This window comes from Lipotes vexillifer, unplaced genomic scaffold, assembly GCF_000442215.2.
Source record: "Lipotes vexillifer unplaced genomic scaffold, Lipotes_vexillifer_v1.1 scaffold868, whole genome shotgun sequence".
Taxonomy (NCBI): domain Eukaryota; kingdom Metazoa; phylum Chordata; class Mammalia; order Artiodactyla; family Lipotidae; genus Lipotes; species Lipotes vexillifer.
The window spans coordinates 644589-716677 of record NW_006790424.1 but is presented as its reverse complement, the minus strand read 5'-3'; the positions used below and the strand labels follow the sequence as shown (position 1 = coordinate 716677).

Below are 72089 nucleotides of genomic sequence, written 5' to 3'. Positions count from 1 at the left end.
ATTAAATAGAAAGAAGAAACACGAGGTGCAAATTAAACTGAGATTTCTTATCCGATAAATCAAACCTAGCATTTGATTCCTGAATTAAAAATCTACACTACACAGAAGGTATTAGCAGGTCTTTTCAAGGAGGAGATAAATTACCAAGTCATTATAAAGAGCATGAGATGGGGGCTTCCCTGGTGACACAGTGGTTAGGAATCCGCCTGCTAATGCTGGGGACACGGGTTCGAGCCCTGGTCTGGGAAGATTCCACATGACACGGAGCAATTAAGCCCGTGCGCCACAACTACTGAGCCTGCGCTCTAGAGCCCGCGAGCCACAACTACTGAGCCCGTGTGCCACAACTACTGAAGCCCACATGCCTAGAGCCCGTGCTCCGCAACAAGAGAAGCCACTGCAATGAGGAGCCCGTGTACCGGAACGAAGATTAGCCCCCGTTCGCCGCAACTAGAGAAAGCTCACACGCAGCAACAGAGACACAACACAGACAAAAATAAACAAATAAATATTTATTTTTTAAAAAAAGATCATCAGATGGGTTTTAGGTTAGGAGGTGTTTTTAGGTAACTAATAAAACAAACCTAATGTCAGAAAGAGGCTTCTGGGTTTCTTCGTCTTGAAAAACACCTTATGTTGCTTTTCCCCCTCACTCTCCCACCATAGACAGCAGTGTTTGTGCTAATGAGACAATCTTATCCAAGGTCTAAGCAATTATATAGGCTGTTGGGGCAATTAATCTGGGTGGAGAACACAAATTTTGTATGTTCCAGCTCCAAAGTGCTGGCATTATTTTATTATTATTATTATTATTATTATTATTATTATTTTGCGGTACGCAGGCCTCTCACTGTTGTGGCCTCTCCCGTTGTGGAGCACAGGCTCCGGACGCGCAGGCTCAGCGGTCATGGCTCACGGGCCCAGCCGCTCGGCGGCATGTGGGATCTTCCCGGACCGGGGCACGAACCCGCGTCCCCTGCATCAGCACGCGGACTCTCAACCACTCCGCCACCAGGGAAGCCCTGGCATTATTTTAACTTCAACATCTCTACCCTGAAAAATCTGAGTGCCAACCCCAGAGTTAAGAAGACTCTTCCCGAAAATTACATCATCTCTTGTTTGATGGAGCCTCACAATTACATGTGACCTGTCAGCCTGAACGGAGCATATTCAAAGTTTAGTACAAATACTACCTTTGCTTTATATAAGAGGTAATCAGCATACACTACATACTTCTGACTTAGAGAAAAAACAACTATCGTCTTCCAACTGCTGGTGTACAATCATTGAGGAGTTGGAATCTAGTGGAAAGCTTTCTGTCCTTGTCACACTATATGGACACCCATAGTGGCAAGGTGTGGCAAATTATTTGTTTTTAGTCATCTGACAAATATTTGCACATCACTTACCATCTGTCAGACATTGCATCATCAAATGTTTCATTGATAATCCCCATGGCCCAGACTGTCCTCGAATCTCTGCACACTGCACAACTTATGGTGTCAGAATTGAGTCAGTGGTCTCTAGCTCCCCTTTTCTCTGACTGTTCTGGTGTCTCTCTTCCTCGGCATGAAACTTTAAATTAAGCCATACACAAATTATATTCTCATCTTTCATGGTGACGTCCGCTTAGCTTGGGGCAAGTTACTCTCATCTCTTCTTCAAGTCTTCATTTTCTTTTTTTTTTTTAATTACCTTGTTTAATTTTTTTTTTAAGATGTTGGGGGTAGGAGTTTATTAATTAATTTATTTATTTTTGCTGTGTTGGGTCTAAGTTTCTGTGCGAGGGCTGTCTCTAGTTGTGGCAAGCGGGGGTCACTCTTCATCGCGGTGCATGGGCCTCTCACTATCGCAGCCTCTCTTGTTGCAGAGCACAGGCTCCAGACGCGCAGGCTCAGTAGTTGTGGCTCACGGGCCTAGTTGATCCACGGCATGTGGGATCCTCCCAGACTAGGGCGCGAACCCGTGTCCCCTGCATTAGCAGGCAGACTCTCAACCACTGCGCCACCAGGGAAGCCCAAGTCTTCATTTTCTTATCTTTAAAATGAGGTGAATAACATCTACTTCTTGGGGAAATGGGAGAAATAATTAGCCCTGAAATGCTTTGAAGACGAAAAGTACCACATTGTTCTTTTGTGCTCATTGTCTGGCAGAAGATGTGAATTTTCCATTTGCAATGACGTGTTCTTCAGGAAAACCAAAGATGAGACTGTACTAAAAGAGTTTGTACGGTTAATTCTTGGCAAATGAGCAAACACAGTCTATAGTTGCATTCTTCTTAAATAATATACACTCTCCTAACCAACTGTTTTGAGCACAGATACAAAAGAGAAAGAACCCAACATTTATTTTGCCTTGCCTATGCAAATCTCAGATAACCAAATAGTTGGTAAAGAGTTTTCTCTTTATAGACGTATTCCAGCTAATGAATAAAGAAGAAATTATAAGACTGGAACACCATTTTATAACTCCTAAGAAACTAACACATCTAAGCTATGATCATCAATGGTTGATACCATCACCGAAAAAGACTTAATCGGACATTGTGTATTTCTGGATGGAAGTTCACAGCATCACCTGTGGGGTAGTTTAACCAAAACGAGTAGAACTTGAATACGATCAAGCGTCTAGATTTAACTACAAATTTCAGGAAATATAAGAAATAAAAGAGAACTTTATACCATAGAGATTCCATCAGCAAAATCCAGACTACAAGAAACTCTACGAGCATATGACTTATTTTCTTCAACAATTAAACTGCAAGGACAAAAAGAGTTCAAGGGGGAACCTGTTAATTTGAAGAAACTGTCAAGTAATCACAATTATTTGGATCGTGCTTCACACAAATTATAAATAATGATAGTGATAATAAGAGGAGATTTGAAGACTAATTGGATACTGATGATATTAAGAAAAACGTAATTTTTTCAGGTGTGATTATTATATCAGGGTTACAGTTTTTTTAAATCCTTCTCAATCAGAGACACTGCCTCATATTTTTACAGATAAAGTGAGGGTTGATTATAGTATTTTCTCTACTTTTAAATACATTTGAAATATTCCATACTTAAGGTTTAAAAAGAAAGAGAGAGGAAGAATTTAAGAGTTAAAAAGGAGAGGGCTTCCCTGGTGGCGCAGTGCTTGAGAGTCCGCCTGCCGATGCAGGAGACGCGGGTTCGTGCCCCGTTTCGGGAAGATCCCACATGCCGCGGAGCGGCTGGGCCCGTGAGCCGTGGCCGCTGAGCCTGCGCGTCCGGAGCCTGTGCTCCGCAAATGGGAGAGGCCACAACAGTGAGAGGCCCGCATAATGCAAGGAAAAAAAAAAAAAAAAAAAAAAAGAGTTAAAAAGGAGAGAAGTATACAGCCTCTGGATACAAGAAGCAGGGGAAACTGCTAGTTACAATGAGTTAATTTTGAAGACAGATCATTTTTCCAGTTCAGGAACGATTTCAGGGATGAGTAGCATGACAGTGATCAGAACTAAGCAGGACTGGAGGCGGGCCTGGTGGTGGGGAGAAAACCAGAATTCAAGAGAAGCAGTTGAGCCAAAAGCTTAACCTCTCTGAGTCTCAGTTTCTTCATCTGTGAAATAGGAATGACAACCTACCTCATAGAGTTATTGTGAGGATGAAATGAATTAATACAAGTAAAGTATTTATAGTTTAGCATATTGTTGATGTATGATAAAAGTTATTGTTATTTATAGATTTTTAAATCTAATCAGCTGATGCTCAATATTATTGATGATAAGGGAAATTAAAACCATGAGATACCACTATACACTCTTAGAATTGCTAAACTTAAAACAAGTGGACACATCAATGTTGGCAAGGATGTGGAGGAACTGAAACTCTCATACATTGCTGATTGGAAGGTAAAATTACTTTAGAAAGCAATGTGGTTGTTTCCTATAAAAAATATATATATATATATACACTTAGCATATGACCCAGAAATTCCACTCAAGAGACATGAAAACATATGTCTACAGGAAGACTTGCTCAAAAATATTTGTAACAGCTTTATTTGTCACCACAAAACTGAAAGGAAACAACCCAAATATTCATCAGCCGATTAATAAACAAATATTAGAATAGCCATACAAAGGAATACTACTAAGCAATTTTTTAAATGAACAGTGAAGACATGAAACAACATGGATGAATCTCAAAACATACGGCGCCAAAGAAGCTAGACATAAAAGTGTACATACTGTATAATTTCATTTGCACAAAACTATATAAAAGATAAATCTAATCTATAATGACAGAGTTAGTAGTTGCCTGGTACCAGGAGCAGCAGATTGATGAGAAGAGGCAACCTTTTGTGGTGATGAAAACGTTCCATATCTTTATTGTAGTGGTGGATACTCAGAAGCATGCATTTATCAAAACTTATTGAACTATACATTTTAAAAAGTGAGTACATTGTATTATATACATTATATCTCAATAAAGGTAATTTATAAAAATCCAGTCAGCTAATTGAATGGATGTGTGATTCTGTGTTGGATCCTGAACCGGAAAAAAGAAGAAAGGAAGGAAATAAAGATGGAAGGAAGGAAGGAAGAGTGGAAGGACAAATGGAAGGAAAGAAGGAAGGAAGGGAGGGAGGAAGGAGGTGGGAAATATTTTTTTCTTGAGCTCTATAGGACATTATTGAGACTTTGAGACAATGGGAAATTTTTGTATGAGGTCCATGGATTAGGTAACTGTATTATATTAATGGTAATTCCCTGATATTAGTCATACTATGGATATGTAAGAAAACATCTTTGAGAAAATACACATCGAAATATTTAGAGGTAATGGGGCAACATGTCTGTGATTATTCTCAATTGGGAAAGAGAGATGATGAGGCAATATGGTAAAATGGTAACATCTGGAGAACTTGGTGATATATACAAGGGAAGTTTTGTATTATTATTGCAATTATTCCATAAGGCTGAAAAGGTTAAAAACAATCTATTTGAGCAACTTTTAAATAGGTAGAAATTTAAAATTTTAGTAGTGACTTTATTTCACTTATACGGTAAAACAATTAAATTGGGAACAACAAATCAGATATTGTGAAGCTGAGATAGAATACTCAAATAAGTAGAGCCCTAGAACTGGCCTAGAAAGAATTAGGAGGTCCCACCTGGGCAAGAAGAAACCAGGATGGTCCACTGGTCAGGGTCTGAAGAACTGTCCCTTCCAATGAACAAGAGTGTGGTGTGACAAATCAGGGGCTGGTCGTTCCCACCCAAAGCCGAGCTTTGAAGGAATCAAGCTCTTTTTTCCAACCTCTCATCCCCCCTCCCTGCTCTCCTTACCCCACTGTAGTGCTAAAAGGAAGCTCTGGAACCAGGCTGTGAGGATAAGGACTAGAGTAAACAAAGCAATATAATTTTAGGAAGGTCAAGAGTAGCCACTCTTTATAGGATATTTCTGTTTTTCTCTTCATTGTCTTATATTTCCCATGTATTTCAATTAACATATACAGTTTTTATAATTTTTTAAGACCCCATAGCAGAAGTGACAAGAAGAGAAACCAATACTTTCGGCTTTCAAGAAGATATTCTAGATAAAAATGTATGTGTTATAGTTACTAATTGCAATTTTAGTCAAAATAATACCTAGGTGTGTTATAACAATGGGAAAAAAATCATGTAAAGCTAGAACACAAACTTACCGGAGTCCTTTATGCATATGAAAATGAGTTTTTTCTAGCATTCTCTGAGACCAATGATTATATATGAGGTTGAGCACATACAGAAAGCAAAATCTAGGTCTCATCTTTACAATATGCTATAGTTTAAAATGTTTAACAGCTATGAAAGAGCTATTGATGTCATAAATCATTGTATTATAAACATGTGTATGGAAAGGTGTAGGCAGCCACAGTGATTACCCATGGATTCTCAGTATCTTTTCTAATCTATAACACATTTGTCAATAACTAAAATGCAATTTGCATAAGCTGTGATTTTCACCTAAGTTGTGTAGTGCCTTTGGGTAATCTTACCTAGAGCCAAAATGTTTAGTGATTCATAGTACTAGAAAATGTTCAAGTGTGAAAGAAAATTTTAGAATGATGAAGAAAGACATTACATAGATATATAAACATTATATATATTATGTATATATATACATATATAGTCGGAATTGTCCGCCACGCAGAGAAGCACTTGAGTCAACTAGCTGCTATGGGCTGAATATTTATGCCTCCCTTTCCAAAAAATAATATGTTGAAACGTAACGCCCAATGTGATGGTATTGGGAGGTGGTGCCCTTGGGAGTTGTTCAGGTCACGAGTGTGGAGCCCTCATGAATGGGATTAGTGCTCATACAAAAGGGGTCCCACAGAGCTCCCCAGCCTCTTCTACCATGTGGGGACACAGTGAAAAGACAGCCACCTATGAACCAGAAAGCAGTTCCTCTCACTGATACCATGTCTGTAGGCACCTTGATCCTGGACTTCCAGCCTCTGGAACTGTGAGGAACAAACTTCTATTGTTTATAAGCCTTAAAATCTTATGGAATGTGCCTTGCTAGATTTTGGGCTAGCTTGGGACCCATCGCCCTTTCTTCTTTCCTATTTCTCCCTTTTGGAATGGGAATGTCTATCCTATGCCTGTTCCACCATTACATTTTGGAAGCACATTCCAAAATTTGTTTCACAAACTCATCAAATGGAGCAGCACCTTGATCTTGAACTTCTCAGCCTCCAGAACTGTGAAATACACATTTCTGTTGTTTAAATCACCCAGTCTATGTTATTTTGATAGGGTAGTCTAAGCTGACTAATACATGTACTAAGACAATTCAGTGGGGTAAAAAAATAGTCTTTTTAACAAATGGTGCTGGGAGAGGTATACATCCACATGCAAAAGAATGAAGTTGGACTCCCTACCTCACACCACATACAAAAATTAACTCAAGGTGGTTCATTGACCTAAATATTAGAGCAAATGTTGTAAAAACTCTCAGTAGAAAACATAAGAGTAAATCTTTGTGACCTTGGATTAAGCAGCAGTTTCTTAGCTATAACATCAAAAGTACAAGCAATAAAAGAAAAATAAATTGGACTCCATCACAATTTTGTTCTAGAAAGGACACCATCAAGAAAGCGAAAAAGAAAGAACAAAAAATTCCTCCACAGAATGGGACTAAATATTTGCAAACCAGATAAGGGATTTGTATCCAGAATATACAGTAAGCCCCCTACATACAAATGAATTCCGTTCCAAGAGCACATTCATAAATCCAATTTGCTCGTAAGTCCAACAAAGTTAGCCTAGGTACCCAACTAACACAATCGGCTATATAGTGCTGTACTGTAATAGGCTTATAATACTTTTCACACAAATAATACCTAAAAAACAAACACAAAAAATAAAGAAAACATTTTTAATCTTACAGTACAGTACCTTGAAAAGTACAGTAGTACAGTACAACAGCTGGCATCCAGGGGCTGGCATCAAGTGAACAGGCAAGAAGAGTTACTGACTGGAGAAGGGAGAGGAGGTGGGAGATGGTAGAGCTGAAGCACCGTCAGCGGTAGGAGACGGAGGAAGCTGCAGTTTCACTCACGCCTGACATTGATGGCACAGGTCCCGGTTCCTTGCTGGACTCAATTCTATCTACCCTCTTGAAAAAACGATCCAGTGATGTCTGGGTAGTAGCTCTTTTTTTCCTCATCATAGATGACATGGTAGCACTGGATTGTGTTCTGAACAACTGCTGCAACCTTTGTGTACCGTTCTTCGTTTGGGTTCTTTGCCTCAAAAACTAACAGTGTTCCCCCAAATAAAAAAAAATCCCCTTGCATTTCCTGCATCTAGAATCTCTTCAGTTCTTCAGTTACTTCTTCCTCTTGTCTCTCTTGGTCCTTTCTCTGGGCCTCCAATTCCATCAGGTCCTCATTAGTAAGCTCATGTTGCACAGCAAGGAGTTCAATGAAGTCGTCCTCTTGCAGATCTAGCTTGAAATAGAGATACTGTACTACTGTACTCTCTACAGTACTGTTCAGGAAAGTACACAAAAGCACAACTGCTTATAGAGGATGCACGCACGTGACAATGTACGCCAGACACGTCAACTAACTTACACGATTGTACATGCAAATGCATGTTCGCATCTTTGAAACTTTGCAACTTGAAGGTTCATATGTACGAGACTTACTGTATAAAGAATTTTTGTCTCTCAACGATAAAAAGACAAATTACCCAGTTTTTAAAAATGGGCTAAGACCTTAAAAAAATATATATCTCCAGGGAAGTTATACTAATGGCCAATAAATGCATGAAAAGATGCTCAACCTCATTGGTGACTACGGAAATGCAAACCAAAGCCACAAGATGCAACTTCACACCCACTAAGATGTGGCTCTAATCAAAAAGAAGAAAAATCAACGTGTTGAAGATACAGAAAAATTGGAACACTCGTACATTTCTAGTTGGAATGCTAAATGACATAGCTGCTTTGGAAAACAGTCTGACAGTTACTCCAATTGTTAAAGGCATGACCCAGCAATTAAGGCCTCAGTATATACCCCCCCAAAATGTGCACAAAAACTCACCCATGAATGTCCAAAGCAGCATTAATCATAAACACCAAAAATGAAAACAACCCAAATGTGCATCCACTGATGAATGGAGGGATAAGATGTGTTATAGTCATACAGTGGAGTATTATTCAGCCACATGAAAGGAAACGAAGTACTGACACATGCCACAACTTGGATGAACCTTGAAAACACGCTAAATGAAAGAAGTCGATCACAAAGGACTGTATATTGTATGATTCTCTGTATATGAGATGCCCAGAATAAGAGAATCTATAGAAACAGAAAGTCGATCAATAGCTGTCTAAGAAGAGGAGAAGGGAGGTTAGAGTGAAATGGGGAGTGACTGTTGAGGGGTACAGGGTTTTATTTAGGGGTGATGACAACGTCTAAAATTAGGTAGCAGTGATGGTAGCACAACTCTGTGAATATCCTGAAAAAGAATCACACATGGAATTGTACAATTTAAAGGAGTGAATTTTATAGTATGTGAATTATATCTCAATAAAGCTATTATTTTTTAAAAAGAATCCTACAGGGAAAGTCCGAGTGACAAATAATAATATTAAGCCAACTGAAGGCTAGAGGAAATCATGCTTTGCTGGACACTCCCTGATAGAATCGGGGGCTGTTTTAGAGGCTCTGGAGAGAAGATAAGAAATGAGACAAGGTAATGCTGAGACAGTCACTAGAAGATGGAATGGGGGAGCCTGTGGGCTGCAGGATCAGCCGTTCAGCCCTCAGGCTGAAGTTGTCACTTCAGACCACCGGAAGGAGGAAAGAGAAATTTACACTGGACATACAGGCATTGGGGGGTGGCTTGGGTTGCAATTACACGTCATACAAAAATAGCACTTCTTAGTAACATTCTAGTTATTTGAAGCCCTATTCAAAAATCTAAAACCTAGAATATTCCTAGCTCTTGGAATAACCCTAGTCCCTCTTTCAAACTCAAAGTCTACATTCAAAATCAAAGTTTTTGTGTTGTGATCCACTAAGAAAAATGCACCTAATCAAAACTTATGTGAGTGCAGAAGATATATGAGTCCTATATTTAATTGAAAGGAGTACCCCATAGAGAGTCCCTCCCCTAATAGGTGACTTAAGGGAGCAGTGGGTGGGGCAGTTAATGGCAGGCTACTGGGAGCTCTTGGAGAGTAAGCATGAATCTGCCCAAAGTCAAGGCCAAGCCCCATTAGTCTGGCAGCCAGTGACATCACAGGTGAGGCAGAGGACGGGATGACGGCTATGGTCACATCCCTCCATGAAGGTTGTGTCAGAGCAGATGTGAAACACTGAAAAGGATGGGACAATGGATTAAGTATATTCCATTTTCATGCATGAATTAATGTTCCACTGAGATTCAAAACAACTATGGACTGGAGAGAGCAAGTGGTAATTGTTCTAGGCAGCCCCTGCCTGGGAGGAACTGACTGGCTTTCATGGAAGGGGGTCTCCAGCAAAAGTCACTGGTATGTCTGGGGGGGAACAGACCTCACGCTCTTTCACATGGTCAAGATGCCTATAAGTCAGCAATTGACTAGAGTTGTGTCCCATTGGTTAATCATTCATCACATTACATGCACATGACCCACTTAATCTTATAAAACATTTTATATGCCTTATACAAAGACATTTTGGTCATCAGTTAATTTTAATTCCAAAATTGAATTAAACAAACTTGTTCTCATTTTTCCATAGCATCTCTCGATGGAAGGAAGCAGCAAGATGTATTAGGAGAGATCTTTGGCCCCAGAATCCAATGCTGGTTTCAACACTCATAAGATATGTGTCCTCAGATTAATTATACAACTTTTCTGAGCCTTGTTTTTTTTTTCATCTATTAAATGGGAACTCAGAATAGTTGCGAGATGTAAATAAACATCTTAAATTGTAAATAAATACTAAGATCTCTGTGTATGCAGTCAAACTAGAACCTCTCCCTAGACATTCCTGGTTTAGCTGGGATCCTCCTCTTTCAAGCTACATGTTAGAGTTACCTGGGAGCGTTTAACAAAGACAATTTCCTAGCTCTACCCCTGGAAAATCTGATGTAATTGATCCAGAAGTGGGGCCCTGGCATCAGTATTTTTTAGAAGTTCCCAGGCAATTCTAAATAGCAGCCAGGGTTGAGAATCACTTCTCAAATTGTGCGCTAGGGGTCAGTTTTTTGTTTTTTGTTTTTCGGTACGCGGGCCTCTCACTGTTGTGGCCTCTCCCCTTGCGGAGCACAGGCTCCGGACGCGCAGGCTCAGCGGCCATGGCTCACGGGCCCAGCCGCTCTGCGGCATGTGGGATCTTCCCGGACCGGGGCACGAACCCGTGTCCCCTGCATCGGCAGGCGGACTCTCAACCACTGCGCCACCAGGGAAGCCTTAGGGGTCAGTTTTGACAGAATCACCAGGGTTGATTGTAAAATGAGGATTCCAGGGCGTGGCTCCACCCTGTGCCTACTGAGTCAGAATTTGTGGGAGGAGCCCCCTAATCTCCATCTTTAACAAGTTCCCCAGTTAACTAGAACGTATACTGAGATTCAAGACCGGAAGGGTTGGGGTGCAGCCAGTGTTTTCCAAATCTGGTTGAAAAAACAGTTCTCTGAGCCTCAGCCCTAGAAAAGATGATTTTCTGTTGTATCTTTTCAAGTGTTCTGAGGTTTGGGGATCACTTACGTAGATTTTCACCACTTCCATCATTCAGATAGAAAGGACCAACTGAATGATACTTGATCCAAAATCTGTATTCAGGATGAGGACATTCCCAAACCAATTTAACTATCACATTTCAACATGAAAGACTAGGTGGGAGACAGAGCTGCCTATTCAGTTGGGAAGGAATGTGAGTTGATAATATGTTGGGATTCCCTACCTTCCCTCTCTTTTGAACGTCTTCCGCCTCTCCAGCTCAAGGGGAGAAAAGACACAAAAGTAATATATTTATTCAAAAAGAATATATTCACCAACATAGCCATTAGAATTACATCTACACGTATACACACACATATATACATGTACATACATACACATTCATACATACATATATATCATACATATATCTACTCATTGAATTTATTCAAGAATAATTATTAATTCCTTTAGTGATCTAATCCTGCAGTGAATTGGTTTTCAGCAAGTTGACCTGGAGCCCCTCTTCTGGTCAAGGGGAATGCCCCGCTCCCCAAATAAAACATTTATTTTCCTGCTTTTGTGCCATTTCCCTCAGTACACCAGGAAAATTTCATTTCCCCTTCCTCACCAGTGAACACCTACTCATCTTTAAGGTCTAGCTCATGGGAGAAGTCTTCACTCTACAGTGCCTGGCCCAACAGTCTTCTTCCTTCCCCTCTCCCCACCAGCAGCAGAAGTCAAGCTACCCATGGCGGTGAGCTAGGCATTTATAAGGCACGCTTTCAGTTAACAAAATATTGTCTGATACATCTCCAAAAATACTGAGAGTAGACCTAGGGAATTACTAGAACCACAGAGCAAAAGCCCAGAAAGATTTCAAAAACGGGTACATGAACTTACTGATAATTGGACAGTTCTGACTACAGTGAAAATTTTAATTGGAAGCATTTTGCAGGGGCCAGGGCCATTGGAGGGTGTAGGAAAGCAACCAGACATTCAAAAAAAAAGAAAAGAAACCAAGAAAATTAAAAAAGAGTCAATAAACTCTAAGAGAAACAAGATGAGTTACAAGAAATATAATTATAGCATATATACTTGCTTCAGTTATGAACAATATTCGTATAGTTATAATAATGAAAGCAACAAGTGTAGATTTAACCAGGAATTGTGATATATTGGGGAGATGTGGACAGGGAAATAAGGTGAGGACATAAGAGATATAAAATTCTCATCTATTATAAAAGGAAGGCATTCAGTCTTGTGGGTTGAATTGTATCCCCAAAAAAAGGTATGTTGAAGTTCTAACCCCCAGTAATTAAATGTGAACTTATTGGGAAATAGCATCTTTGCAGATGTAATCAAGTTAAGATGACATCTTTACGATGGGCCTTAATCCAATATGACTGGTATCCTTATAAGACGAGGGAAGTTTGGACACAGAAACATGTACAGAGGGAAGATGATGGGAAGATATCCCAGGATGTCAGCCATGTGACAATGGAGGCAAAAAGAGTTGAAAGTAGTTGCTTCTGGGTAGTAAGAACTTCCTTTAGTGAGTATGTGACTACAATTTGACTTTTTAAACTATGCCTGTATGTTATTTTGATAAAAATGAAAATTAAATTTGAAAAGTAAGCAATAAAATAGGTGGTCACGTTGTGGAGGTCACAGCTGCCATATGTATAAAGTAGATGAAAAAGCCCGTCAGTCATGTGAACAGGTCCTTGGGCTTGGAGTCCAGCTACCACTTCAAAATAGTTCAGACAGACCCTGCATTTCAGACAGTCTGTGTGACTCGGGAAGTGGCTCTAGTGATGAAGAGGATGTCAGTGTAAAGATCTGTGCAGGAATTTGAATAAAATCCTTTGCAAAATGTGTTTGGAAAAATGCGATATTTCTAAATTAATATGTTGTTTTGCATAACATGTGATTTTAAATATATTTCAGTAATTAAATATAAATAGAAGAGAAAAAAACAGATAGACTGGACTAGCCACCACCTTCAAGTAGACAAAATCTTATTTTCCTTACTTTACAGATGAGGAAATTGAGATCCAAAGAAATCAAGCAGCTGTCCAAGTGCAGACAGCTCAACAATGGGGAAGGATGCTGGATCTGACTCTCTTGCATCCCAGTATTTGCAATTCACTAAACGCATAGTACCTCTCATGTGAAGACTTATTAAGCTCAGGACTCTTTGAGACAAGGGAGAAGCAAATTTTAATCTTCATGTTAAGTCAATGAAAGAAAAGAAAACACATAGTGTTACTACTAAGGATAATAAGACCTGTATGTATGTAACACCTTTGCTGTGAGAAGGCCATGCTCTTAATCCACAATCCTCCCTCTTCATGAACCAAGCAGGCAACAATTTGCCTCCCCATTTTACAGATGGGTTGACTGAGGCCAAGAGACTCTATAGCCACAAATTTGATAACCTGGGTGAAATAGACCAATTCCCAGAAAGATACAATCTGCCAAAACTCATACAAGAAGAAATAGATAATCAAAACTACAATGAGATATCATCTCACACCAGTCAGAATGGCCATCATCAAAAAATCTAGAAACAATAAATGCTGGAGAGGGTGTGGAGAAAAGGGAACACTCTTGCACTGCTGGTGGGAATGTGAATTGGTTCAGCCACTATGGAGAACAGTATGGAGGTTCCTTAAAAAACTACAAATAGAACTACCATATGACCCAGCAATCCCACTACTAGGTATACACCCTGAGGAAACCAGAATTCAAAAAGAGTCATGTACCAAAATGTTCATTGCAGCTCTATTTACAATAGCCCGGAGATGGAAACAACCTAAGTGCCCATCGTCGGATGAATGGATAAAGAAGATGTGGCACATATATACAATGGAATATTACTTAGCCATAAAAAGAAACGAAATTGAGCTATTTGTAATGAGGTGGATAGACCTAGAGTCTGTCATACAGAGTGAAGTAAGTCAGAAAGAGAAGGACAAATGCCGTCTGCTAACACATATATATGGAATTTAAGAAAAAAAAATGTTATGAAGAGCCTAGGGGTAAAACAGGAATAAAGACACAGACCTACTGGAGAACAGACTTGAGGATATGGGGAGGGAGAAGGGTGAGGTGTGATAGGGCGAGAGAGACATGGACATATATATACTAACAAACGTAAGGTAGATAGCCAGTGGGAAGCAGCCGCATGGCACAGGGAAACCAGCTCGGTTCTTTGTGGCTGTCTGGAGGGGTGGGATAGGGAGGGTGGGAGGGAGGGAGACAAAGAGGGAAGAGGTATGGGAACATATGTATATGTATAACTGATTCACTCTGTTATAAAGCAGAAACTAACACACCATTGTAAAGCAATTATACCCCAATAAAGCTGTTAAAAAAAAAAAAGAAGAAATAGACTATCTGAATACGTTTATATCTATCAAAGAAATTGAATCAATAATGAATAATCTTCCAAAACAGTATGCACCAAGCTCAAATGGGCTCACTGATTAATTCTACCAAATATTTAAGAAAGAAATTATACCAAATTTCTACAATCTCTTCCAGAAGACAGAAGTAGAAGGAGTACTCGTTAACTCATTCTGTGAAGCAAACGTTACTCTAACACCAAAACCAGACAAAGATATTACAAGAAAAGAAAACTACAGACCAATTTCAGACAAAACTAAACATACTCTTACCATACAATCTAGCAATCATGCTTCTTGGTATTCTTGGTAAGATATGTCCACACAAAAATCTGCACGTGAGGTTTATAGCGGCTTTGTTCACAATTGCCAAAACTTGGAAGCCACCAAGTTGTTCTTCAGCAGGTGAATGGATAAATAAACTGTGGTACATCTGGACAATGGAATATTATTCAGGGCTAAAAAGAAATGAGCTATCAGGTCACAAAAAGACATGAAGGAAATTAAATGCAGATTAATAGGTGAAAGAAGCCAATCTGAAAAGGCTACATACAGTATGATTCTAACTATATGATATTCTGGAAAAGGCAAAACTGTGGACACAGTAAGAGGATCAGTGGTTTCCAGGGGGTGGGGGGATGGAGGATGAATGGAAGAATAGGCAGAGCACGGAGTATTTTTAGGACAGTGGGAATACCCTGTATGATGTTATAATGATGGATACATGTCATTATACATTTGTCCAGACCCACAGAATGTACAACACTAAGAGTGAACCCTAAGGTAAAACTCTGGACTTTGGGGGATTTCGAAGTGTCAAAGTAGGTTCATCAGGTGTAACAAATGTCCCACTTCAGTGAAGTATGTTGATAACAAGGGAGGCTGTGCATGTGTGGGGATGGGGTATGTGGGAAATCTCTGCACCTTCCTCTCAATTTTGCTGTGAAATGAAAACCATTCTAAAAAATATTTTTTTAATGGGCCTAACCAAGGGGTTAAAGTTAACAGCAGTAATGGGACAAACATGTACCACTTGGTGGGATGCACGGAGAAGAACACAGCATCACTTCTGTGATATTCCTGCCAAAAAAAATGTCTGAATCCAATCATAAGGAAACATCAGACAAACCCAAGCTAAGAGACATTCCACCAAATAACTGGCTTGTCATCTTCAAAAGTGTCAAGGTCACGAAAATTAAGGAGGACCGAGGACCGTTTACACAGTGCAGGAGACTAAAGAGATTCGAAAGCGAAATGTATGATGTGCCAGATTCACTGAAGGAAGAAGAAAATCTCAGGGAAGCGCTCCCCTTGGTAGCATGGGCTTCTGTTGAAATGCTTACATTTCACATTTACAGACTGACATTTATCACATTACACTCCTATGGATTTTTTTCCCCTGAACTTGTCAAGTTTCCCTATTCTCCACAGATCCCACAAACTTTATTTTCAGTAGGACGTTGTTTGTGTTGCATTATAAAAGATTTAGTGGAACTGCACACATATTAGAACAACTAAAAGAAAAAAATAGTGACAACATCAAACGCTGATGAGGATGGGAAAAAAGTAGATCTCTCATACACTGCTAATGGGAATGGAAAACGGTACAGCCACTCTGGAGAACAGTTAGGTAGTTTCTTCAAACACTAAAATTACCCTTATCATATGAGTCGGCACTCCTGATATCTGAGTCTGTTACAGACCTTTGAATTCAAATTGTTCCATTGGAAAGGGGAACACCCCTCAAATGTCTTTTCAAAGACCTTAGAGCAGTTCTCATTTTGATTATTAGGCAATAATCACTTTAGTATTAGTAATAAGCCCAATAGCTCCATTGATTTTGACTTCACTAATTTGAAACTTATTCTCATGTAGATACGGTACTGTGATTATATTTGCTTAAAAGTTAAAAATAATTTTTTTATATTTAGCATGTATTAATATATGATGTAGGACTCCAAAAAGTCCATTTTTCATTTAGTTGACTACTAACCATAGGTATTTTAGTTTGTTATACACAGTGTTTCAAAACATTAAAGTATGTTTCAAGTATTCCATAATTCAGAATTTTCCCTATCCAAACTCAACTTTTTTCTGGATAATTCTAAACCAGTGAATATCTGCTCCTCTCTTTCTTCAAGTCTTCCTTCCTCTCTCTCACCTTGGTCAAATCCACCCCCTCTTCTGCTCCCATAAAAAGTCTAGGAGACCTCATTCGTTTCCTGATAAGACAAGATATTTGGCTCTGGGATGCAAGTGTGATCAGGGAGCTTTTCTGCCCAGGGACTGGGCACGGTTCCCAGTGAGGTTTGTTCCAGTAAAGGATCATCCCCAGCAAGCCTCTACAAGAGAATCACTGGCTTCCAGTTTCTAGAAATGATTGCATTTCTGTTACACATTCAAAAAGAACGTTTCATCAGGGTGTGGGGCAAGCCTCTCTTTATTGAATCTTGGCTCAACACAATGAACTCGCACTTTGAAGAAGGGTGGGGAAGGAATTTGGGGATACATTTTAAAAAAAGATCACATTTCAGGGCTTCCCTGGTGGCGCAGTGGTTGAGAGTCCGCCTGCCGATGCAGGGGATACGGGTTCGTGCCCCGGTCTGGGAGGATCCCACATGCCGTGGAGCGGCTGGGCCCGTGAGCCATGGCCGTTGAGCCTGCTCGTCCGGAGCCTGTGCTCCACAATGGGAGAGGCCACAACAGTGAGAGGCCCACATACGGCAAAAAAAAAAAAAAAAAAAAAGATCACATTTCAGGTCCCCAGCCACCCCAGGAATGAGGGTGCTGAACTGCACCTTTGAGGAAGGAATGCTGAGTACACAGATCCATCAGGACATTCACTCTACCTCAGGGATACATTTTTATGTGGTGATAAGAGAGAACGCATAGACGTATTCGTTTTCGGAGACATATTTACATCTCAAGGAACTAGAAGCAGAGCAACGTGTTTCCCTGGGGACTCATTTTTCTAACTTCTGTCAGCCTCGATGACGGCCCCCATGAGTTGACTGCCAGTGAGTGACATCATTGCCACCTCAGTCAGACGGCTCATTTTGGAGAGACATTCCCTCAACTTGACCCGCTCAGACATACTGGGGGTGTGTGCACGTGTGTGTGTGTGTGTGTGTGTGTGTGTGTTAGTGAGTGAGAGAGAATATTTCTATAAGCCACTACATGCTTTTAATTTATTGCATTTTCAAGTGTCTAGGCATTTACTCAGGGTTAAAAGGAAGTAAGTTTTAATGCCCAAGATATAATAAGCAATCTGTTTCCAACCACAACACTTCCTAAGTTAAATAAATGAAAAAGAAGAAGAAATAAACTTTTAGAACCGTGGGACAAACGGCCCATAAACGTAGGTTAAGTTCTTTCCACTCTGAATTGTCCTACTACGGTGCTTCTCTTGACTCAGTTCCAACACCTGCCATCGCTGAGGGTGCAGACTTCTGCCCCTATTTCTTCCCAGGCTGGCCTCTCTGTCCTGACTAGCTCTAGTACTCCCCAAGACCCATGTCACCTGACCCACCACCACCCTACCACACAGGGCCACTTCAGAATCCCTATGCTTTGGCGAACAGAGGAGGGGAGGGGGAGATTTGCGAGATGTCGTTGCATGTGGCTCCCACGCTCATGTGCATCTGTCATGTACACTCTCTGGCCCTCCCACCAGCCCCAGCATGGCCTGAACTAGAGAACAAAGCGGTTGAAAGGAGTAAGGCAGAAAGGATGTGAAAATAGAAATCATAGAGCAGACCCAGGTCCCTTAGGCCCTACCCCTACTCCAGTAAAATAAAGACCCTCTCATTTGGGAGGAAAAAGGAGGGGGTCAGGAAAGGAAGCAAGCACGTCACGTTCAGCTTGGGAACCCCACAAGCTCTCTAGCCCGCGGCAGGTCGTTTGGAGGTAGAGGGAGATAAAGCCTCCCTCGAAGTTTCAGAATCCAGGGTCAGGCAGGGCCGGGGCCTCAAACCCTGGAGGAGGCCCAGGGATACAGCAAGCCCCACAGAGAGGTTCTCCCTGGGGTTACCAGCTTGTGGCAGCCCTGCAGGGGAAACGGCAGTCCGAGAGTGTGTGTAGGCACAGGAGGGCATCTGAAGCGCCGTGGTCACCCTCTTCCGGGGGCCTTACACAGCTGCGATACAAAGCCATCTCAGCCTAATATCTATCCTGGGGAACGGAAGAGTGCCCAGGATACTCCCTGCATGTGCCTGAGTTTGTTCTGAGTGTGACAAAGTTTTAAATCAGTGATGTCCCCTCCAGATTACTGAATGCAGCTGAATTGACTTATAAGAAGCCAGACTATTTTCTTTTCTCTATATTTAGAGCTAAATTCAGTTGTCAAAATAGTTACAATTTTAATGTCTGATTTTTGAAAATTCATCACATCACATGCATAATTTAGCCTGCGTCTTCAAACATTTCCTTGTATGCCTGTTCTAGCTCCGTACATTAAATTACTTGGAATTTGCCTTTTTCCCACTGACACCACATCCCTTATAATCTTCTCTAGTGGAAGGTGAATTTCCCCTGTTCTCCCTCATGGGAAGAGGAAAATGGAAGGAAACGGTGGGCGGGGCCGAAGTTTCACAACAAACCATACAAAACTTGGGTAACACTGACAAAACCGAAAAATAAATATAAAGGGGAAAAGCATTCATTGAAACCTTCCTTTGAAAGCTGCATAATATCCATTCTATGGAGATATATTGTTAAGTAATTGCCTGTTGTTGAATAAGTTGTTTCCATTTTTCCCTAATAACGTCAGGCGTGTTGAACAGCTTTTCATCCAGGAATCTCGGTGCATCTCTGACCACCTCCACTGGAAAAGCCCTGCTCTGCCACTGGAACCCATGGCTCTTCTAATCGGACCCACCAAAAATGCCCTTGAGTGCAAAAACTTTCATAATCAATAGTAAATTTAATTAGTTTAATTATATACTTATTTTAATTAATTAAATTATATACATTAATTCATCAGTTTAATTTTATGTATGCATCTTACTTTTTGCTAGCCTACCCAGCCTCAGACCCCACAAGAAGGGGGAAGGAAAGCCAGCCAAGAGTGTGATGGCGGGCAGTCTCAAGGCTATTCCTGTGGGTCATGGGTAGAGTTCTACCACTGAGGGCTGCAGCCATCCTGAGAGCCCACAGAGACGTGCCAGATGGAAAGACAAAGAGCCATAACAACTGTCCAGCAGGAACTTAATACCCAGAGCCGGCCTGTGCTCACATTCCCCTGCTACCATTCCCACAGGTATAAACCCTGGTCTGGAAGTTCTGAATGTTTGAAAGCTCTGGATACATGATGTCAAACCACTATGCAGAGCCCTTTGTACCAAGTATCACCAACAACGATACAAAGAAAACATGAACCTTTAAGCTCTTGACAGCCAGTTTATTCATCTTTGACATTCCTTTTCTAAACGGGCTTTGGACAGCTTGTGAGATGTCACCCTGAGCTCTGAATTGTAAATTATGAAACAGCTAATATCTTATCTCTTGAGTTCCTGTCCTTGCTATTGGAGTTTCCCTGGTCCCATGCGGTCTAATTAACAACCACTAGCCCCATAGGGCTATGGAGCACCTAAAATGTGGCTAGTCCAAACTGGGATGTGCTACAGGTGGAAAGTAAAGCCCAGATTTCAAAGAATTAAGTGCAACAAAAGAATGCAAGATAGCTCATTAATTTTTTATATGGATTACAAGCTGAAGTGATAACATTTTGGGTATATTGGGTTAAATAAAAATACATAATTAAAATGAATTTTATTTGGTTTGCTTTACTTCTTTTTTTAAAATATTTATTTATTTATTTTATTTTGGCTGTGTTGGGTCTTTGTTTCTGTGCGTGGGCTTTCTCTAGTTGTGGCAAGCGGGGGCCACTCTTCATCGCGGTGCGTGGGTCTCTCACTGTCGCCGCCTCTCGTTGTGGAGCACAGGCTCCAGACGCGCAGGCTCAGTAGCTGCGGCTCGCGGGCCCAGTTGCTCTCCGACATGTGGGATCTTCCCAGACCAGGGCTCAAACCCGTGTCCCCTGCATTGGCAGGCAGATTCTCAACCACTGCGCCACCAGGGAAGCCCTACTTGTTTTTTTAATGTGGCCACTAAGCAATTTTAAAATGAATACATGGCTCACACTTGTGTCTTTTGCAATATTTTCTGCTGAAGAGCGTTATTCTATAGGGATGCATTTTTCATTTTCATTTTCATTTTTCAGAGAGCTGTAGGCCAAGATTTCCTTCACAGCTGGCTTCCTAATCAGTGCCTTTTCTTATTCCTGCCCTGAGGCCGCTACTATCTCAGACAATTTTCCAGGGGGTTACAACAAAAGGTAAACTGCTTACTTTTGAATTCCTGTGTTACAGCCTCATGGGTAGAGAGCTGTAGTTTCTGTGAGTAGCCAGTAGAGGGACCTCTTACCACACTTAGGACTGAAAAACTGGGAAATCTGTTTGGAGCATCAATTATTTTAACAGATTGTTAATTGATTTACAGATAGATTGGTTGAACTAAGAAAATTAATTAATTCATACTGAGTGGAAGAATTTCTTTAAAATTTGCAGATGGACCTGCCATTGGGGAACTGATTCCATAAACTCTTAGAATTACGATTTTCAAAATGATTTGAATTTCCCTTTCAGACCTCTGGATATTGAAGAGTAAAATTCTGAAATTTCCTGATGTAACTCCTTTATCTATAAAGGGGCTTTGTCCTTTGTCATTTGTATATTAAATATTTACTACAAAAGGGTGACCTGGTAGTCAATATTTAATGTCCTGCCACAATTAATGTTCTTAATGGCAGTTACTCTTCTGAAGCTAATTGTCCCTGGATTCTGCTGCCCCTTGGAACCTTCTGGTAATCTTTGGATAATAAATTACTTTAATTTGATATTGCTATTACTCAGAGTTCTTGCTTGCAAACAGGAAAACCTGACTTTGTCTAGTTTAAACAAAGGAGAGGGAATTAGGTGAAAAGATATAAGGACGATGACAGAACTGAAGGGAAGCCCAGAGAATTCAGCTCAGGAATTAAGCAGGAACCACAGGAGGCCAGAAACGCCCCCCCCCACCCCCACCCCGTCACCCACCCGGGTGCCACAGCTACACACAGGGCCATTCACTCCACAGCTGGCTGTCTATGGAGTCCGACCTCGATGCTTTGGGCCACCTGCTTAGGATCCCAAACTCAAACAAGAAAGCCCAAGCTGAGTTTGTAAGTTCACATGCTCTGTCCACCAGAGAGACTGTGCCCCTACCTGCCAGCCACCTCCACGTGGAGGAGCATGGCCCTGCCCCCCTCTTCTGCTTGGGCAACCTGCAGGCTGTTGGTTAAATGTTGTCCTCCCAAAATAGATGTGTTCAAGTCCTAACCTTCAGTACCCATGAAGGTGACCTTATTTGGAAATAGGGGCTTTACAAATGTAATCAGATGAAGATGAGCTGCACAGAAAAAAAGAAGTTGTAACTATGTGTGGTGATAAATGTTAACCATACTTATTGTGATGATCTTTTCACAATATACACAAATATTAAATCATCATGTTGTGTGCCAGAAACTAGTATAATGTTATATGTCAATAAATCTCAATTTTTTTTAAAAATTAAGATGAAGTCTTAATGGATTAGGGTGGCCCCTAAATCCAAGATGGCTGGTCTTTATAAGAAAAGGAAAATTTGGGCACAGAGGTTCAGACGTGAAGAGAACACGATGTGGGACTTCCCTGGTGGCGCAGTGGTTAAGAATCCGCCTGCCAATGCAGGGGACGTGGGTTCGATCCCTGGTCCGGGAAGACCCCACATGCCGCGGAGCAACTAAGCCCATGAGCCACAACTGCTGAGCCCGCATGCCACAGCTACTGAAGCCCACGCACCTAGAGCCCGTGCTCCGCGACAAGAGGAGCCACCGCAATGAGAAGCCCGCACACCACAAAGAAGAGCAGCCCCCTCTCGCCACAACTAGAGAAAGCCCGTGTGCAGCAATGAATACTCAATGCAGTCAAAAATAAGTAAATAAATAAATATAAAATAAAAATAAAAAAGAGAACACGATGTGACAGCAGAGTCAGAGACTGGAGTGATTCGTCTACCAACCAAGGAACACCAAGGGTTACAGGCAACCACCAGAAACTAAGAGAGGCAAGAAAGCATCCTCCCCTGGAGCCTTCAGAGGCAGCATGCCTCTGCCAACACTTCGACTGGGGACTTCCAGCCTCCAAGATGGCGAGAGAATGAATTTCTTTTGCTTGAAGCCGCCAAGTCTGGGCTACTGCGTTACAGCAGCACCAGGACACTAAAAGCCTGGGAGCCCCTTAACGAGAAAGAGGAGCTTGGGAGCTGAGTCGCCAGAAGCCCCAGACACAATCTCCTGCTTTCTGTGCTTAGACATCTGACGAGGTTTCTTTAAAATTATTTTTTAACGTCTTCCAATCCATCACAGAAATATTCCAGAAATAACGAACAGCCAGGAAATCTACAGATTTACTACATTTGGATTTATTCACATAAGTAGGAGAATTAATTAGTGAATAAGTTCTTACATAAAATGAATACACTGTAGAGATAAATATGCCCCAAACCCAGCCATCGCATATGTATATTTACGTGCAGCAGAGGGAGAGGTGGCACCTCACATATACCGAGGCGCTGCTCTCTCGCAGTAACGTGTTCCGTCTGAAATGTGCCGCTAACCCTTGATGTTGGCTGTAACTGTTGAAGAAGTCGGACTTTACATGGACACATCATCCAACCAAGTTCACGTATCCAGTACATGACACCCACTTTTCTCCCCTGTGTTAGGCTAACAAGAATGTCCACAGCAGAGATGAGCTTATGAACTGATTGCATAATAAGAATCTTCTGTGAAACTTCTGTGCACAAACCATGTGGTCGGCACCATCCTGCCCCCACGCCTGGCCCGGGCCTCCTCTCCCGCTGCAAAGGACCAGCTCAAGAGTTCAAGCATCTCAGTAGGCGGCCCGGTCCAGCCCAGAGCAATCTCTTCTCGCGTCTGCAGCATCCGCTGCCTGTAACACTCAGCTCACCCTTGTCTCTCGGGACTGTCTACTCCTAATCTCCCCATACTGCCATGGATTATAAACTCTGAGAACAGGGATCGTGCCTTATACAGGGGGTTGCCAGTGAAAGCATCAAAGCAAGTACGAATCAGTGCTTACTCATGAGAACCAGCAAGAAGTCCCAGGTTCAAGAACAGAGAATGACAGATGCTCAAAAGTGGAGTAAGTTAATTAATTCAAAGTTGATTCCAGAATCGACCGTTACTCTGTAAAATGTGAAGGGTTTCTAACTTTGCACCTTACAAGGATCACTATTGCTCCAAACACGATGAAGGGAAGTGGCGAGGTTGGCAGAAACCTGCCTGCTGTTCTGTGTTTGCCTGCGAGAAAGAGGAAGCATCCAACAGCATCCAGATGTGGCTAAAGTGTAAAAGCACTGAGCAGTGGTGAAGCAACGTGTCAGGAACGGTGGCAAAAAAAAAATAGGAGCCTGAAAAGAATGGTAAAGAAAAATGCCAAGGTGCGAAGATTCATCCAGTCCACACTGTAGCCCTTTAAGTTAATTTGGGGCCTGCTGGAGCTAACTACCGGTGGAAACCATGGGCATTAAGTGTCAGTATTACAGAGGTAACATCCAATACCTTTGTAAAGTAATGGACTCTTACTGGAGTCCATTAGTAAGTTTTCCTAAAATTTCATATCTGATCACCATCTCCATTACAAAAGATAGTATTATGCTGCCTACCACAAAGCTCCCCTAGAAACTGTAGATTCTTATGAAGTCTATTTTATTTTCCCACAGGAATAATGCTACACTTTGGCATCAAGTGGTTCACGGAGGTGAAGATAAAAAACACCACCACTTATTGAATGTCCACAATGGGCCAGACATTGTAGTTCATTATCTCTTACCTTTGCAGAGACCTTGTAAAGTAGGAATTATTAGTCCGGTTTTAAAGATAAGAAAACTAGGTTTCAGAGCAGTTAAGTGCCTGTCCCTGGGTCTCACCTCAAAATCTCTAATACTTAATGTTATATCACAGTGCCTCAATAATCTGGCATAAAAGCAGAGATACATCTCTAAGCATCCACAGTAATTTCGAGTAATATAATTATCCTACAATTTGAAGGGTTGGTGCAAAGCAATAAGAGATTTTAGAGATGATCTAGCTCATCCTTGTCACAAACAAGCAAACTAAAAACAACAGAAGCTAATAATGACTTTCCTAAGGTCAAAAAGCAAGGGAGTTGCATAGATGAGTACAGACCTCGGGTCTTCTGATTAAATCACACCGAGTTTCATCCAAACTCTTCTCTTAACTCTCTAAGAAAGTCCATGAAACTGTTGAGTGGGAGAGTCAGGATTAGAACCTAGGACGTCAAGACTTCAAGCCCAGAGGGAGCTCTTTCTACCGCACGACAATGTGCAGACACTACTCAGTAAAATTACAACATCTCTGCGGGCATTTCTCAAACACATTTGTGTCGTAATACCCATTACTTAGACAATCAATGCACAATGCTGGCCTTTTTCATTCGGAAAATTTAGAAGGAGCTTGGAGGTTTAGATGCCTTTCACATAATAGTCAACTCAATTTAGATTTGTTGATTGACATATTGTCCACTTGGATCAATTACATGATACTTTACACTCTGGGGTCTTTGAAGAGAGCCAGCTTCTAAATAAGTTAATGTCTCCATCTCTCTCCAAGGTATATATTTCCCCTGACCTGAATCTACTCCTTAGGGGCTCTTATAATATCCCTTTTCTGGAATTTCTCACTGGCACAATAAAACCACTTTCTTTGGGGGTATTCCTTGCCTTGATAGGGGTATATACTTTCTCTTTTAAGAGGGAACCTGAACTTTTTGCTCCTACAAAGTCCCACCATTTTAAAAACAGGTCCTAAAACGAGAAGAATGAAAGCTGAACTTTCCAGTCTTTTCACATCTTTATTTGTAATTTCCCCTAGCTTGACATCTCTTACTAGAGTGTTTTAACAACCAGTAAATACCTGATCATAACAATATGTGGAAGGTACTTGCCATTAATGCTACCACTCGCTGCTTTCTCCTATAATTTTTATAGACCTAAGTTGTCCCATCGTAAAGTCTATTACAAAATTGCTTTTCAGATTGCTGCTAGTTGTCATTCATGTGTTACTGAGTGTCTTTTAAATAACTGTTTGGCCCAGCGCTTTGTTTCACTAGATTGGGTAAGCCTAGGAACCCTCCAATAGTACCAGGGGTGGAGGATAGAATTTTGCAGTGAAAAACACAGACACTTTGCAACTTCAAAAATATCATGGGCCAGGAGTTGCCCTTGAGAGTAGTTTGTCTGGCATAGAATAGCTTATTTTCCCAGCATGACCTTAGGATATAATTTGGTAATGAGATCATTTGGCAACCTTGAGCTTTAATACAGTGAAATTAAATAATTGAATTGGCTGTGGTTTTTAACCTATGCTTACTCTTCCAAGGTGCAATTTGGCCAAGATTATGAATAAACACTTGAGTTTTCAAGACTTCCATTTTGTAATTATAATTTGAATAATGAGAAAGGACAACCCCCCTCAGTAGCACAGAGTGTTTTTTTAAATTTTTTTTTTTTTTTTTTGTGATAGGCGGGCCTCTCACTGCTGTGGCCTCTCCCGTTGCGGAGCAACAGGCTCCAGACGCGCAGGCTCAGCGGCCATGGCTCACAGGCCCAGCCACTCCGCAGCATGTGGGATCTTCCCAGACCAGGGCACGAACCCGTGTGCCCTGCATCGGCAGGCGGACTCTCAACCACTGCGCCACCAGGGAAGCCCCACAGAGTGTTTTTTATGAACAAATGTAAATTCCTCCGTTGCTTCTAAAGTGCCCTCTCTAGGCACAATTCAGACCCAACCTTTTCTATGATCACAGCAGTCAACATTTCTCACCACTTTTTTTTTCACTCATAAGGTCTACATTGTATTTAGTATTCATTTTGCCCGGTGAAGACGGCTTTGTGATTGTAACTGCTCTGATTTTCCAACTATATTAGAAGTTTTGAGGAGAAAGGGTCATGTTTGACTTCTCATTTGGATTCATTGCAACATCAGATTCAGGTCTGACTACTTAACAGGAACTCAATCAGTACCAGTTGGTTGAGTGATTGAAAAGTACTATTGGTTCAAACATAGGTACATCACCAATTCTATTGTTTCCTCTTAAAGTCCCAGGGTTTACATTTATTTACAAATATAAATAAGAATTCCATCCCACATGCTTTAATTCCCAAGACCAACACAATTACAAATAGAATAGAAACAGGAATATTAAATGTCTTATCTAGTTAAAATATTGACCTCAAGATGCGTTGAAACAGCAGCTGCCAATAAAACATTTTTTAGGTCTGGCGATTCTTGGTTTTTCATTTCACCATTGAAATGTATCCTTTTCAAATCTGTTTTTAATTACAGATAAATCGCAAAGAAGAAAGTTGCCAGCTTTTTTTTTTTTTTTTTGCGGTACGCGGGCCTCTCACTGTTGTGGCCTCTCCCATTGCAGAGCACAGGCTCCGGACGCGCAGGCTCAGCGGCCATGGCTCACAGGCCCAGCCGCTCCGCGGCATGTGGGATCTTCCCCGACCGGGGCACAAACCCGTGTCCCCTGCATCGGCAGGCGGACTCTCAGCCACTGTGCCACCAGGGAAGCCCCACTTATTTTTTCTTACAGTGGTCAGGTTGACCTTTTACTCAGGGGTCCCCAATCCTGACTCAACACCCCTCTCTACCCAGAGTATTACTCTCATCATTACTCAGAAATTTACCATAGTGCCACTTACTGTTTAGCTAGTAATTAAATCATGACACGTACACAAAACCACAACCAATTTTTTTTTCTGACACAATGATATCTCTTTGAAAATGTCTGCAGATGTAAGTCTACACACTTTGAAAAGGAAGATGGAAACAAAGCTTAAGGTCTCAACAGATTTGCTTAAAGTTGATAATAATGAGTTTATAAAGGAGTGAAGAGAGCATTACACTATTTTCAGAAGAAGAAAAAAAACACTAGTAAACAGACATCATATTTGAGCCCTCTCCTGTAAAACACATAGTTGCTACTCTCATAGTGTATTCATTTTCTTTCTGCTTAATCTTGTTGTAGAGTTGACTTAATTTAGCAATCAAATGGGACAATGAACAACTAAATTAGACTGTAACTCTTGGGGAAATCTTGGCTTAGATAACAATAGGCAAAATTCCTTTGCTAATCTAGACAGTCATTACTTGATGTTGTTAATGTTGTTATTTGGGAAATCGTGCTATCCCATGCTGGGTGTTATTAGAAATGGAACCTAAACTCTCCTAAATCCTTCTCCTAGAACTAGTCCATGAGAAGTACATGGAGACTGATTTTTGAACTAAAAATGATTCCATCCCCACAATCTCACCCCAGATCTCTGTTGATTTGGTGGTAGCAATCTTGGGAGATTTTGCCTGCTCAAAAGACAGCAAGAACAAGTCATTCTGGAGAAGGAGCTCTCAGTGGACAATAAGCGCTTCTATAGCTAAACCAATTTTGCTGCCAGAATATGTATTGGTCAGCATCTCTCTAAGGAGCAAAGAGGTGATTCCTCTATCTAAACCAAATGCTCCACTCCATACAATTTTCCAAGCCAGAGATATTTCATGAAGCCTTTATTTATATGCTTCTGTCTTTAGTCACTCCACCTTTTTTCTTTTTTTTAGTTGAGATATAGTTGATTTACAGTATTATGTTAGTTTCAGATGTACAACATAGTGACTCAAAAATTTTATAGATTATACTCTATTTAAAGTTATTATAAAATATTGACCATATTCCCTGTGCTGTACAATGTATCCTGGTAGTTTATTTATTTTATACATAGTAATTTGTACCTCTGAATCCCCTTCCCCACCTTGCGCCTCCCCCTTCCCTTTTCCTACTAATAACTACTAGCTTGTTCTCTATGAGTCTGCTTCTGTTTTATTATATCCATTCATTTGTTCTATTTTTTAGATTCCATATATGTGATACAATACAGTATTTTTCTTTCTCTGTCAGTCACTCCATTTTTCTAATTACCTATTTTAATGAATGTAATACTTATCAAAGTCCTGTAAAACATAAATTAGATAGAGAACCAACAAAAATTTTATATAGTATTTATAATATGAAATCTTACCTATTTCTCTTATGTTAAAATATTAATTTTTCCTGTCTCCCTTATAGAGATGTCTTGTAAAATATTACTGTGGTGGACATACTCTAAGGGACACCCAGTGATTCATATCCTTGTATAATCCCCTCCCCTTGAGTACGGACAGAAACTGTGACTTCCTTCAAACCAACAGAATATGGCAAAGGTGAAGGGATTTTGCAGATGTAATGAAGGTCCTAATAAGTTGACTTGGAGTTAATCAAAAGGAAGGTTATCCTGGGTGGTTCTGACTTAATCAGGAAAGCCGTTTAAAAGAGGGTCTGACCCTTCCCTGGAGTCAGAGACTTGAAGCAGCCGAGACTCGTGAGTGTGTGTGTGTGTGTGTGTGTGTGTGTGTGTTCCTGGATTTGATGAAGTGAGCTATTGTGAATTCTGCCAACAACTTCAGGGAGCTTCAAAGTAGTAGATCCTTCCCTAGCTGAGCTTCCAGATGAGAACACAGCCCAGGTTACATCTTAATTTCAGCCTTGTGAGACCCAGAGCAAAAGCCCAGCTAGGACATGCCTGGACTTCTGACCTACAGAAAGTGTGACATAATAAAAATGTGTTGTTTTAAGCTGCTGAGTTTGTGATAATTTGTTACACAGCAATAGAAAACTTACACAATAACATTTAAAATGATTATTTATGAAGCACTCTACTAGCATTTCCTTTAAAGTTAGGAAAAAGTCAAGGATGACTACTCTTGACACTTTCAACATTGTATGGGAAAGAGGCAAAGATATGGCTATTTGCAGATGTTGTCATTGTTTACCTAGAAACTCCAAGAGAGTATATTGATAATCTATTAGAAACAACATGTCTGGCAATTTAACCTACATATAATCCCATGGTTTCCTACTTACAGACCATAACCAGCTAGAAAATATGAGAAGAAAATATACTACTTATGATGGCAACAATAGCACAATAAAATACCTAGAAATAAGCCTACAAGAAATGTTCAGAAACTCTCTGAAGAAAAAAAGTGAAACTCTACTAAGAAGCATACAAGAAGACAAAGACATCACATGTTTTTGAAACCTGAAGGAAATTCAATATTTTAAAGATCCCCATCTGCCTGAATCTATCAATTCAGTTACAAAATCAATAAGCTTTTTAGGTGGACCTTGACAAAATGATATTAAAGTTAACATGGAAAAGTAAATATGAGAAAACCTTAACTATCTAGAAAATTGTTGATAGCTAACATTCAGTGGGTGTTAACTATGTTTCAAGCCCAGTTCTGCCATATGCTAGTTTCATTTAATTCCCCCATTAGACAGGTAGTATTATTTCCACATTTTATAGATGCAAAAATAACAGCTTAGAGAGATTAAGTAATTGCCTGACACTTGCTGGAGCCAAGATTTGAACCAAGCCTTCTAGCATCAGAACCTGAGCCCTTGGCTAATTTTCCATTCTGCTTAGGGTGAATCAGGCAGGCAGCTCCACAAGATACTGTATTACAAAGCTACCGTCATAAAAACAGTTTTGCTGGCATAAGAATAGGTGGTGAAAAGGAATATTTTTAAAAATCAAGATTTCAGACAAACAAATCCTTGTGAGAAATTGGTATATGATAAAGGTAGCCATTTGAACAAGCAGAGAAAAGAAGGATGTAAATAACATTGGGGGAACTGACCAGCCATTTGGAATAAATAAAAATAAAACAACATATAAAGCAGAAACTAACACACCATTGTAAAGCAATTATACCCCAATAAAGATGTTAAAAAAAAAACAAAACAAAAACAAAAACAAAAAAATAAAATAAAAAAATAAAAAAATAAAACAACAAAACTAGACCCTGAGCTTAATTGTTACACCAAAATAAATTCCAGAGAGGTCAAAGATTTAAATGAAACAATGAAACCTTGAAAGTACGTGAAGAACACACAGGTGTACTGTGGTCTCCGGTAACCTAGTAATGAGTAAGGTTCTTCTAAACATAGCAAAAAGAAAAAGAATGATAAATGTGACTATATTGAAACTTACATTCTCATACCCAAAACAGGTAATAACTGAAAGAATAAAATGGGAAAATTTTTGCAACACATATCACAAAAGATAAAATTCCTTAATATACAAAAGACTAATAAATCAGTAAAAGAAAGATGAAAAAATGCACACTACAGTAGAAAATTGGACAAAGAATTTAAATAGGAGTTCGACACAAATGTGAAATGCAATTTTTAAAAAATCTCTTGTTGTGGAGAATTTTAAATATACAGAAAAGCAGAGAAATTGGTCCAGTGAACACCCCCTCACACTCTGCACTTATTCACAGCTACAATGGTCAACAAACCATCTCTTGTTTCACTCATAACACACGCACACACTCTCCCTCCCCACCTCAACCTACCCACTGCTACACTGCATTTTTACGAAGCAAGTCATTTTATCTGTAAATATATCAGAGAGTATATCTAAGGCTATAAAATGCTGTTTCCTATTCTATTGGTAAATATCAATTAATTGGAATTTGAGAGAGGGAGAAAGCTGAAAAAACTATAGCTCATACTCTGAGAGGGGAAAGATCAAATATTTTCCACCTTCCTTCAACAAGTAAAACACTATCAGCCAAAATCACTTGAATACTGAATCCAGCACAAGAGCAAAGGAGACATTCTTGGAGAAAATGTTCAGGAAGAGACTTGGGTTGAGCAGTTTGTACATATGTACATTATCTGTGGTCTAAGGACCCACAGTCTGGGGGATGATGACTTAGCTTGCAAACTTCTAGAGGGCAGGCACCTCACCTTTTCTTCTGAGCTGATGCCTTAGAGGATATTCACCTTAGATAATGCATGATGAAGAATGGACGCCTCAGTCCACACACCCATCCTCACAGGGCTGACTGATGTTGATAGGTCAGTTCCCACACCCACCTATCAAGCCGGGACTCTCTGTAGCTTCCTATGAATAAAAGGAACAACAATAAGTGGGAAAGGGCTGGGCCTCCAGGTGACCAGCACATTCAGAAAGGTATGCTGCCTGATATGGAGAACAGGTTTTCTGCCTGAGATCCCCAATGAGTCACTTCCTTCACATGATCAGCCCTGTCAGTGCTTTGCCTTCCTTACTGCTCTGTCCCAGGGCAGGGAGGAAGCTGGTGACACAACAAGCAGAGACCTGACTCCTGAGTGGACATGAGCAGGTTGCCCACTCATGCTGTGAGGCCTTCAAGATTATGTATTTCCTTTAAGATGGTCTGAGATGGATTTGGTCCTGGATGGGCTGGATGTGAGACCCTGTGGAAAGATGAATCCACAGATGCCACCTACCAGCCAAAGATCATTCACAAGGAGACCTCATTTTGTTTAACACACCTTGGTTCCTTAAGCACATACTCTGTGTGTATATGTGGGGAGTGAGGGCATGGGGTGGGGGGAGGGGGTTATAAAAATGAATAAGATGAGGGCTTCCCTGGTGGTGCAATGGTTGAGAGTCCGCCTGCTGATGCAGGGGACATGGGTTCGTGCCCCAGTCCGGGAAGATCTCACATGCCGCGGAGCAGCTGGGCCCATGAGCCATGGCCGCTGAGCCTGTGCGTCCGGAGCCTCTGCTCCGCAAGGGGAGAGGCCACAGCAGTGAGAGGCCCACGTACCACAAAAAAAAAAAAAAAAAAAAAAAAAAAAGAAGAAGAAGATGAAGTCTTAGGCCTTGGTGACCTTACAGTCTAGAAAGAAGGAGCACTATGCAGGCGAGGCTAACAATTTCTGAGTATCTGTTATGATCCAGGCACCGTATTAGGCACTTAGCCTGCATTATCTCAGGACAATTCAAGGTCTCACAGTGCTATGAGTTCAGAGAGGTTCTGAAGGTGTCTTGAGCGTGTGACATTGGAACAGGCACTAGAAGAATAGGTATGATTTTAACAGGTTGAATTGGTGAAAGCAATTGAGGGAAGGAGGATGTATTAATTAAAGTCCAAATTGCAGCTGTGCTTCAGGAATGGGGAATATGCTGTTTGGCTCTGCAGACTCTGTTTTCTAAAAGCTAAGACTTTTGCAGTAGCCTCCTGCTTCACCTTCCTGCCTCCTCTCTCTCCCTGGTTCCTCCTACAGAAACAGCTGCGAGATTCATCTTCCTAAAACCAGTACAGGTCTCCCCCACTTTTCGGAAATTTGCTTTGTGTCACTTGGCTTTTACGAAAGACCTGAGTTAGTACCTGTTTTTGCTAACTGAAAGAAATCTGAAGAGGATTTTTGCTTTTACGGAAAAATCAGGAAAAAATATAGTTCAGTGTTTGTTTCGCAGTGAGTTACAGATTTAACACCATGGAGAGTGGCACCGCCAAACTCCTTCCCCGGCACTACACTCAGCATCTCAGCATGGAGCCGCCATCGCTTTGAACTGTGTCTGTGAGCCCCTGTGCTTTATCTCGATTTATTCTGTGTGTCTGTTAGCAAGATGTGCCCTAAGGTGATGGTTTCTTTGCTTTTCACTGTGTTGGCTTATGAAGCTTTCATAGGAATACTCTGCTTTCGGAGAGCAGGGGAAACTTGTTATCTGACCAAGTCAGGACTCTACTAGCTACTTTCTTCTAAAAGGAACAAAGTTAGGCAAGGAGGGAAGGAGGGACAAGGCGGGGACGGGGAACTTTTCAATGAATCCTTACTCCTCCCTACAGAACAAAGTCCAGACTCCTTATCTCCAAAGCCTTGAACACCTGGCAGTGCCCACAGGTGCCTTTTTAGCTTCCTCTCCGGTCACTCCTTCCCCACAGGTCCCCTACGTTCCAGCCATCCCTCAAACACGTCGTATACTCCACCCTTCCATGCCTTTATTCATGCTTTTCCTCTGCCTGAAACGGCCTAGCCTCTGTCAAAATCAGTTTTAAGATTTGAAGATTCAGTTTCACTGATACCTTCCCTAAGAAATTCCTAACTACTCCTTCCAAATTCAGCATTCTCCCTTCTGTGGCACCACGGTGTGTCCTGCCTCTGTTCTAGCACTTGTCACCGTCCATCTTCTGATACTGGACCCGAAGTCAGGTTCCCTGGGTTCAAACTCCAACTCTGCCACTTAAGAGCTGCAAGGACTGGGGAAATTCTCTCTCTCTCAGACTTGGTTTCCACATCTGTAAAAATGAGATACTTAACATCTACTTCACAGAACTAGGAAATGAGAAAATATATGTGAAAATACTTTGTAAACCATAGAGAATATAACATTTTTACATTTACATGTTTAAACATGTTACACTGGAAAAACTCAGTTCTCCCCTGCTAGGTCTTTCTTCCCTGCCTTTTTTACCTACACGTGCCATGCTTCACTTCTGATACTTCTGGTCACCAAATACTGGAAGGCTTTTCCTCACACCAAGCAATTCTCTGCAACACCAGGTGGGTGTTTTGCAATTTGATTCAATTCTGACACCATCTACCTGGAGAGAGTGTCAGATCCCACAGGTTAAGGGCTCAGTCTCACAAGACTGCCACACACACACACACACACACACACACACACACACACACACACTCCTCGGATGCCAGTCACAAGACAGGGATGCTACCTGTGCTTCTGACCAACTGGTTATAGATCAGAGGTTACGATGACCCCTTCCTCAGGTTCAATTAATTTGCTAGAGCTGCTCACAGAACTCAGAAAAACATTTTACTTGCTCTTACCAGTTTATTATAGAAGGTTATGATAAAGGATACAGTGGAACATCCAGATAGAAGAGATGCATAGGGCAAGGTATTTGGGAAGGGGCGAGGAGCTTCCATGCCCTCTCGGAGCCCATCACTCTCCCAGCACCTCTACGTTCACCAACCCAGAAGCTCCCTGAACCTCATACTTAGGGGATTTTTATGGAGGATTCATCACATCACATAGGCATGATCGGTCATTAACTCCATTTTCAGCCCTTCTGCCTTCTCAAGAGGATGGAGGGGGTGGGGGGCTGAAAATTCCAAGTTTCTAATCATGGCTTGGACTTTATGGTGATCAGTCCTCATCCAGGAGCCCACCCAGGGTCACCTCATTAGAACAAAAGACATTTCGATCACCCAGGAAATTCCAAGGGTTCAGGAGCTCTGTGCCAGGAACCAGGGGCAGAGACCGATATATATTTTCTATTTATCTCACACATGTAAAAGGTAAAAAGTTTCTATTTCCATTAGAAGGTAAGCTCCCAAAGAACAGGACTTTTTAAGGAAGCATTTTATTTAAAAATAATATTTACAAAAGAGTTGCAAAGATATAGAGGATTCCCATATATGCTTCACCCAACATCCCCTACTGTTAACAACTTAAATAACCATGGTATACTTATCAAAACTAAGAAATTAGCATCGGTATAATACTATTAGCTAAAATACAGACTTTATTCAGATTTTATCAGTTTTTCCACTGTCTTGTTCTGTTCCAGGATCCAATCCAGAATCCCATATTGCATTTAGTTGTCAGTCTCCTGCAATCTGTGACATGTTTCTCAGTCTTTCCTTGTTTTTTCATGACTTTGACATTTTTGAAGTGCACTGGTTAGGTATTTTATAGATGTTAAAAAAAAAAACTCAATTTGTATTTGTATGGTACTTTCTCATGATGAGACTGAGGTTATAGATTTTTTAAAATACCGCAGGTGACACTCTCCTCATTGCATATCAGGGAGCACATGGTATCAACAGGACTTATTACTGTATTGGTGATAAAAGAGGAAATTTTGACTCTTTGGTTCATATCCAGCACCTAAAACAGCCTGGCACATGGTGGTACTCAACTGTGGTACTCAAATGAATTCTCTTTTCATTATTACATGTCTTGCCTTCCACTAAATTGTAAAATCCTAAATGGCAAAGACCACACCTTATTCGTCTTTGTAGGTTCTTAATGCCCAGTAGACTTGTCTTCAGTGGGTGTTCAGTAAACATTTAGGGATTGAATTGAAAGGTTAATTGGAATCTGGTTGTATCTTCAGGCAAAATCAAGCTTGAAAATCATTAAGGAACCAGCGAGTTATTTTAAGCAGCTCAGTTAAATAGTTTAATATTTATTAAATGTCTATTATGTGCTGATATTCTAAGAGCTGGAGTCCCTATAGTATTTTATCAGTAACTGGAAGGGGACAGGGTGGGTAGGAAGGAGAATTGTTAGACGCAGGCAGAGAGAGGGCTTTAGCTTTGAGCCTGCATGATGGAGATTTGGTGACATATTATTCTAAGGAGAGATCAGAGAAGGAAGTTTGGGGTTTAAGATAATTAATATGGCTTTTAACGTGTTGAATTTTTCTTGTGGGAAAACCCTATGGTTTTTTGGAGCTCTCTGGGAGGTAGCTATAAATGCTGGGCAGAGGACAGGGCAGGCTAGAGATTTAAATTTGAAGCCATTTCTATTCTATTGCTACCTGGAGCCCAGGAAGGGGATAAGATGAGCAGAGCTTGAGTAGTGAGAAAGAAGAGGTCGTCAGACTCTTGAGGAAATTCTGCCCTTAAGAGTAAGAAGGGGAGAAAGTGAAGAGGTTAGAGAAAGGACATTAGGACACTATCCAGAAGAGATTTCAAGAACTGGGTAGTTGACAATACTAAGAAGCGAGGGAGGGAAGTTCTTTATTTAGGAGACACCAGATGTTTGGAAAGAATTAGGGAATGAGTGGGAAATAAAACGTTGGCGTGATTAAACATCTATTTCGCTTTCCTTTGAGAAGCTAAACTATGAAAGGAAGAAAAAGAAGAGGACTGTGCCCGCAAACAACATAATGCTGGAAAAAGGTCTTATTTTAGTTCTGCCACTAATCACTGACATCTGTGGTTCCGCACAAAGCACTCACCTGCTCAAGCCATTAACCTTCCCTGTAACGTTAACTGGAATAAATAATATCTGATCTAACAGTTTCACAAGACTTGTGTTCAGAAGCCTGCATCCCCACCAGACTACCATAAGCTCCTTGAGTGCAGCGCCATACATAACTTTTATTGAAATTCTCGGGGCTTCCTAGAGCCATGACAATAACCAATGAGAAAATGCTTGCGGGATGAAGGGTAGAGCGTGAGCAATAACAAGCGCTAAGGCGTACTGAGATCTTCCCGTTCGCTTATCACTCTGCAGTGCCCTAACCGCTCAGGACTAGCATTCTCCACAACCCTGAGGTAGGTACTTTAATTACCCTCACTTTACACAGGAGTAAATGGTAACGGACCCAAAGTCCCCAACCAGTGGGTCTTGGAGACGGGATAACTTTTTTCACAAGATTGACAGAGCACTCTCCATGCTCCGTCAAGTGAAAGAAGCCAGAACCAGTAACTCATCTCAAAGGATAAGACTTCCGTAAAATGAAGAAAACAGCACAGGGCTCAAGCCTGAGCGGTCTCCCTGCCCCTAGGCCGGAGCCGCAGTGCGCCAGCGCGAAGCCTGACTTCCGCCAGGCCTCGGCGGGCTTAGTTCGGAACTGGGTGGCGCGCGTGGTGATGACGAAAGCGGAAGTACTGAGGCTAGAGGCCGGACAAGAGCCCGCAGAGGCTCGGGGTTGCGGAAGTTTTGTGAGGGTTTGGGGGGCCGCCGGTTGTTGGAGCGCAGTGTTGTTTTGGAACAAGTTCCGGAAAGGAGGCCGCCGCTTGAGGTCCAAGAGCCACCGGCCTGCGCACGTTTGGGGAAGCTCCGGGCTCTACTCGACGTTGCCACTGTAGGTTTCCTCTGCCCCCGTTCCTCCTCGAGGAACCGCCTCATATCTCCGCCATGGCATCCACCTCGAGCAACCTCCAGGTATCGCCATCCTCCCGCCCCCTGGAGAGCCCAAGCCAAGGGGAGGCGCTGGGCGTGGGGTGGGAAGTGGGGGGCGGGGAAGAGGGAGGAAGCGGCGGTGCGCCGGCCCAGAGACAGGTGGGAGAGTCGGACGCTTTCCAAATGCTTCCGGGGTTTCCCAAGCCCACTGGCTTTGTGGGACTTAAGACTTTTGTTGAGGCTTTTGTTTTTGTTTTTTCCTTTTCAAACCAGCCGATTTTGGACCGAGCTGGGCAGAGCTTTGAACAGAGAGGCACGAACGCTGCAGTCAGTGTAAGGGAGAGAGGAAAGAACATAATGTATCCAGTGCATTACTCTGGACCAGTTGAAAATAGGGTGATTCGAGTTCTCTTCTAGTTCCTCAAGCTGGTGTAGCAGAGCTTTTCTTTTCGAGCTGTCAGGCGAATAGAAACGTGAGCACAGTCTCAGAATCTGAGGAATCCGTGAATTAATTGAGCTATACGTTCAGGTGCACGCTAATGGCTCCCAAAATATAGTATATAAATAAGACCATGGAGTTTTCTTAAACTCCTTTGTGACTTCACTTTCCCACCCCTACCGCAGTGAGTTCAGTGTTTTGTTCATAAAGCATGTAATCCTGATACTTTAGACTTAATTGTTAGACCTCTGTGGAATAGAATTCATGGAGATGAGAAATTTTTCAAACAGTGTCTCCCATCCCTAGAATGGATCTGGGGCTTCAGTGGAGTTTAGAATGTGACTTAACCTCGAGAGCTCCAGTCCACTAGTCAAGTTTGGGACAAAAGAGTGGCGTGAATCCCTATATTGAATACATGTCTTGATCTTGCAGTTGAAAAGGCTTTTGTTGAGTGCCTGGTATAGGCACCTGGGATAATTAATAGAGGATCTACTGAGCCCAGGATAATTGATCCTGAAGAAAAATCGCTGAAGGTAGATTGATTTAAATCGAGACCAAATTTTCACTAAAAAGGAGGTGGGGCCCTTGATTGGGACTTTTATCTTGAAAATCAACCCAAAAGATTATGAAAATAAATGTTTTATGTCTTTAACAAAATATAATTGCAACCTGACTTATTTCTTAGAATAAAGAATAGTCATGTGTTGATTTATGTGTATTTTTTCCAGCAAGATTTCATTAAACTAAGATGCAGCAGTCTTCACTTAACATTAGTTTTTTTGTAGCCCCATTCAGAAGGGGTCTTTTTGGTAAATGTACTTGGAAAAAGTATTGGTCATTTGATAAAACTGTTGTTCCTTTGAGGATCAAAGGTGATTTCTTTTGAAATGCCTTGTCTTCATCCTTGTTGGTTTGTCAGTTAACTGCATAGTTTTATTCCACCATCTTTTAAAAATGTTTTTCTTGAAGTTTTATTGATTTACAATATTAGTTTCAGGTGTACAGCATAGTGATTCAGTATTTCTACAGATTATACTCCATTAAAAGTTAATACAAGAGGGCTTCCCTGGTGGCGCAGTGGTTGAGAGTTCGCCTGCCGATGCAGGGGACACGGCTTGGTGCCCCGGTCCAGGAAGATCCGACATGCCGCGGAGCCTGCGCGTCCGGAGCCTGTGCTCTGCAACGGGAGAGGCCACAACAGTGAGAGGCCCGTGTACCGCAAAAAAAAAAAGTTAATACAAGATAATGGCTGTAATTTCCTGTGCTATGCAATATATCCTTGTTGCTCATCTATTTTATACATAGTACACCAACTTTTATTTGTCAGGAGTTTGCATGTGATTTGGGCATTCTACAATATAATTTTCATCTATTTACTGATCTTTTTTATTTTGCAACATTTGCAGTTTCATTCTGTAATCCTTTGCATCAAATTTGAATTGGATTATGGATGTTCTTCAGTGAATCAGCTCGAGATTGACCCATATTAAAGGCATAATTGATAGTGTTAAACAGAGGGAGAAATAATGAGTTATACTTTTATCAGTGGTTGGGTCACAGGTGTGCTTTCTCATTCAGCCGTTTCCACTGTCTAATGTAGGCAATTTGGATGAAGAATATTCAACTAACGAATAGCTTTCTCACTGAACAAGGCAAAATCCCCATAACCAGATGCTTATAATCAAACGGAGGAATGCAGATAACTAAAAATCAAAATAAAATAATGCAGTAATGCTCTAATAGAATTAAAGATTAGTGTGGGAGGGCAGAAAGGAAGGGCTTGTGTAACTCTTCAAGGATAAATGAGAAATGTTCCGCAGAGAAGATGATGTGAGCTTAGATAAGAGTGAAAGGTACTGACACTAATTTTCTGCCTGGTGTTTGATGTGATCTCATTTAGTCCTCAAAACAACTCTTCAAGGTATTACTCCAGTTTCACAGTATAAGAAACCAAAGCTTATTAAGTTTATGATTTTCCCAAAGACATACAGTTAATTAGTATTGAAGACTTGGATTAGTTTTGAATCCAGGTCTATCTGCTTATAAGTTTGTGCTTTTTCACTATGAAGTCATGCCTTCTTGGACAAGAAAGTGGGATGCATTCCACGCAGAGAAAAACAACATATGCCTCAGTCTAGAAGTGTAATAAACCTCGCAGAGGGTTGGGAGAAACTGCAAGTTCATTGTGTATAGAACTCAAAGTTTACTCAGTCCTGAATATTTACTTTTCTGAGTGTCTACTATGCCATGCATTTTGCTACATGTTGGGGAATCATAAAAGAAATGTATCATCCTTGATTTCCAAGGGCTTATATTCTGATGTGAAAACATCAAACATAAAGGGACTACTAGGATACTTTGTGACCTTCGGAAGGATGTAAAAGAGGCAGTGGAAATTTAGAGGAAGCATAGGCTAGGCCTCCTGGGCGTGCTGGGAAGGACTTTGCAGTTGGAGGACCACAGTGACTGCTGAGTGTTGGAGAAGCTGGAGTTTTACAGGGAGACAATGGGATAGGGTATTCCAGGTGGAGAGCACACTGTACACAGAGATGTGAAGTCTGAGCCATCTGGGTTGTCCCTGTAGTTTGGTGTGACGGGAACAGAGTGTGCCAGGTGAGAGGTCAAGCCTAGTTAAGCCACATGACAAGGAGCAGTGTGTGCTGCACATAGGTGATTGGTCCCCATCCTGCTGTCAGAGGGGAGTCAGAGAAGGCAGTAAGCTCACGTTTTTGTTTTAGAATGAAACCATTGTGTGTGTACAGGGCACAGCTTGACAGTGGGGATTACAAGAAGAGGGGGCATATTTGGGGCCAGGGTGGTCCTGAACTTCAGGGGCTTGAAATGCTTGTGGGAACAGTCAGGTAGAACTGTCCATTGAGCAGCTGGGTACATATGTATAGAACTTAGGCTAGGCTGGGAATAAGGATTTGGGAGTTAGTAGCATATGCATGGTAGCAGAGGTGTGGCTGTCTTGGAAAGTTTATAGAATGAGGAAAGACAAGGACCAAGGCACAGACCCAGTGGAATATCAGCGTTTAAGGAGAGAAAAGGGAGCCTGAAAAAGAATCGTGACATAGCCAAGAGTCAAACCTGGAGAGGATGGTGCCTTGATGGCCAAAGGAGGCCATGTGAGGTGTCTCTTACGAGGGCTAAGTGCTCACCTAGTGACCCATAACTAGATAAGTGAGAGATCTCGCAGTCAGGGGGCAGGAAGCATTGCCGTGGGAGTAATCAAGAAACCGAGATGAACTTCGGGTTCTCTTTGGGGCTTTGCTGTGGAGGTGAAGAGGCAAGTATTGAATAAGATGGTAGCTACATGGGAACCTTAGAATTGGGGAGAGCTGGTGTGTTTCTGTTGGTGTTTTGTAGCTATGAGTCTAAGATAGGACTTGCATACATTTTTATGCTAAGGAATGCTCCCCAAAAAAGGGAAAGGTTAGGTTGGGGAGAACAGTTGAGCTGTTATAATTGAGGGGACTAAATGTCTGAGGAGGAAGGTAGGAATGGGCTCCAGAGCACCAGGGAAAGAATCAACTTTGAAAGACAGGGGCTGGGACAGCTTTTCTCCTGAGATGGGTGGGTCTGGAATTTACCCAGTTTCCCAGGGTTTTCTAGCGTGAGCACATCATGGTCTCCTAATCTGAAAAGGACAATCCCAGGTGTTCCCAGCCTTTGTGCTTCCATATTGATGACTGGATCCTGGCTGACACTGAGATTCAGTCAGTCTTGTGCCAGCCTCTTTGCAAGACTCCAGAATATAAAAAAGCCAGTACAACAGGCATGACTCCTGTCCTCATGGAGCTTATATTCTAGTGGGAGAGGACAGGGCAAAACAAAACAAAACCCACATGCACAGAAACAAGCCACTGGAAGGATTTTAAACAGAAGAGTGGCGTGTTTTAAAATTGAATAAGTTTGGGAATCATCAGCCTGAAGATAATCAGCTTCAGTCACTGAGAACAGCTCACATAGGGAGGGAGTAAACAGGACGCCCGAGCCCTGAGGAGCCCTGATACTTCAGCGTCAGGTTCAAGAAGGAGAGTCAGCAAAGGAAACTGAGCAGGAGCTGTCAGCAGCGGGAGGAAAGCGGGCAAAGTGGCGCTTGGGAGCTCGGCAGAGGGCAGCGCTCCAGAAGGGAAGTGATGCTGTTGTAGAATACTGTTGAGAGATCAAGGTGGACACAGAGCTGGTCTTTGGATCTGGCATCACAGAGAACCTTGATATGAGCAGTTTGATAAGATAAGGGACAGAAGCCCAGATTGGCAGCTGAAGGGTAAGGAGAAAAAAAGGAACTGGAAAGAGTAGAGACTGCTCTGGTGAGGTTTGGGTTCTGAACGTAGCAGAGAAACAGAACCAAGCTGAAGGGGGTTTTAGTGTCCAGGATAGCTAAAGGAGGGCTGTTTGCATGCCAGCGGTGGAAGTCCCCTTCCTTGTGGAGCTTCCCTGTATATTAAGGGAGATGGCCAATAAGTGAGTATACAGGGGAACAATGATAAACACAGCAATGGGATAGAAGTGTAGGGTGAGGGGAGGGCTGAGATCAGGGGTGGGGTGCAGCCTTTGAAATAGGAGATTAGGGAGGGCCTCCCTGAGGACTTGGCATGTGAACTATGACTGAAAACGAGACCCTTGTGCATCCACCTGGGGAAAGAGCAGGGAAGAGTGTTGTGGGCAGAGGGGTCCTAGTCCACAGGCTGCCTGAGTGAAGGAGGACTAGAGCGTTGCAGGTGAGACCCAGACAGAGCCAGGGCCCAGGTAGATCACGACCCAGCATTTGGGATTTATTGTTTGCAGTGGGAAGCCATCAAAGTGTGCCCTTCACTGGTGTTGTGTGGACTTCCGTGTCAACTGTGGAAGCAGGCTGACCGCTTAGAGGAGGCTAGGCGGTAGGTTTGACAGATGTGATAGTGGATTGAGCTAGGGTGGTAGCGATGGAGACAGTCAGGGTTATATTCTGAAAGAATAATTGGCACTCGGAAACCATGCAAGACACGGTTAATTTTGTTTCAAATGAAAAATGCTAACAGAAACAAGGGTGAAGTGGAGCATTCATCAGGGGAAAAACAGGTGCATATCCTCCAGTCATCATCTTTGATTAAAGGTTTAACATGTGCTGTCCAGTATGGTAGCCACATGTGGCAATTTAAATTGAAATTTTACTTAAATAAAACTTAAAACTCTTCAGTCACATTAGCCAAAAGTTTCAAAAGCCATATGCTCCCGTATTGGACAGTGCAAATACAGATGCATCCATCATCAGAGACAGGCTGCTTTAAAGTGATTGGTACCATATTTGGAGCTAGATTTTTAAATACTGACTGTATGAGTTTTAACAAATGTCATTTTGGTTCCTGAAAGAGGGCTGACAGCAAATGAGGGGAATGCATAGCTGAAGAGGTGAGTGGCACAGCAATTCAAAATAGCGTAAGAAGGAAATTATAGCCAGAAAAAGGAAGAACTTACTTCTGCTACATGACTTAGCCTCTGAGCCTTCTGGATGCATTTTTATAAGACCAGGTACACCAAACCACCAGTTGACCAGGTGCTGTGACTCCGCCCTTTATATCCTGCTGAGTTTACCAAACTTGGAAATTTAGCTCCAAGTTCAGGCTATTTGAACTGTGAAACATGTACTGCTACATTTTATCAGTTCTGAGACACACCATTTATTTTTCTTCCCTCCTGCCACAGCAGAGGGAAGGCCTCTTCCTCCCATTTATCCCATCTCTATGCAGTCCATGAGCAACTGCTTCAAAATATAATATTTTGAACATATGATTAGTTTTTGGATTATTTGAATAATTTCTTATCTTAATTCTATGCTTATTTTTAATATAGCATAACCATGATTATTTTTTCTACTGACTCTTATTTCTGTTGAATAGTTTTACTACCTAAATTAATACAGGTGGAATGTTTTAGTAAATCATGCTTGTTCTTAATTTGTATGTGTGTGCATATTTTAAAATATTAAAGATAGTTTTCTTAATGAAAATTTTATTTTGAGATGATTGTAGATTCACACGCAGTTGGGAGAAATAATACAGAGAGAGCCTGTGTACCCTTCACCCAGTTGTCTCCAATGGCAGCATCTTGTAAAACTATATAGTACAGTATCACAACCCGGATGTTGACATTGATATATTCTACTGTCTTACTCAGATTTCCCCAGTCTTAAGTGTGTGTGTGTCTGTGCACACAGAGTTCCGTCGAGTTAATTCCTATGTCCCCCGCCGTAGTCATGATACAGAAGAGTTCTCTCCCAAAGGATCCCTCTCGTTGCCCTTTTATAACCACAGTTACTTCCCTTTCTCTTCCCCCCGCATTCCTGTCTCCTGACAATACTAAATGGCTCTTCACCTCTGGTTTTGTCATTTGAGGTTATGTGAATGGAATCATGCAGTATGTAACCTTTTGGGATTGGTTCTTTTCACCTAGCTTAATTCCCTCAAGATTCATCCAAGTTGTGTATATCAGTAGTTCATTCTTTTTTGTTACTGAGTAGTACTCCCTGGTCTGGGTGTACCACGGTTTAACCGTGAAGGGCATCTGGAATGTTCAAGTACAAGTTTTTATGTGAACATAGTCTTTATTTCTCTGAGATAAATGCCCAGGAGTGCAGTTGCTGATTCATGTGGTGGTTGCATGTTTAGATTTGTAAAAAAAACAAACCTGTTTCCCAGAGTGACTGTACCATTTTACATCTCAGCAATGTATAAGTGATCCAGTTCTCTGTATCCTCACCACTGTTTGGCATTGTCACTATTTTTTATTTTAGCCATTCTGATACATGTTTAATGATATCTCACTGTGGTTTTAATTTGCATTTCCCTAACGGCTAGTGATGTTGAACATCTTTTCATGTGCTAATTTGCCATCTGTATATCCTCTTTGGTGAAATGTCTATTTATGTCTTTAGCTTATTTTCTACTTCAGTTGTTTTTAAACTTGATTTTTGAGAGTTCTTTCTGTATTCTAAGTACTAGTCCTTTCCCAAACATGTGGTTTGCAAACATTTCTCCCACTCTTTGGCTTGTCTTTTCATCCTTTTAACAGCCTCTTTTACAGACACAAAATTTTTAAGTTTGATGAGGTCCAATTTATCATTATTTTTTTTCCTTTGAGGTGTAATTGATATATAATGTTATATTAATTTCAGGTGTGCAACATGGTTCGATATTTGTTTATATTGTGAGGTGATCACAGTACATCTGGTTAGCATCTGTCACCATATATAGGTACAAAATATTTTTCTTGTGGCAACTTTCAAAAATACGTAAGAGAGTATTATTAATTATAGTCACCATGCTACACATGACATCCCCATGACTGATTTACTTTATGCTGGAAGTTTGTACCTTTGGACCCCCTTCACCCGTTTCATCCACCCCCCACCTGTGGCAACCACCAGTCTGTTCTCTGTCTGTGAGCTCATTTTTTGTTTTGTTTTTTGGGGTTTTTTTTTTAGATTCCCCATTTAAGTAAGATCATATGGTATTTGTCTTTCTCGGTCTGACTTATTTCACTTAGCATAATGCCCTCAGGTTCCATCCATGTTTTTGCAAATGGCAAGATTTCCTTTTTTATGGCTGAATAATATTTGATATATATATTTTTTCTTTATCCAGTCATCCTTTGGTGGACACTTAGGTGTTTCCATATCTTGGCTGTTGTAAATAATGCTGCAGTGAACATGGGGGTGCACATATCTTTTCAAGTGAATATTTTCATTTTCTTCAGATAAATACCCAGGAGTGGAATTGCTGGATCATATGATAGTTCTGTTTTTAATTTTTTGAGGAACCTCCGTACTATTTTCCATAGTAACTGCACCAATTTATACTTCCATCAACAGTACACTAGAGTTCCCTGTTCTCTACATCCTCACCAACACTTTTTATTTCTTGTCTCTTTGATAATAGCCATTCTGATGGGTGTGAGGTGATAATGCATTGTTTTTTTTTGTTTGTTTTTTGCATTGTTGTTTCGATCTGCATTTCCCTGATGATTTATGATGTTGAGCACCTTTTCATGTACCTGTTGGCCATCTGTGTGTCTTCTTTGGAAAAATGTTTATTCAGATCCACTGCCCATTTTTTGATCAAATTGTTTTGGTTTTTGCTCTTGATTTGTATGAGTATTTTATATTTTTTGATATTAACCCCTTATCAGATATATATGATTTGCAAGTTTTTTCTCCCATTCAGTAGGTTACCTTTTCATTCTGTTGATGATTTCCTTTGCTGTGCAGAAGCTTTTTTGTTTGATGTAGTCACACTTATTTTTGCTTTTGTTGCCTTTGTGGCATCAAATCCAAAAAATTATCACCAAGACCAACGTGAAGGAGCTTATCATCTGTGTTTTCTTCTAGGAGTTTTATGGTTTCAGGTCTATGTTCAAATCTTTACTCCATTTTGAGTTATTTTTGTGTATTGTATAAGATAGTATTCATTTTCATTCTTTTGCATTTGGCTGTCCAGTTTTCCCAGCATCATTTATTGAAGAGACTGTTCTTTCCCCATCATACGTTCTTTGCTCCTTTGTGGTAAATTAATTGAGAACATATGTGTTGGTTTATTCCTGGGCTCTTTCTTCTGTTCCATTGATCTATGTGTCTTTTTTAATGCCAATACACTGTTTTTATTTTTTCTTTTTATATATTGTGCTTTTGGTGTCAAGTCTAAGAACCCTTTGCCTAGCCCTAGATGGTGAAGATACTCTTTGTTTTTTCTAAGGATTTTATAGTTTTACTTTTTTTTTTTTTTTTTTTGTGGTACTCGGGTCTCTCACTGTTGTGGCCTCTCCCGTTGCGGAGCACAGGCTCCAGACGCGCAGGCTCAGCGGCCATGGCTCACGGGCCTAGCCGCTCCGCCACATGTGGGATCTTCCCAGACCGGGGCACAAACCCGTGTCCCCTGCATCGGCAGGTGGACTTTCAACCACTGCCACCAGGGAAGCCCTACATTTTATATTTAAGTCCGTGATCCATTTCAAGTTAATTTTTGTACAGAGTACAAGGTTTAGTTTGAGGTGTTCTCCCTCTCTCTTTTTTTTTTGGCTTATGGATGTTCATTTGCTCTGGAACCATTTCTTTAAAAGCCTATCTTTCTGCCATTAACTTGCCTTTCTATATCTTTGTCAAAATTCAGTTGGACGTAGCTGTATGGATCTATTTCTGGTAGTTGTGTGTGGGGTTTTTTTTTAAAGTTATTTACAACTTTTGAACTTACAAAACAGAAACAGACTCACAGACTTAGAGAACGAACTTATGGTTGCGGGGCTGGGGGAGGGACAGTTAGGAAGTTTGGGATGACATGTCCACACTGCTGTATTCAAAATGGATCTGGGCTTCCCTCGTGGTGCAGTGCCTAAGAATCCTCCTGCCAGTGCAGGGGACGTGGGTTCCAGCCCTGGTCCGGGAAGATCCCACATGCTGCGGAGCAACTAAGCCCCGTGCGCCACAACTACTGAGCCTGCGCTCTAGAGCCCGCGAGCCACACCTACTGAGCCCGCACACAGCACAACTACTGAAGCCCCCAAGCCTAGAGCCTGCGCTCCACAACAAGAGAAGACACCACAGTAAGAAGCCCGCGTACCGCAACGCAGAGCAGCCCCCACTTGCCACAACTAGAGAAAACCCAAACGTGGCAACAAAGACCCAACGCAGCCAAAATTTAAAAAATAAAATAAGTTTTAATAAAGTAAAATAAAATGGATAACCAACCAGGACCTACTGTATAGTACAGGGAACTCTGCTCAATATTATGTAACAACCTAAATGGGAAAAGAACTTGAAAAAGAATAGATATGTGTATATGTACAACTGAATCACTGTGCTGCACACCTGAAACTAACATAGCATTGCTAATCAACTCTACTCCAATATAAAATAAAAAGTTTAAAGAAAAGTACTACAAAAGTTGCCCATTTCATTATGGAATTTCTGGAAGATGTGAAGAAGTAGAAAATGAAAAAAATTGAGTCTTATCGAAGATAAGCTCTGTGAAATTTCCTTCCCATCTTTCTTCTGTGCTTTTTAAAAGTTTATTTATTTGTTTGTTTGCTGTTGTTTCAAATACTTGATCTCATGCTATATGTAAAAATTGTATAATGCTTTTTAAAAACTTCCTTTATTCATTTTTCCATATTATTATGAATATTGCTTAATATTTAACAATCCTACTTTTTATATTGTGTGGCATCTTTTTGCTATTTAAAATTTAAGTTTTCAAGTTTTGTTTTTGTTTTTTCAAAAGACCTCTCTGGTTTGTCTTTGCTCAGTGAACCTTTTAGTTAATTACTGAGTTAAAAGATTTGGGTATTTTTCAGACTCTTGGTATTTCATTGCCCTATTGCTTCTGAAGGGGTTTTACCCCGTTTAAATTTTACTGTTGTCATATGCTTTAGACATTTGATTTTTGAGAATTTCCATAAATGCTTTTAACTTGAATTTTCATGTTACTTGATTATTCCTTACTAGCCCTGAGCTTGACTTTTGTTGAGTGAAAAATTATGTGAGAATCTCAGTGATTGGTACTAGTTAAAGAGGTGTTCAGATAGCATTTACCTATAGAAGAAATGTAATTTGCATTTTATAAATAATTATAATTTATAATACAATGCAGTTGTGATTTAGAAAAAAAAGGTAGATTTGTTTTAAGGTTGCTTTCATTTTTAAAGAAAACGTTCAACGTGATTATTTATTTCAGACTTATGCTATGCTTTGATTTTGATGGTATAGTTTTGCCTCCCTTCAAACAGAAAGCGATAGATCTTGCTAGCAAAGCAGCCCAGGAAGACAAAGCTGGGAACTACGAGGAAGCCCTTCAACTCTACCAACACGCTGTACAGTATTTTCTCCATGTAGTTAAATGTAAGGTCATCATTTGTTTTTTTATTTAAAAACACTAAAAGAAAAGATTATTCTATTTCATTTATAAAAATTGAAGTACAATGTCAGAAAATTATAAACCATCAATTTGCAAAAAAGTCCCACTAGCTTCTTAGTAGTTTTTAAGTACTCAGCCGACAAATGTGCACAGCTGTTATAGTTATTACTTTGTACACCTCAACATATTAAAATGCCATATAGTCAGTGGGAAAAGTTTTCATTTTACTGGTTATGTACCCAGATTATGTAATCTGGACCTACTCATTTTCTAAACATCTCTTTGAAAGTAGATGTTTTAAAAATAGGTTGGGGGACTTTCCTGGTGGACCAGTGGTTAAGACTCCACACTTCCACTGCAGGGGGCGTGGGTTCGATCCCTGGTGGGGAAACTAAGATCCCACATGCTGTGCTGCGCAGCCAAAACAGAAACAAACAAAAATAGGTTGGGAGACATTTTGTGTATTTCCAAATATGTATTCAGTGTTTACCACCTGCCAGCTACTGTTCTAGGCACTGAGATACAGCAGTGAGGAAGAAATGGATAACGACCCCTGCCTTCATGGATCTTAAACCTAATGCTGAACATATGTGAAATAAGACATTGAAAAAGTGTCTTTCTGGCAAACTTCGTTTTTTTTTAAATAAAAGTTTTAGCAGTTGGATAATTTAGGATTTTCTTTTGAGCTTCCCTATTTAATTTTGAGGTTTTTCTGTCACATTAAAGTGAAACTAAGAATGAATCATAACATATAAGATAGGTGGGGCTAATCCCATACACTGCGTATATTGCTGAAGTCTCCTTTTCAAACAGCTCTCACAGGGGCCTTTAGTAAAATTACTGTACTGGTGGTACTCATAATATATGGGACTTCTGTCACTTTTTATACTCTGAAATAAAGCTTATGTAGACATTGATGGAAATGGTTAATATTGCTTTACTTACATTTGTCTTATAATTGGTTTTGTATGAGATAAGCAGCTTTTAGCTGTCTGCACAGAATGTAAGGGAAGAGTATGAAGCCCACAGAATATTAAATAATTTCTTCTTATTATTTAACATTAACTTAAGATATCCTCGTGTCTTGCTCAGAACTCTTTCTGACTCACACTCACTGTTGGCCCCCAACCCTGCTGGAGGAAGGAATAGAAAAGATTGATAATCATGGATTATGATGAGCTAGAGATGATCTTTTCTCTCTCCTCCGAAATAGATTTTCCTTTTTGGAAAAGTATGTCTAGGAGTTTTATACCTGTCTGTAAAGAATACTAAAGGAAAAATCTCTCTCGTTTCCCTTCAATAGATGAAGCACAGGGTGATAAAGCCAAGCAAAGTATCAGGGCGAAATGTACAGAGTATCTTGATAGAGCGGAAAAACTGAAGGAGTACCTGAAGAAGGAGAAGAGACCACAGAAGCCGGTGAAGGAGGGACAGCCAAGTCCAGCTGATGAGAAGGGGTGTGTATTTTACAGTGAGACTGTATTGTATCGAATTACAGGATAAAATTTAATTTAATTTGTGAAGTAAATTTCTTTTGTTTAAACTAGGTGTTGGCAAACTGTGACTCATGGGCCAAATCTGACCTGCTGCCTGCTTTCGTAACTAAAGTTTTATTGGAACACGGCCTCATGCCTTCACTTACCTGTTGTCTGTGGCTGTTTTTGTGCTGTACCAGCAAAGCTGAGTAGTTGTGACAAGGAACCGTATGGCCTACAAAATCTAAAATATTTACTGTCTTGTCCTTTACAGAAAAAGTTTGTGGACCCCTAGTTCACCAAGATTCGGGGGTGATACACCTCAAATTGCTCTCCTTGACTGCCTGGTAGTAGTAGAAAAAACATTTGGTAGGAATGCTACTCAACTCTTTACCCTCTGGCCATTATGTAATGAAGTTTAAAATTGTAGGAGTAATCTGTGAATTGAATCTTTGACTAGTAGTATTGACTTAGTACTAAGCACACGGACAAAATGAAAAACAACTCTGGTAATGTAAAACAAATTTTGGATATATAAGTTTTTTGATGTGGATTTACATCAGATTTGCTTTACTTTATCATTGTAAAGAAAGCGACACAGCATAATTTATATAAACATCAAAACTCATTTTTGAATTGTCTTCCTAGACGGGGGATATATATCACTTACAGATGCAGAATTTATATATTCAACACCTAATGTGTGCATGTCAGGCTCTGTGCTGAGCAGTGGGAACGTATTCTACCCAGATCCTCTGATCATTCTATTAATTGGTGCCAGAAGTGGTTCCAAGTGACAACATACTCTGAGAAAACAAGACTCTGGGGTGGGGTTATCTGGCCTCGTTGGACATGAAGGCAGGAAATTCTGGTTAGCATTATAGGATGTAATACTTACAGTTCATGGTAAGCAGTGGTACAAGCAACTTAGATAACCCCTGTGGTCAGCAGGCATGGAGTGCCCTGAAGGCAGTGCTTTGGGGGCTTTGTGGCTACTACGAAAGGCCATTTTAAGAACTAGAGTTGACAGCCTGCCTCAAATTACATGGGAGAGTTTGAAAAAACTTATAAGCTCAAGGTTTTATATTCTCTGTTCAAGACATGGTCGGGGAACCGGAGAGTTCCTCTGATACCCTAAGAATATTTTATCTTATAGCTCTAGCATTGGCATGACAAAAATTAGACCCCAGCTGATCTCGTAGCTTATTGGATTTCAAAATCAGTTGAACCTCACTGGGTTTCTTGTGTGAAAGCTGGGGCATGTATTGTAAGACTGGGACTCCAGATGAAAATGAAATGAAAGCTGTTGGGAAGGATCAGTTGACCTCAAGTACCTGGACCCCCAGATTTCGCTGAGACCCCCTGGCCCGCAGAACCGTCCTCTCCCCCAGGAGTTGAGCCTCACCTGGTCTTGCTTGGAGACCGTGTAGTGTCCCTCCTAAGATGTCTGCCTAGCAGGGGGATGCCAGTTCTGTGTTGGATGGCAGGACCCACTTTAAGCTGAAATGGGGTAAAGCAAAGAAGTAATTACCTCTTGCTAATGGATGCACAAAAATAAATGGAGATAAAGCACAGATGCTCACAGACACAGTTCAAAGCTGTGGCAGCTTGGTGCTGAGATGGAGTGTGGTTTTCGGAAGGCTCTTGGCGGGGCCCCTCTCACTGCTCAGGGTGCGTGCTGCCTCATAAGAGCTCACTGTAAAACAAATGCTAAATGCTATTTTTGTTTTTTGCCTTCATTAAAGCGATGATCGTCTTTGGATATCTTTCAGTTACTGAAAACAGGTACTAATGTAGGTCTTTTGTGGAAGCAAAATGGCATAAAGCAAACTTTGGGAAAGCAGGGATCCCTGTAATGCATTCCCTTACAGAATTCGAGGGCCAGGGAGTCAAGTTTGGATTCCGCATGGCTAGGAGAAATGCTTCCCTTCACCAGGGTAGTTCCAGCAGGGATCCCACTGCTGCCAGCTCCCTTGCCCAGCATTCCGGTGCCGGGGAGTAGGCAGTAGGCCCTGCCACAGCGCCTTCAGCTAAGCAGTGCTTTCACCTACAGGCGTCTCCTTGCATGCAGCCCCTACCTCAGTTGCTTGCTTCTGCCTTCCAGCAGGACTTTGGTCTCCTGTGGAGCCTCAGCTGCAGGGGAGCCTGGGAAGGGCAGTTTTATAACAAGTACAGTCTTTACTGTACAAGAAAACACAGTAGAAGAAGGTTGGAGTGAATGTCAAGGTGAATCAGTTTGCAGTCTCCACCTTACCCATAAATAACCCCACCACCCTGTGATAACCAAGCAAGCCCATTCTGAGATAAAACCTGTCGATCTTTTTACTCCCCTTTATGTCTTATTTGTGAAAAATAATGGAATGCCATATTTTTTGCTTTGAAGATTGCAGTATATTCTGTCACATGCTAATTCTTATAATTGAATATACATTATCTCTAATTTTTTCCCTATCGCAAACAATATGGGCATGATTATCCTTGTAGTCAAATCCTTCAACTCATTTAAAATTGTTTGCTCAGAATAAATCCCTAGGTATGAAATGTGTGCATTGATCTCCTTGTTCTTTGGGGTTGATTCATTTTCATCAAAAGCTTCATCCATCCTTTGGAACTCCTAGGCTAAGGGTTATGCACCTTTGTACCTTAAATAGTTGATATTTGGGGGGGGGGGTTTCCTCCTAGTTATGGCTTCTTGTTCTAATATATAATTTGCCTGGTCCTCATTTTTTTTTATTGTTAATTGTTTACAGCACTCCTGTAATTCATCTTAAATCTTGGTGGAATGAGGTGTGGGTCATGCATTTATGAATTAATATCAGTACATAAATAGGTATGTTGTGGGAATTTGGAGCTAGTTCCTGACTTCATTCTGGTCATTTTGTCCATTTCCTGTTCATGATTCCATTTTGATGGGTAATATGCCTGCTTACTATTTTATTTAGTATATTCTGAAAAGTAATAAAATAAGCTTAACTTTTAATGTGAATGTCTTACTTTGCCACTTAAATTACGGATATTTCAGATTAATCTTTTCCTTTATTTTTTGCCTTACTTTGATAGGAATGAGTGATCATTTGAATATATTAAATTCTTTTTATTAGGAATGACAGTGATGGGGAAGGAGAATCTGATGATCCTGAAAAAAAGAAACTACAGAGCCAACTTCAAGGTTGCTTTAGATTTCATTTTTAAATTTACTATTTTATTTTTAAAAAGCTCATAGTGAATTGTCTATTTGAATTGGGTTTTTTTCCCACCTGTATTTAAATGAGGTTCAAGAACTGGCTTTGGTTCCCAGTGGTCACATGCTGGCTTTGTTGAGACCATTTTTATAAGATTTGCTCTATAGGGTCTCTAATGGGTTGGGTTTTTTCCACACAGTAAAAATATTGTTTCATTTTATATCTGCCTTAAAAAGCTTACTCTCTTTCATTTTGTCTTATTTGCCCCCTTTTAGAGAGGGTAGCAGTTATACTATTAGCTTACTATAAAATCTGATGGTATTGAAATTTCCTGTCAGAGGAACAGAATGCATTAGGACTCACACTTGGCTTTTATTGCTGTTGCTGTAGCTTATTCATTGATGCTATTTTTTTCATGTTTCCTACCTGCTCTTCCTAATCTGCTTTTTTCTCCTATTTCAGCATTCACATTTACATTTCCCTCTTTCCGCTTTCAGTTTTTTACCTTCCACACCTATAAAAGCCCTTTCTCCTCTACTGTAGTGAAGTGGCATGATCCAGAGGGCATAGTTTGTAGCTGCATTCACATCTGGATTCCACTCTGGCATCTGCTGCTTAAATCTGTCTATGCTTGGGCAAGTTCCCTAACCTCTCAGAGTCTGAGACCCAACTCTAAAATGGAAGTTAAGAATACTTTCAGGGCAATTAAAAGGTTAATGACAATGTAAAAACTGCCTAATATTACATCTGACAGTACTAGGGACTCAATAAATAGTAGCTCTGTGTATCTAAAAAGGCATCTGTTTAATTGCTGGCTTCTTTAGCTACTGAGACTTGATTGTTCTTTGATATGTTATCTAATGATTTTTCAAGTTGAATTTTATGCTAAGTCATTGGTAACATGTATTTTATTCATTTGAATCTTGCTGAATAGAACACATATCTGGGAAAGATATCCATTAAGGCCAGACCTTTAATCTTGCTATTCTGATCTCCATTTTGGTAATATTTCTGTCTTACCGACCCCTCTGGGATGTATAGGGTAATACTATAAGGATAGTATTTTGAAAACGCTACAGTTAACGAGGGTATTTTTACACGCCAGCGTCAATGGTGGGTGTAGTCCAAGGGCAGTAACTGAGTTTCCACTGCCTCGAGCAGTGTCATACTTCATCCTCAGTAAGTATTTTTGGGCAACCCAGTGGTCCATGCCAAGTGGCTTTATTTTACTTGTAAGGCAAAAAGCTTTTTTCTATCTGTTCTTTTGGTTTTGTTCCTCCTCTCTCTGGCTCTGCCCCACTGAAGTAAAAATTGGATTGTATCTTTAATTTTGAAAAAGATACCATTTTTAATAAGGAATTTTTTTTAACATTTCCTGTGAGTGATGATTAGGCCCAAGGATGTATAAAAATACAGATGCTTAAAACATTTAAAAGAGGAAATTTATTTGGAATTTCAGGATGAAATAGAATATGAAGGAGTCCTAGCCTTTCGTATCTGAGAATCCTTTTTCTCAATCTTTTAGTTTCATGGTTTGCTCATGGATTTCATCATATAATATCCTTTTTTGAATCTTTCCTCATTTTTCCTGAAACAATTTTCCAAATCTTTTAAATTCTGTTTTAGGTTATGACATTAAGTGTAATATTTTATTATTAAAATTAAAGTTCATGATTTGAATTTTCTGTTAATTTTGATATTCAGTGACTTTGAGGTTAAATAACATTAGTATAATAAATAGTATAATCAAAAAACTGGATAAATTTGTACAATTGGGAATTATCAAATTATTAGGCTTTTATTTTCTAATAATCCCTCTCTTTTAATTTTAAAAATCATTCATCAGTGTCTAATAATTGATACTACTTTTGTCTAAATAGTCTTTTATCACTGAACATTCCAAAGTCACCTAGCTTAAACTTTTAAAGCGAAAAGTATTAGTTAAATGTGAAGATAAATTATGACACATTTAGAAAATTCATAACAAAAAATTTTAGTTGACCAGATAATGCTTATATATAAATTTACTTTTATTTAACTGACACAAAATCCTATCAGATGATGTAATATTTTCCTCATGTAGGGTTACTAATCTGTATGGGACATAGAAAAGAAAAAGTGAATTGGCTATTTTTCTTAATTTATACTTAGTCTGAACTTTTAGAATGCTAAAAGTGTTTATGGTTTCATTTCTTTTTTTTTTTTCCATAAACTTATTTATTTTCGTCTGTGTTGGGTCTTCGTTGCTGTGCGCGGGCTTTCTCTAGTTGTGGCGAGCGGGGGCTACTCTTCCTTGCTGTGCGCGGGCTTCTCATTGCGGTGGCTTCTTTTGTTCCAGAGCACGGGCTCTAGGTGTGCAGGCTCAGTAGTTGTGGCTTGCAGGCTCTAGAGCGCAGGCTCAGTAGTTTGTGGCACATGGGCTTAGTTGCTCTGCGGCATGTGGGATCTTTCCGGACCAGGGCTCGAACCCATGTCCCCTGCATTGGCAGGCGGATTCTTAACCATTGTGCCACCAGGGAAGTCCCTCATTTCATTTTAATTGTATAGCTAAAGATTTTCATAATTTAGGGAAGTAAGTTGCAGAGTATAGCATTCTTAGAATAATAGATGATCTTTCAAAACAAGAAAAAATACCCATAAAACTAATATCATAGGCAATCAGTAGATCGTGTGAGTGGTGATATTATACTTAATACAATTACACATCACCTTTGAACAGGCTACTTTGTAGTTTGTAGTTGAGCAATTTCTATATTCTGAAAATTGGGAAAGATTTTGATAAAAGATCTGGAAAGTTTTGCCAGCACGCTATAGTAAGAGAAATCTTCTGTGGACTCTTACTGATTTTTACTTCTCCTTACTGCAACAGTTTGCTATGGCTTTTGAATATATTGTGTTCAAAAACTAAATCATTTGAATGACTTTGTTAATGTACAAAAATTGTAAATAGGTCTATTTAGAAGCCGGATAGAAAATTTGGCAAACCTTGGGAAAGTATTGCAAGTCTGTAAGAGTACACCTTCTCCTCTCCATCATCCCCGTCTCTTCCTCGCCCCTCCCTTCCCCTCTCCCTCTATCTGTCCATCCATCCATCTTCCTGTCTTTCTTCAGTTAAAGTCGTTAAGTATATTTTCTTTCTGTAGTTAAGGAGAGCATTAGATCACTGTTTCTTTTGATTAAAAGGAGAAATAGGGCTTCCCTGGTGGCACAGTGGTTGAGAGTCTGCCTGCTGATGCAGGGGACACGGGTTCGTGCCCCGGTCCGTGGAGCGGCTGGGCGCGTGAGCCATGGCCGCTGAGCCTGCGCGTCCAGAGCCTGTGCTCTGCAATGGGAGAAGCCACAGCGGTGAGAGGCCCATGTACCGCAAAAAAAAAAATAATAAGAGAAATTGGAGATATTCCAGAATCAACGTACTCAAACATTACAACTACTTTTTGTAACGTTTGGTGGTTTTCCTAGCATTCTAATGTTCATTACGTCATTTGATCTTTATACTAACCTGTCTAAGTAGTTTGGGCAGATGGTATTGTTTTTATTTCACCATGAGGAAGTGGAGGTAGAAAAGTTAAGTGACTTTACCCCAGGTTATCTGGCTCCCCACCCCAGGTCCTGACTCCCCCTCACTACTCCCTAACAACTTCGTCCTCATCACACACTTTCAGAAATGTTTTTAATACATAGAACTTTTCCAGACGAAGTTATAATGCATTTCTGTATTTCATCATTATTGCATGTTGTCTTCTAAATTTGATGGAATAGTCCTCTTTAAAGATGACCTAATCTTTTGTAGGCGCCATTGTTATAGAGCGACCAAATGTGAATTGGAGCGATGTTGCTGGTCTCGAAGGAGCCAAAGAAGCACTGAAAGAGGCTGTGATATTGCCTATTAAATTTCCTCATCTCTTTACGGGTGAGATGACTTTTAAATAATTATTTTTGATGATTTTTTTTTTAAATGTGTCAATTACTGAAGTAAAGTATTGTGAATTCTTGTCATTATATCACGAGTTGTTACCTTAATTCTGTTGTAAGGTAGTGATTAACCTTTACACAGATACTTATTTCATGTGCATATACATATTTGTAATATATTTATTGCAAAAAAACCTAAATGTCAAGCAGTAGGGCATAGCGTAAATCATGGACATACAGTAGAATACTGTGCACTCATTAGAGTATAGGATACCATCTACATTAAGAAATTTAGATCTACATTATAATTGACTTAGAAGAATGTCCACCTATATTGTAAAGATCAAAAAGCAAGTTACATAGTATGTATAGTATGATTCCACGTTGTTAAATAAATGTGTGTGCTGAGAAATAGGTGTAGACAGATTGACATAAAAATGTTAATGTATGTCTAGGAGATGAGATTATGGGTGATTTTTACTTTCTCCTTTGACTTTGATCTGAATTTTTTTGCAGTGGACATTTACTAGTCTTATAAGAGTATTTCCGTTTCTTAAACAGAGGAGTTAAAATTATTGAACAGTTTCATATGAAGCGCATATTCTCTAGTAGCTCTTTATCACTGCAAGGAGAAGATTGCTAACCCACCATCTGGGTACAGTTGAAGTTACAGCTCCAGCAGTAGGTGGTTTGTCTGTGCTGAGCCGTTCCTTCACATTGTCCTTTTTTTGACTGATAGCCTGTGTTTGTGATATGGCTATACCCACAGTCTAACAGTGAAACAGAGGTTTTTCCTTTTAAAAGCAAGCTGGTTTATGTAGAGAGCAAATCTGTGATATTGGCCTCAAACTGAACAGGTCCAGACAGTGATGTCGTATAGAGCAGTGATGAAGAGCAAGGACCCGTGGGCCACCCGTTGTCCACCTAGCTTCGAGGTACGACTCACAACCTCACTTCAGGAATATGAAACTAACAGTGTAAAAGTTGACATCATAATCCTATAAAGGTACAAAAATACGGTTGAACTCATTTTATGTTGTGTTACTTACACCAGTGTTTCCCAAACATGAGTCCTATATGTGTCATCTTCATGAATTTTTCCATATACGTGTACCATTATTTTTTTAATATTTTTCTTTAAATCACTCACTTTTAGAGCAGACTTTTTATTAAACTGTAACAGAAAATACAAAGACATGCAGGAACCCATAAGTGTTTAGCTTCATAAATTATCAGAGTACACCTGTATAATCATCACCCAGATAAAAAAGTACTGCTGTTAACCTAGAAGTCCCTCTCTGCCTCTTTCCTCCCCAGAGGTAATCACACTTTTGACTTCTAATACCATAGATTGTTTTGCTCACTTGTTTTTACTTAGTAACTTTATTTTAGAAGACTTCTTTGTATCTCTATAAATGGAAAAATTAGTGTTTTTATAGAATGCATTTTAAAAATTACTTAACTGAAAAGTATTTGTATACCACCTAAAAGCATCTCATTGCCACCAGTGGTATATGTACCACACTTAAGGGAACACTGATTTATAATTGCAGACATTTAAAATAGGCAAATAGAATTCAAGTAAAAGTTGCGGCTTTCATAACAATAAACATGATACTTAGTTTTGCCATCAGTCATCTGTATATCATTCTTTTACAGACACTGTGTGTCCACCCACAGTTTACACCTAGTAGGTTTTTTTAATGTGTATTTGATATTTTATTGCCAGTTGTAACCCAGCCTGGTTTATTTAAGGCAGCATTATAATTTCTCATTAGCAGAATTGAGATACAAAGAATTTACTTGTTCACTTGCTATTATATTTTGGCAAAACTAGTATTTAAGGTAGAGTCCGCTTATCATTACCCAAGCATTGGAATGGGAATCTGCCACCTGAAATAACCTGTGCTTCCTTGTGGAATCAGGAATTGAGTAAAACTTCACGAGTCATCCAAACTGTGTTAGTTTCACTGCTCCAAAGGTCATAAATATTTTTAAAAGAATATTTCCAGCTGCCCTTCCCCTGTGAGTATAGTTTCTCCTACAATATTCTGATGTTGAGCAGTGCACATAGTAGATGATCAGGAAGTACCTTTTGTGTGTGTGTGTGTGTGTGTGTGTGTGTGTGTTACACGGGCCTCTCACTGTTGTGGCCTTTTCCGTTGCGGAGCACAGGCTCCGGACGCGCAGGCTCAGCGGCCATGGCTCACGGGCCCAGCCGCTCCGCGGTATGTGGGATCCTCCCGGACCGGGGCACGAACCCGTGCCCCCTGCATTGGCAGGCGGACTCTCAACCACTGTGCCACCAGGGAAGCCCCCAGGAAGTACCTTTTAACTGAATTCTTTTCTCTTTAATAGACTGGAAGGCCTTGGAAGGCAGAGATCCTTGTATTCATAGTTCTCTGCCTACATGTCGTGGTTTCAATATGTAGTGGTTGAATGAGTGAGCAAGCAAATGAACTTCCTCTTAGAAGGATTATAGCTATATAAACACAGTTTTGACACAGTGGTCTCTAGAAAAAGCAAAGTACACTTAGGACATACTTATCTTAGATTGATTTATTTAAATGTTGTTTTATTCTACGGCTAGCTTTAGAGTGGAAACCTCTTCACGGTATTCTTCACTGTGGATGATGTCTCTGGTAACTGAAGTCAACAGTCTTGAAAGTCTCATGTTATTTTTCTAATGCAAATTTTAGGCAAGAGAACACCTTGGAGGGGAATCCTGTTATTTGGGCCACCTGGAACAGGAAAATCCTATTTGGCCAAAGCTGTAGCAACCGAAGCAAACAACTCAACATTTTTCTCAATATCTTCCTCTGACCTTGTTTCTAAGTGGCTAGGTGAAAGTGAAAAGTAAGTAGTAAATTGATTTTTTTTTTTTTAAGTTTTTCTTTGCCTGGTAGTCACTATTTCAGTCTATAAAGTAATAGGTTTCTTATATCATTAATAGACATTCAAAAAAAGTGCTATTATAAATACAGGTGGTATTCATTTCTGTTAGATTAGTCCCTAGTTTGGAATTTATTTCATAGGGAGAAGATAGCATATATGATATGTGTATGGTTTAGTAAATCATAAAATGAATTATCCAAATGTAGTAATCTTATTTTAGAGATCAAAACGTGATGAGACTTTTTAATCTGTAGAGTTCCTATACTATTGGTATATAGTTTTGTTTTAGGTTTTTCATTGTCATGTGTCGTTTACTATTTTTTTTAGAAATTGAAACCTTTATTTATTTTTAGGCAAGTTAAGTACTTATTCCAACTTGCCAGAGAGAATAAACCTTCCATTATCTTCATTGATGAAATTGATTCTCTGTGTGGTTCAAGAAGTGAAAATGAAAGTGAAGCTGCACGTAGAATTAAGACAGAGTTCCTAGTTCAAATGCAAGGTAGTGTTACTGATTTTTTAAAATAGTTTTTTATTCTATAATCATTATTATGATAGTAATGGAAAAAATTTCAAGCAGAATTTCTCCGTTCTTATAGTCCAAGTCTTATGCCATGTCTCGTTCTGATCCACATGCATACATAATTTTTACCCAGTTGTAATCATCTCGTTGGTATAAATAGTGAAGAGATTAATATATTCACTTATAACATGCCAGAAACAATATCAATAAAAGGAATACATAAACTTCAAATTAAATCTTTCAAGAAATATTTTGAAAAGAATATTAATAGTATTTTCCCACAGTTTAGGAGATTCTAGGGAATATTTGCATCATATTCTAGTAATAAGAAATGTGGTTAAATACAGTTTTTTTCAGAGAAAGTCTCAAGATGAGGCATTTTAACATTAAAGTACCACGTTCATAAGAGAACATATGATGTTCAAAGAACACTTGAAATGACAAATTATTTAAAACATTACCTATTTTGATGCAGGGGTTGGTGTGGACAACGATGGAATTTTGGTTCTGGGAGCTACAAATATACCCTGGGTTCTGGATTCTGCCATTAGGCGAAGGTATGACGATACAGTAAATACCTTATTTCTAATTACAATGTAATAAGTGAATATTAATTCCCATTCTTTCTAGTTGAGGAGGCATTCTGATAACTTCAGAATGTTTTTTAATGTGCTCGAACCCTATTGACCCCTGCCTTGGGGAAGAGAGGCAGGCACTTGTTTGTTTGCCTGCTGTGTTCAAGATCCAAGATTTACACCTACTGGAATCTTTCACATCCGGAAGTATGTTACCTAATGCTTACTTTAGTTCTAATTAAGCTTAGTAGGTGCACTGATGCTTCAGAAATTTATATATACAGTTTGATATTTCAATGGAAAAACCTTCCATTGAAGGTTTTTCCATTTTGCTAAATATAAAATTTTAGCAAAATGACAATTCTACAAGTTAAAGTATGCTTAGAAAGATATAGTTTCAGTTTTAAAAATTCTGTCTATAATTTTTTAACTGAATATGAAACTTGAGCTACAGGAAAGGTATACAGACTTTTCACTGCTTCACAGTTCCCTATCCCATTGATTTAATTGTGCGTATGGTAAAAACGAACACTTCAGTTTTTGCTGCTTTTACCGCCTTCACTTGATGGTTTGCCAGAATGTTAGATTACCATCCAGTATCAAGAAAGGAAATGTGCTGGTTATTTTTGAAAAATGGCCTAATTCTAAACCCATCTCTAGAGATGGTGGAAACTTTTTAAATTCCTCTTATTGCCACAGAGAGTAATTAACTGGAGAAGAAAATGTCTTCACAGACCCATTTAAATTGTCCCTCATTGCTTCCTCCTTATCTCCAAATGCTGAAATTCTAAGAAGGCAAGCAAAATTTTAAGATTTTGAGTAATTTTACTCCTTAGAATTTAGGTAATTCTTTTGTCATCTCTTATTTCACACTTTTAATCATATTAATCCCTTGATCAGGAGTTCAGAGTGTCATTCTACAGGAAATTGTAATCCTGTAGGACATGTCGTGTCATGAATTCCGGACATGTGAACACTCTGGCCAAAATAATTCAAAAATCATGTGAGAAAAACTAAAGCACTCCAGACTGGTTCCCTGGCTACTTTGGTTTTATTTGTTTTTTGTTAATGTGTTCTGGATATTTTCCCTTTATTAACCGAAATATGTATCTGTTTAACTCTGATGGATATGGGCCCATTTAATTTATTCAGCTTAACTTTGTATAAATGAGAATATCTAAATATCTTGTTTCTTCTTGAAAAACTGATTTTTAATAGAAATTAAATAGTATTATATAGTAATATTCTTGATGTAATTTTTTTTTTCATTTTAAGATTTGAGAAACGAATTTATATTCCTTTGCCTGAGGCCCATGCCCGAGCAGCAATGTTTAAACTGCACTTGGGGACCACTCAGAACAGTCTAACAGAAGCAGATGTCCGGGAACTTGGGAAGAAAACTCAAGGCTATTCAGGGGCAGACATAAGTATCATTGTACGTGATGCACTTATGCAGCCAGTTAGGAAAGTACAGTCAGCTACTCATTTTAAAAAGGTAAGGAACTTTTATCCATCTTTTCATATATTTTTAAAATCAAGCTTTGAGACCATGATTGACTTGTCTTTGAAGAATTTTAGGAAGATTTCAGTTTTGTATAATAAATAAGTAGATTTACATAAAAGATTATGTTTCCATTTCATTGAAAATAAGTTCTCCCAAAGTGTTTTAAAACTTTGTATGCAGTGATCTTTGAAGTATTTATTATTTTGATGTAAATATAGAAACTTAAATCTATGATTGTCTCTGATGTAACTAGAATATCCTCGAGTAGAATCTGGTACGTTTACACCTCACTAATAAAGTAAAAATAATAATAGCTAATATTGTTTAAATATTCACGTGCCTAGCACTGTGTTTGCTCCATCATCTTCCTATTTCATCTGGTCCTCACAGAAGCTCTACAAAAGGTACATATAGCCACCTGTTGATGGTTAGTCCTAGACTAACATGATTAAACTGGGACTTGGATGTTTTTTGTTTTTTTGCGGTACGCGGGCCTCTCGCTGCTGTGGCCTCTCCCGCTGCGGAGCACAGGCTCCGGACGCGCAGGCTCAGTGGCCACGGCCCACGGGCCCAGCTGCTCCGCGGCACGCGGGATCCTCCCGGACCGGGGCACGAACCCGCGCCCCCTGCATCGGCAGGCGGACTCTCAACCACTGCGCCACCAGGGAAGCCCGACTTGGATGTTTTTAACACAGTTTGCCAAGGTACAGCTAGAGAGGATTGGAGGTGTGGTTTTTCTCTAGGTAAGGTGTACTTCAGAAGCCTCAACCATTCTTCTGTCCTGCTCCTCCCATGCACTGTTTGGTCTGCATGAATGACTTAAGTGTATATGGTTTGAGAGAGAATTTTGTGAAAAGACTGTGGTCTTGGGATATTCAATTTAAGTAACAGTAGACTAGGTAATTTGGACCAGCTCTCTTGCTGAGGGCAGCAGTTTCCAGTATGCTCATGAACGTAGATATGAAAATCCTGAAACACTGTTAGCAAACCTAATCCATCTGTATATGACAAACTAATATGTCATGACTCTGATACACATATATGTCTGTTATATACCACAGTAAAATTTTTTTTTTAAATGAGGAGCTTGAATTAAAACCTGAATTTGAAGCCTGACTCTACAATTTACTTGTTTTATCTCCTTGACCAAATTGCATTACCTTTTTAAGTCTCAGTTTTTATCATCTCTTAAGTAAGGATGATAATTACTACTTTGAAATGCTCTTATGAAAATAAAATGAAGGAATATTCATAAAACAGCTGTCATGGTACCTGAATAGCCCAGTAAATATTACTCATCTCTTCTTCAGCCATTTCATTACTGAGAGAAATATGGTTAGCTCAGAATCAAGTTTATGCCATAACCGTTGTGTTTTTTCTTAAATTCTCTTGGCCATTTAGAAGGAACTCAGTCCTTTCATACTCAGAACTTTCCGTTCAGTTCTCTGTATAACTACTAGGGATGGCTTGTATGACCCTAAAGCCAGGCCCTTGTTAGGAGGATAAAGTTGAAGCAGCCAAATTTCGTTTTTCTTTCTTTCTTTCTCTTTTTGTTTTTTGGCTGTGCTGCACAGCTTGCAGGATCTTAGTTCCCGGACCAGGGATTGAACCCGGCAGTGAAAGCAGCGAGTCCTAACCACTGGACCGCTGGGGAATTCCCAGGCAAATCTCTTTTAACATCAGGACTTTTGTATCACCAACTATAGATCTTTCTGTGGCTCCATCTTCTCCATTTTTCAATTAGCAAGAACAAGTTTGCCTGTGTATTTTATTTATTAAATGTATAAGTACTAATCTGGGCCCAGAGGTAAGTCAGAGTACAATAGTTAAAAAACACAAAAATCCCTGCCACTGAAATTGTTGTGAGCAAAGACAGACAATAGGGCTTCCCTGGTGGTGCAGTGGTTGAGAGTCCGCCTGCCAATGCAGGGGACATGAGTTCGTGCCCCGGTCCGGGAGGATCCCACATGCCGGGGAGCGGCTGGGCCCGTGAGCCATGGCCACTGAGCCTGCGCGTCCGGAGCCTGTGCTCCGCAAGGGGAGAGGCCGCAACAGTGAGAGGCCCGCGTACCGCAAAAAAAAAAAAAAGACAGACAATAAAATACACATAGTAAAGTGAAAATATTTATTTCTCTACCCCTGCCCCAATCCTGAGACAGTATTTAAGATTGCTCATTGTAAAACAAGTATTAAGTATGAAAGCAGTCCCTGGTTTGATACAAGTGTGTTGCCTTCTAAATATTATATGTGACTCTGTGTCACAAAGTTTCTTTTTCTAGATGTTATTAAAACTTTTTCTTTTAAATCAGTTATGAATTGTAAGATAGCACTGAAATTACATTCAGCATTTAATTTTGTACTTATATTTGAAGAAGGAGTTTTTGTGGGGAAAGACAAAGATTCAGTAATTTCACAATAATAAACCTTCCAAAGGTCACAGAAATTTCTTGGCTATGGAAAACAGAGTAACTTAAAGGAATTTTTAAGTAGGTCTTTTTTTTTTTTTTTGGAGTATAGTTGATTAACATTGCTGTGGTAGTTTCGTACAGCAAAGTGACTGTTATACATGTATCTATTCTTTTTCGAATTCTTTTCCCATTTAGGTTATTACAGAGTATTGAGCGGAGTTCCCTGTGTTGTACAGTAGGTCCTTGTTGGTTATCTCTTTTAAATATAGCAGTGTGTGTTTTTGGTCTCTAGGATTATGACCACTTAATAATCATTAGGAAAAAAAAAAAAGAAAATTTTAGCTACAGGTAATTGTTTCTTTACTTTATTTTAACTTATTTTCTCCCTATGATCATCTAAGTAATTTATTGCAGGAAATTTCAAATACAGAAAATCATCCAAGAAAAAAATTAAAATCAAGCAAAATCTATCCCATCACCCAGAGCTAATTGCACTTGTTGTTGTATACGCTTCTGTTTATTTTCAGAAGTAAACATTTTAACAAAACATAAAATATAGTACATTTTCAGATTTCCTGATAATAGTCCAAATCTTTTTTTTTTTTTTTTTTTTTTTTTTGCGGTACGCGGGCCTCTCACTGCCGTGGCCTCTCCCATTGTGGAGCACAGGCTCCGGATGCGCAGGCTCAGCGGCCATGGCTCACAGGCCCAGCCGCTCCGCGGCATGTGGGATCTTCCCGGACTGGGGCACGAACCCGTGTCCCCTGCATCAGCAGGCAGACTCTCAACCACTGCACCACCAGGGAAGCCCTGGTCTAAATCTTAATGTTTATTTAATTTGTTCTGTTGTTGTACTGTTTATTCCAGGTTCGTGGACCTTCACAAGCTGATCCTAACAACATAGTAGATGATCTGCTAACGCCCTGTTCTCCAGGTGATCCTGGTGCCATTGAGATGACGTGGATGGATGTCCCTGGGGATAAACTTTTGGAGCCAGTTGTTTGCATGGTTTGACATTTTGTTTGCTTTTAAGAAAAATTTTAAAACGTTATATTTTATGGGGACTTCCCTGGCTGTCCAGTGGTTAAGACTCCATGCTTCCAGTGAAGGGGGCACGGGTTCGAGTCCTGGTTGGGGAACTAAACCTCTTGCATGCTGCACCGTGCAGCCAGAAAAAAATTATATTTTATAATTTGTCAGATAAAATTTTCAGTTTTGTAAAATTAGTTCAAAAAGGTTAATATTAACTACTTAAAAAGTTTTAAAGATTAGTTGAATGTAAAATATAAAAAATAATTATCTTTAAAATGTTTTCTTGGGCTTCGAGGAAATTTTAAGTGAATCAGCTATTTTTAAAAACATACAGGTTTCTGACATTATAGGTCTTATAGCTGGGATATTGTCACCAAAATGGTGGGATTGGTTAAAATTCTTTTTCCTGAATCTCAGATTTTGTAAAATATCCAGAAATGCTAATGCGTGAATCATAGTATTCATAATAGTATTTTTCTGTTTTACTTCTCAGAGCTTCATAGAAAGTTTAAATAATGCACTACTCTTTTAAAAAGTTCTGAAAACAAAATTTTTATTATAAAAAATTACATTTCTGTTTATATTAGAGGAATTAAAATAATTCATAAAAATTACATTTCTGTAGTTTCTATTGGAAGAAATAAAATAACTCATAAGACTTTATTATTTTGTAAGCCATATTAATTTTAGGGAACTTACTGTGATTGACAAGGTACATTTATTATGTTTATGTTTTCTTATTGATAAACAGTCATTTTTTAAAATCTTTTGCTTTAGTTATAGATTTTCAAATCTATATGTCAAAATTAACAGTAACTTTCAAAGGGGAAACTTTCACATGATGTGTAGATCTAGATATATAGACAGATATGTACATATATGTATATAAGTTTGTATGCATATAGAGAGAGAAATATATCTGTAAACATAGATATATTTATGTGTTAATCAACCACAGTGCTTATCTGAGAAATTATTCAGAAATCCTTTTTTGTTGCAATCCTTGGTTTATTTTTTAAAGTTTTGGTTCTTTTGACTGTTTTCCATACTGTTTTACAGGAGACATTGCCTAGAAGTTAATTTTTTAATGAATCCTTGATATTTGTGTATTTTCTTACCATTTTGATTGTAATTTTAACTAACAGTTAAAATTTTTGATTAGTTGATTTTGATTAAATGATATTATTCTGTTTCACATAAGTATAAGTGAATGACTATTCCTTTTGAGTTGCACTTGGACAGCTGCTCTCTTGTTAAAGAATAAACAGATATGGCCAGAAAAGCGATCGGGGACTTAATTCTGGAGGCCTTGATCATCAGGCTAAGAGGACTGTACTTCCTTAGGGTGCTGAGGAGCCTTTGAAAGTTGTGATCGTGACAAGGCAAGCAACTGAAAGTTTATAAGCAAAGGAATAACTTGGTCAAAGATGTCCTTCAGGAAAACAAGAGAGTTTATCGTCAGTAGTTTATGGCACGATGCAGATTTTCAGATTTAACCTTAGGGAAAAGTTAAGAATGTTGATAATGAAATGTTTTTTATTCCGTTAAGTCTATTACTAATACTCCCCCCCTTCTTTTTCCTGACAGTCGGATATGTTACGGTCACTATCTAGCACAAAGCCCACAGTCAATGAACACGACTTGTTGAAATTAAAGAAGTTTACAGAAGATTTTGGCCAAGAAGGCTAGACCAAAGACAACAAGGAAGACGTTTACCACGTGTGTTCTCTCTTTCATAGGTATTTTTGCCTTTCTTGGATGGCAGTCAGATTATTTCCAGTAAAACTCTTTTACTGCAGGAAAATAGAGGTCTCACTTTAGCATTCTTTTAAGTCTTATATGTACTTTTGCTCCATTACCAATTAAATCCTCCTGTTAACAAAAATTATAAAATAATGGGTTATAAGCAAATGAGTGACATAAATAGCAAAAACATAGAAATTACCTAGTAAAAAGAAGATTAAAATTGAGATACAAATATTTTAAATTGTTATAAATAGTGGTCTTTGCAAAGAGCGTTCTTTTTTTTTTTTAACTAAAATGAAGTGGGGCTTATTTCATATTTTGAAAAAAAATTAAGCATCATTCTTGTCAATGTAAAATTTATTTACTTTATTAAAAAAATTAAAAATGATTTACTCTCAGGGATGGGCAGTAAAACAGCAAAGAGCACTGATTGGGTTTGAAAGGTTTTGAATTGTGTTCTAGCCAAGGCTTTTACTGATTTTTTGATAGGTTGGCTTTTTTCTCCATGTAGATTTAAATAATTTCTATAAAAGCAGCAAGCTTTTTTATATTTAACTAAATAATACCTTTTACTGTGCAATCTCAAGAGAAAGACTCTCTAAATTAGGCATTGTCTCTATCTTGAAGAAGAAAATTGTCTATTTCAGTGTCTTTTTGTAGCAAGATTGACCAAAACAGGTGGTTAGTAAATGTGTACCTTTTAAATAATTCTGCCATGAAATACTGTAATGGGAACCTTTGCTAAAAGGAACAGCCTCCCTTTGGATTATGGGAAGTTTCTTGTGTGTGATGGGGGGCTGTGTGTGTGTACATATATATAAATTTTTTTTAATATAGGTTAGCTAGAGTCTTGTCTTTTACCTTTTAAGTTCAGGGAACAGCTCGTCCTGGCCACATGTATGTTATCAGTGTAATGTTTCATGAAGCTTTAGAAATGAGCTGATGTCTCCTTAAATAATAAAATACAAACATGATATTGTATTATTTTAATATCTTCAAATAAATAATCTGAGGGTGTGTGTTATATACTTGAGCACCAACACTAAGTTGTGCCTTGTACATTTGCATTGGCTCTACATGCAAAGGATTATTAAGTCAGCTAGAATGAGGTAGATTCCTTAATTTACTATAAAGTTCTGCCTTGAAAATGCTATAGAATAACTTGCATTTTAAAGTATATTTGCACATTTTACATATTGTGCTATATGGTTGCCTTTGGGTTTTCTGTACAGATAGTTTTCGTTGATATTAAATGGAAGTCGTAGGCCTGAAATATGCTGTTCTTAAGTGAAGTAAATTGATACAACCTACTACTGGCTATATTCTGTGTGTGCTTCTTTATTTTGGGATCTTCCGTATAGGAGAAAATATTATCTAAATTGATTAGATACAAAGAAATCATTAAAAATTATTAATTAAGGATGTATGCATGAAAATTCTATTTTTCAGTAACTTCTGTGTGAGGGTTGGGAGTTAACTTGGCACACCAACACCGAGTTCTTTGCGGATGTCTTACGAGACATTTTACTTTATCCACCTCAGAATCATACAGTATTGCTATTAATCATATCATTAGGATAATTAACATAACTGTATTACTATAACTAATAGCTGAAATCCAGATGTTTTTGTGAATCCAAAATTTGTTTTGAGGAAGTATTTTACTTAAATTGGCCAAGTAGTGTGTAAGTCCAGTGTTGATGATAAGTGGATACTTTATCACTCAGTTCTTACACGTGCTCCGAGAACTGTGCCTCAGTATCCATGTCACTTCTAGCCATAGCTCCATTTTCCACATTTCTGCTTTTAAAACTGTTTCTAGAATCCGATAATTTTAGACTTATTTTAGAATGGTCGAGCATAGGTCATTTCCATGTGTTCTTTATGGGCAGATAAATACTCAAGAGGAAACAATGTTCGGGCTCTGTCTGGACCTTGGCCATTATGATTTTGGGTAGATGTTTTCTGAGCCACCAAGTAAACCCTACTTGAGCAACTCTATGAGCTAGCTATTCCCTGGATGTTTAAGAACATTTTTTTGTCTCAGTCTGAAAACTCTTTAGGGACCTTAATTATAAAAGTATTTGAGTAGAAAATTGGGTTTTGAGTTTACTGTCATCAACATGCAGAAGGACAGAATGAGTGTATTTGATTACTAATGTGAAGTATCATTTAGTCACTTGCAGCTGCACAGGTAGGAAATGGAGGCACACCTCCCCAGCACAGTGCTGGACATGTTGCCCAGCTTTGTGAGCTCTCACAGGTACCGGGTGCCTTCCTGCCGCCTTTCTTTCCTCTGCTAGTCCAAATCCCGTGATTTCCATTAAGACCTAGCTCATGACCCATATAATCTCTATCAGGAAGAATTCCTAAACTACCCCATCCAACCTTTGGATTTCTTTAGCACCGAGTTGTTGTGACTATCTTAAGATTTTTCTCCAAGTGTCAAGCACACTCTGTTAATTTTGTTTAGATCGTTTAGATTGTAAGCTCTTCAAATGGTTATGTTTTCCTTTGCATTAGCATAGTTCTAGACACTGTTTATTAGGTACTTAATAAAGACTTGAAAAAATTAAGGGAGTTATATCCATATTTTATCTACTTCCTAGATTGTCTGTGAGACGTTTAATAAAATAGGTAATTTGAAGTTGCTTTGTTCCTGCTGGTCTAGTGAAGTTGTGGTACATTTTCGTCACTGGGAACTGAAATCAGAGGTGTGCCAGAGCTGGCTCACACTGGCTCATACTGGCTCATGAGAACCATTTTTACACATTGCTGCCCACCTGTTCAGTCACCTCATTGGTAGCTTGAAACCTGCCATGGTGGAAGTGATTTACGCCACAGAAACCAAGTTTCCATTTACATGCTGCAACGCAAAGCAAGGACTGTAGCTTAGAATTGAAAAATTAATATTTACCACATTTACAGGAATAAAGGGAAAAATTTATCTTCATAGAGTCATAAAAAGCATTTAATAAAATCCAGCACCCGTTTGTGATTTTTTTTTTAACTCAAACTAGGAATTGAAGAGAGCTTCTGAATTTAATAAAGAGCATCCACTAAAGAAACAAAAAAATTCTAACAAACATCATACTTAATTATGAATTATTGAAAACTTTAACTCCCCAGAGATCAGGAAGAAGACAAAGGTGCCTGCTGTCACCACTCCTTTTCAGTTTTGTGCAGGAGATTGTAGCCAGTGTTAAAAAGGAAGAAACAAAATTCTTATTCTCAGGTGACATGATTGTGTATGTAGAAAATCCAAATTAATAAACTTAGAAAAAGAATCTGAATTTAAGAAGATTACAGGATACAGGCTAATACATAAAAAAAATTGTATTTCTATATTCTAGCAACAATTAGAAATTGAAATTAAAACAGTACTGATTAAAAAAAAAAGCAAGCAATCCTGATTGCAGTAACATCAGAAAGCATCAGATACCTTCAAATAAATCTGAAAGATGTGTAAGACCTCAGCATAGAAAATTATGAAACATTACCATAAGAAACTAAAGAAGACCTGAATAAATGGAGTGGTGGGACCCATTCATGAGTTGGAAGACTCTTATGAAAAATATCATTTCTGGGACTTCCCTGGTAGTCCAGTGGTTAAGACTCCGTGTTTCCACTGCCAGGGGTCTGGGTTCAGTCCCTGGTTGGGGAACTAAGGTCCCGCAGGCCATAAATAAATAAATAAATAATTTTAAAATATATATATATATATATATATATCATTTCTAACCAAATTGATTCTAGATTTAATGCAATCCCAAACCCCCATCTGGGTGATACAGATATATGTATGTATATATGTATGTCTCTGGAAACAAAAATAGGTGCTTTATAAACAGATGATTGATGATTGAAAAGAAATCTTTTATAGTGTGAATTCGTTTTTTATAACAGTATATTTCTCCCAGCTGTATCTTTCTGTACATTCATCATAACCACTCATCCAGATATCTGTACATATACATAGAAAGATATCTGGAATTACTTTCACCTTGCGTTCATTATGTTATTTATGGGTAGTGAGATTTGGCTTGATTT

General features: G+C 39.6%; 1 protein-coding gene across 1 annotated transcript; it reads left to right on the top strand.

Moving 5' to 3' along the window:
- Positions 1-37326: 37326 nt before the first annotated feature.
- VPS4B (vacuolar protein sorting 4 homolog B) lies at positions 37327-69358 on the top strand. The gene is made up of 11 exons (XM_007463698.1): positions 37327-37501; positions 48660-48771; positions 50091-50244; positions 53364-53431; positions 57235-57354; positions 60056-60212; positions 60605-60753; positions 61250-61331; positions 62625-62844; positions 66129-66269; positions 67881-69358. The coding sequence occupies exons 1-11, from the start codon at positions 37475-37477 to the stop codon at positions 67980-67982; spliced, it is 1332 nt and encodes a 443-aa protein (XP_007463760.1). The 5' UTR covers positions 37327-37474; the 3' UTR covers positions 67983-69358.
- The last annotated feature ends 2731 nt before the right edge of the window (positions 69359-72089 follow it).

What these genes read in the sequence shown, in the direction of transcription:
- VPS4B (XM_007463698.1), top strand. Translation starts at nt 37,475, where the DNA reads ATGGCATCCACCTCGAGCAACCTCCAG. An exon ending in CCACCTCGAGCAACCTCCAG is followed by an intron (nt 37,502 to 48,659) that starts GTATCGCCATCC and finishes CCCTTCAAACAG; the next exon opens with AAAGCGATAGATCTTGCTAG. An exon ending in TTTTCTCCATGTAGTTAAAT is followed by an intron (nt 48,772 to 50,090) that starts GTAAGGTCATCA and finishes TCCCTTCAATAG; the next exon opens with ATGAAGCACAGGGTGATAAA.